Source organism: Lactuca virosa, chromosome 5 (assembly GCF_052849685.1).
Source record: "Lactuca virosa cultivar CGN04683 chromosome 5, Lactuca_virosa_CGN04683_v6, whole genome shotgun sequence".
Lineage (NCBI taxonomy): Eukaryota > Viridiplantae > Streptophyta > Magnoliopsida > Asterales > Asteraceae > Lactuca > Lactuca virosa.
In genome coordinates this window covers 318,176,062-318,248,150 of record NC_136430.1, presented here as the reverse complement: position 1 = coordinate 318,248,150, position 72,089 = coordinate 318,176,062, and the positions used below count along the sequence as shown (strand labels likewise).

Genomic DNA, 72,089 nt, shown 5'->3' with positions numbered 1-72,089 from the left:
AACTCATCTTAAATTAAATCAAACAACTGAAAAAGTCATAACACAATCCATCAAACTTAACAATCATATAAAATAAGTGCGGAAGAAATAACAATAATAAGGTCCCAACAAAAATAACTAGTAGCGATGTCCCGGTGCTCCATGTCAAGCCTTAGCCTCTTTAATCTTGGACACCTGAAAAGTTATAAGGGAAACCGTAAGCACAAAGCTTAGTGAATTCAAACACAGACATTGTACTAACATTCATATTTACTAACCCTAATCCATTTTCCAATTATAATTGTATAATAAGGGCAAAGAACAAATCAATTCCTATAATACAAGAAGGACTTGTAGGTTTGAACCGCACCGGGAAGATCCCGTATCATTTGGCCCTAATCACCGCACCTCACGATGAGTATTACGTTGGTGATATTACCTACCCACCGCACCGGTAAATCCGTATCCTTTGGTGGTGTCCCCATATCCATAATTAGTTACATACAGTGCACATGTACGAATTAAAACAATGGTTATATAGCATGCCTTTATAATAAATTCAAATAATCACACACGAGCTACCTAGCAAACGCAAACATCAATACAACGGTGTGAGAGAACTCACCTTGAGTGAGTATTAAGGATAGCTAACAATCAAATAATGCTACCAAGCTTGAGCAAACTTCAAAACCTCACCTAAGAAGGACTAAAGGTTAGAAAGGAGAAGTAATGAAGGTATGAGTTAAGAAAAGAGTAATCACAGCAAGGTCTCTAAAACAGACCTGCTGTTCAAAACGGATTTACTCCAAAATCTAAAACAGAAACATAGCTTTAACTAAATTTTATAGGAACTATGATTGTTCAGGATTCCAGAACTATAAAGAACTCCTTCTAACTCCAAAAGAGGTATTAAATATGAATTTTACAAAAAGGTATATCACTTCTGTCTCCAACAAGACAGTCAAGTGATGTTGGCCAATTCTACCCAATGTGTGAGTAGAATTCGTCCAAACCAAAATTTAGAGAAGTAAAGGACATAGAAATGAAAGTCTCAGAGTTGGAATTGAATGGAAAGCATCTCCCAAACTCTGGATATAAAATTCACATTGTGGACAATCACAGCACTAGCAAAAGCTGGTGACTGCCCACTGATCTGGAGTGTGGATCCATTCTAACCAATTTATAATTGGAAATAACACCCCATCTGCTCCAGATCTTAAATTCATAATATCAGGAACATATAGAAACTTGGAATCACTCTGGATCCTTTTCCAAGCCTTAGAAATGATGAAAACAAAATGACATATCAGAACAGACCAGGATCAGACCCTACAGCAAAGATGCTATTCTTGCTCATAGATACACTCCTTATCAGTGAGGTTGGCCTGCTTAAGAAAGTTAGCCAACTAAATTTGTGAACTTTGGGCACTGGTTTGGGGTCCGTTTGAGTTCTAGATCTCAGGATATGAGTTTTACAAAATGACTACAGATCTGATGGAAAACAGAATCGTAGCCACCCGTGATTCCTTTTTGGCTTATCCATCCTTCTCCCTTTGAAACACATTTTAAGGTGTGTTCATCATCCCAATTTAGTCCCCATGATCATGGTGGTACTAAAAAGGGTTAGGTATCATTAGGATTTCATTTTGCCACAAGAATGTAATAATAATCAACATGAAAATGAACATAAAGCACATAAAATCACCACTCTCCCTTTTAGGGTTTCCATGATCTTTTGCAACATGTAATCCCCTAGATCCATCATCCACCATATATGGGGTGAAGATAGGATCTTGAGATGATGTATAACATACAATTCTTTGCAAATAACAAAAGAGATACAAATCAAATAAGAAGGAGTAGAAGTGAAGATGTTATCATAAAACTAGAACAAGGTTATGAATCAAGTTGTAAGAAATGATAAGGAGGTTCATACCAATATGAATCAAGGCTGGAAATGAACGAGATTTAAGCTCCAAACAACATCCCCTTGGCTGCTCTTGATGCCAAAGAGAGAGAGAAGGACGGTTGTGAGGGAGAGAGAGAGTAGGGTTTAGAGTGTTTTTCTTGTGTGTGTTCCAAATGACTCAATTAACACATTAAGTACTGTTTACTATATGGACTTTGCAAATAGGCCCATAGCCCATGGACTTCAATAAAAGGAGTTTACAAGATGATCAAAAGAGTCCAATAACATAAGAAATCAGACCTTGGTTAAATAAATTAACCCAATGTTAAAATAATAATTAAATTAAAATAACTAAACGTACCGAGAAAAACCGGGGCGTTACATAACCGGCATACTCATTTGGGACTGACAATTTGTGGCAAAGGGTACCTTGATGTTAATCATGGATCAATGGAGCATGTGTGGTTAACTGGCACATTAATTAGGTGATTTGTAACATTAAGTGTACCAAGCTAATTTGCATGGTTATTCACACCTTGTTTGTGATCCTCGGCATCACAGTCACAAACTTGAAGGGCATAATCGAGATTTAAACATGCCATTGAAAAAGTTCAATGAATCTCAAAAGAATATAGGAATTTTAATTCATTTAAAACTTAATAATCAATTTCGTTTTTCATGGTGGAAATTAGTAAATCGTCATTTACCTACCTTCAAATATTTTGCAATTGGATTACGACATCCTTCTTCCGAATTGTAAAATATTGTGTTGGGTCCTAGCCTTAATATCTCATTTTGGGTGTTATATTAAGGACGCTTATCTAATCTAAACTTTGTCTTTCTTTTCAGATGTCTTCCAACATTGCTTCAAACTCAACTGCTTCTGGCTCTTTCTCCCTCATGAACCTATGTGGGAGGGTCACCTTCGATGGGTCGAACTTCAATGATTGGATTCGAAACATCCGAATGGCTATTCGTTATGAGGACAAAGAATATGTCCTAGATAAAGAGCTTAAGGAAATTGATGAATCTATCGCTACTCCCGAACAGATTGTTGAGTTTAATACCCATGAGAGGGACGCGACAAAGGTGTCGTGTGTTATGATTGCTACCATGACTGCTGAGCTTCAGAAGTCCTATGAGGACTTTTGGCCTTATGAAATTGCACCAGGATTTGATGGAAAGGTACCATCAAAGTGCTCGGCATGAGAGGTATGAAATCATAGCCTCCATGATTACTACCAAAATGAAGGATGGAGAGTCTATCACGGCCCACTTGCAAAAGATGCAAAGGTTTGTGGACCGCTTGCTAAAGCTGAATGTCAATTTTGATGAAGAATTGGCAATTGACATTATCCTACACTCTTTACCTCCTTGTTATGATTAGTTTCGTATGACTTATCATATGAACAAGGAGGAGGTGACTCTAAGCAAGCTTCAAGGTCTTTTCAGGACTGCTGAAAGTAGTCTTAAAGGAAAATATGTTGTTTCTACTCCTACTGCTACTGCCCCTGTCCTGGAAATTGGACATGAAAAGGGAAAGAATAGGAAGACTCCTTCCAAGAGTCACAAGGGAATGTCCCATGTTGGATCCTCTTCTAGTGGGACCAAAGTTGGTTCTGTCACACCCTCTTCCAATCCAAAGGAAGCCGAGTGCTTCCATTGTCATGATAAAGGGAACTGGAAGCGAAGCTTCCCCAAATACTTGCAGGACATAAAAGATGGGAATATCAAACCCTCATTCGCAGGTATTTATACTATTCTGTCTAATAACTCATCACATGCTAATTCTTGGGTCCTTGATACAGGATGTGGTTTACACATTTGTTCTGATTTGCAGGGTCTAAAAAGAAGTAGGGATGTAGAGCACGGGAAGATAAACTTAATCATGGGGTATGGGGAAAGTAGTCTGTCACCAAGATTGGAGTTTATTCTTTATTGCTTAGTAATGGTTTAAAATTAGATTTGAATAATTGTTGCTACTCGTCTGATATGGCGAGAAATATTATTTCTTTTCACAGTTTGTATGAACAAGGTTTTACCTTTTCTTTTAATAATGAAGTTGGTTTAATAAATTCTTATTTTAATGGTGTATTTTATTTTGAAGCATTACCTTGAAATGGTATATATGAAACTGTGATGGTTGTAGATAACTTAGGGAATAATGTGTTGCATATTGATTCATCCAAGGATTTGGATAAAGCATGCTTATGGCATTGTCTACTTGGGCATGTTAACAAGAAGCGCATAGCCCAACTCCAAAAGGATGGAGTCTTCGACTCATTTGACTTGTGAATCTTGTTTGCTTGGAAAGATGACCAAGTCACCCTTCACTGGCACTTGTGCAAGGGGTGAGGGTCTGTTGGATCTCGTACACACAGATGTGTGTGGACCTTTCAAAACTGCCACAAGGGATGCTAACCGCTTCTATGTGACTTTTACTGATGATTATAGTAGATATGGGTATGTCTACTTAATCAAGCATAAGTCAGAAACCTTTGAAAAGTTCAAAGAGTTTAAACAAGAAGTTGAGAATCAGTTGGGCAGGAAGATAAAGATGCTCCGATCCGATCGAGGAGGAGAGTATCTTAGTATCGAGTTCCACGACTATCTTTAGTAGCATTTAAACCTCTATTCCTCCTGGTGTTCCCTCTTTACTTTCTGCCTTTCTCTTTTTCCCTTCTTGCCCCAAAGAACCTTTTCGACTTTTTCTTCGCATTCTTCCATGGCTACTGCACGTTCTTTAGGAAGGGATCTTACCGCCAAGGAATGGGAATCTTTTCAGTTTCGATTTGGGTTTGTCCCTGAGCATGGGGTTCAGATTCCTCTTCCTGATGTGTCGCTTTATAGTCCTCCCGAAGGCAAGGTCGGCATTCTGATAGTCTTATTCGAAGCGTGTTTGCGTTTGCCCACTACAGACTTCTTCCATCTGATCATCCGTGAGTATGGATTTTCCGTGAGGGAGCTAACCCCCATTGCTATAAACAAGATAGTTGGTTTTGAACTCCTCTGTCGTGCCCTAGGCCGTCAGCCAACTGTTCCGGCATTCAAATATTTCTTCAACGCTTCTACCCAGTCTAGGGGACCCTTTCTCGTCGGCGGGGAGCCCCTACTCTCATTCACGACAAAAAGTCTAAGAAGAACTGGCAGGAGAAGTTTCTATGGGTGAACAGCGACCTTGTGGTGCTTAGCTACCCAACGGCTAAATCATATGTGGACCGCGCTCCAACGCTCTATGGTGCTAACAAGGAACTGGTTGATGTCTTGGAGAAGATCAGTATCAACGGCGAGGACTGGCTCGACTGCTTCTTGGCCGCCGGTGGGATGAGTGCCGCTGGAGGGCTCGTGGAAAAATGCCCTGGTTCTTCATCGAGAAAGAAGGTATAACGCTTTTTCTTCTATTTTCTCTTGTCCTTCTCCCCCCCCCCTTTCGATGAAAAACCCTTGAAATTGGTAATTTTGTTAACCGTTGTTGTGTTTGCTTTGTTGTCAGGTGTGGAGGAGGTTGTATCTTTAGAGAAAGCTCTTCAAGGTCTATTCGACGGTGATCTTCAGTGTCGCGACGTCGACCTTGTAGAGACTCTTCCACCCCCTGTTTATGGTCATGGAATCGAGGTTACCATCGGTTCTGAAAGTGCTACTGATGCTGGCGAGGATCTAGATCTACAGGACATTGTTGTTACTGGGGCTTCTCAGAAGGATCCTACACTTTCCCGATCCCCAATGAGTCTGCTCTTGCTGGTTCTCATGCAAGTGTGTACAGGCCATCTTGGAGCCTAACTCCCAAAGATCTCGTGTCCGACCATGACACTACTCTTGAGTGGTGCCGACACGCTTTTCCGCCTGCCACCACTGAGGCTTTGGCTGTCCTATCAGAAGAGCACATGGCTGACGGTATTCGCTATGTTGCTGCCCAAGTGTCATCTTACCTGGTTGCAGTTGCTGAACGCATCTCCGATATAGATACCATCCAGTCTGATTCGTACAAGGCAAGCATCGAATGTGCAGAGTTGAAAGCCCCAGTGGCAAAGATGGAAACCGACAAGCGTAGCTGGGAGGCCCAGCAAAAGGTGGCGTTGTGTGAGAAGGCAAGCTTGAAAGAACAAGTGGCAAAGCTAGATGAGGAGGTGAGGCGCTTGAGTGATCGCGTGGGAGTCCTGAGTTTGGATAATGTTGGCCTAAGCAAGAGAACGGCAGAGCTAGAGGCTGACCTGATTGGAGAGAGCACTGCAAGAGGGGTATTGGAGAAGGATATTTTGTGGATCCTTCGCGATGGGCTTAGCCGGGTGGTGGACAGAATGATCGATAGCTCCCAATTTCTCCAACGTTTGGTTCATGTACAGGCAGCTTGTGTTGCAGCTGGCATGGAGCATGGGAAGAGGGCTGTAAGGGAGCAGGTGGTTGCTAGGGGATTTGACCTAGCGGCGAAGGTAAACGTGGGCGTCAAGACCCAGGAGATGGAGGATGCCATATCGACGTTCACTGAGACGGATTTTGCCGGCTACCTCCACCTTGGCAGCTTGGACTTGGTCGGGCTCCATGTTCTTTGTCAAGATGCCCAGGATGATGAGTCAGGCCCTGGCCCCCGCTCCCTACCCGGTGATGGCACTGCCCCTTCCCATGGATAGTGTAATTTGTCCGGTTTGTTTTGATGTAACTTTTGTGAACAATATTTTCTTTTTTTGTTTATCTTTGCTGCCCTCAGTGGCAGTCCTAAATTCTGGGAGTCCGGCAATTTGACAATGTTCATTTTTGATTTATGGATATGAATGTTTCGCATTATCACATATATTCTTTTGTTTGGTTTCTCTTTAGATGGTTTATGTTGGCCATCACATAGTATTTATACAGGAATTGCTGAAATCCCTGGTCTGAGTTCTCGTTTTTGCGAACTCCTTGTGCTTTACTAATGCTGGTCATTGAGAAATGTGTTCTAATTTGCTGCTTAAAGACCCTAGGTGTAGCCAAGATCGTCATCTTGAGGCTCACCCGGTTGTGCTTTTTTCATTAGTGGAAGGTTATTACTCTTCTACACTTATGTCACATGTTCGTTTGTTATTTGCTATAATGTGATTGGTGAACATGTTTTGGGGGGAAAGGTTATGAACCTTTTTTATACTGACCCACTGGCTTCCTCCTTGTATCGATTTCGCTCATGTGATGTTGGATGATCAGTCCTTGTTGTCACATGGGAAATGTACACAGCCTCTTTATTTTACTTTTCAAGCTTGAAAATAAGGAGCATCTGAAGTGCCCTTTCTTTTTTGCTAATCTTATTGTTGTTGTGTTATAAGACTGGAAATGTTAAAATAATTTTTACTGGTTAAATTTATATTCCAAAACTAATACACAATGCCTTAGCTAGCATTCAATCTATCTTTAACACTCGTTTTAAGAATAAAAATGGTGCAGGCTCTGCGCATTCCACGTTCTTGGAATGGCACACTCGTCCTGAGCTTAGGACATAAGCACCATTCTTATGTGCTTCCATAATTTTGTATGGTCCTTCCCAAGTAACATTGAGTTTCCCCAATGGCTCAGCATGACTGGACTCGTTTTTCCTCAGCAACCATTCTCCAGTTCTAATTTTCTTGACCCGGACTTGGCGGCTGTAATAGTTCTCGGTACGCGATTTATACAGGGCTTGGCGCATCTGTGCCACTTCACGTTTTTCATCGAGCATGTCCAGGTCCTGGCGTCGCCCTTCTTCGTTGGCTGCTTCCTCAAAACTCTCTGTTCGCAGGGAGCCGGCCACTATTTCCAATGGGAGGACTACTTCCGTCCCATAGGTTAGACTAAATGGCGTTTCTCTCGTGCTTGACCTTGTTGTGGTACGATATCACCACAGCACTGTCAGGAGCTCATCCACCCAGGCGGACTTTGATGTGAGTAACCTTTTCTTCAAACCATTAACTATGGTTTTGTTTGATATCTCGCCTGAGGGTGCGCCACTCACGTGAACCGGCCATTGACATAGACCTCGATATTCCTACCAATTTGATCGGCGAATATTTTTTCCATTAGCCTCTGATATGTAGCACCCGCATTTTTTAGTCCAAACGGCATTTTCTGGTAACAGAAAGTGCCATTCTCAGTCTGGAAGGAGGTTTTCCCCTCGTCCTCTCGCTTCATCTGTACCTGATGGTAGACCTTGTACGCATCAAGGAAACATTTGAACTGAAAACCTTCAAACGACTAAACCTTCTGATCTATCTCCGGAAGGGGATAACAATCCTTTGGGCAAGCGTTATTAAGATCAGAGTAATCAACGCACATTCGCCATGACCCGTTGGCTTTCTTTACCATGACAGGATTTGCGATCCAAGTCGGGAAAATTACTTCCCTGAGTATGTCGGCATTCACCAGATCATCTACTTCTGTGTTTATAGCTCTGTTCCGGTCTTCTGCATGACCCCTCTTCTTTTGTTTAACAGGGTTGCTTCCATGTAAAGACCCAAATTTCCAAGAAAATTTTTCATTTTTAATTAACAAAACCATTTCCAATAAACATGAATTACTGTTGAGAGAAAAACTTTGAGACACACTTGAACAAACACTAGAACAAGTATATTGCGGAATAGTTAATCTCGAAGGATCTAAAAGCTCAACAATAATATTAATAAGTTAGAGTTAGATAGTTAGAGCGTTAGTTGCGGAAAAGTAAAGAAATGGAAATGACAACAATTGTTATATCAAGTATACACATAAGTTGATTCATAACGAGGAATGCATTCAAGCCAAGTTAATAAGTGAGATCAAACTAAGTGATTAAGTCACAAAAGACTTGCTCCGAAGAGAGAGTGTAATCAGTTATATTCTAGTAAGATTTGTGAGTGAGAAGAGATGCGTAATTAGATAGAGAGATAGAAAAGATAACTTCAGAGATGTGTATTCAGATTGATAGATGCGTAATGAATAAAAGAGAATGAGCTCTATTTATAGAGACTCAAGGAGTTACATTAGATTCACTCTCTAAGAGTAGCCATGCAAGGCATACTGGACAATAGAGAGAATTACAGAAAGACAAATAAACTAATTAAAGTAAGAGTGACTGCGGTTGGCTTGGATGACTTCGGATGCGGATGCTGAAGAGGGAGCTTGACTGCGGTAGCTTGTTGGCTGCGGTAGTTGAAGTTCAAGAGGGTCACTTTTCATGATTCAACAATTTCCCCCTAAGTGACCTCTTTAACTTTCCTTTAGCTATCAAGTTTAAGAAACTTGATCAGGATCCACCAAAACTTCCTGATGTTTTCCAACCAAGTGATCCTCCTTAAAATCTCGAACTTGACTTCGGCAGTTGTATGCTTTGATCTTTCGACTGCGGTTCGGCAGATTTCAAGTTGCTTCCTGGTGAGGCGATTCATGGCAGTCATAGGAATAAAGCATTTGACTTTATCGGTCTTCTTTTTGAAAATGACTCCGAGTTCAGGGAAGTTGATTGCACCTAAGGATCTTTCTTGATAGCCTTCGGTAGGCATTGGTGCGGGATCGAGTGGTGATAGATCAAACTTCTTGGCAATGGTGGGGTAAATGTCTGCGTCGATTTTAGCAAAATCACAAACAGTCTCCTTCAAAAACGTACTAGCCCTTTCAAGAGATATCTTCATCTTCGGGTGCTTCTCCGACATGTTCTGGAACACCTTAGCTATGAGAAAGACTTCTTCAGGATTCATGCAGGGGAAGTCAGCTTGGGTGCGGACATAGTCGTGTTCCCTTCTAGTGAGAGTGTATTGGATGAAGTCAGCCTTCATGAACTTCCGGGGCTTGTAGTTTTTGACTGCGGATGGTCTATCATTAGACCAGATTTTCTCAATGGGAGAGGAATGCTTAGCATAAAATCGGCTAAGTCTCTCGAATTCCATTGGCAGTCTTTTGTGGTCTGGAAGGCTGCGGTCAAATTGCTCAAACACTGTGAAGTATTTGGCATTTGGGGAGATTGGAACATCCCAGTAGCCATCCGAGGGGGGTTCAGCATATGTGAGGCATGGCTTGTAGTCATCATCCAGCAGTCTACGGTGAGGATTGATCCAGGAGTTTATCAAGGATTCATCCATGATAGTGTCAAAACCGCATTCTCTCCATATAAGCTGAGCAAGTTTAGCTGCTTTCCAATCTTTTTCCTTTGGGTAGTGGTAGGGGAGTCGTTTGAGCTTGGAGAGGACATGTGATCCACCAGATTTTTGAAGTGAGGAGGGGTCTCTGGTTTCTCAGGAGTGATCTCCTTTTGAGGTGGAGTATGATGAGGTGGAGTATGATGAGATGGTTGCGGTGAGGGTTGCGGTGTAGGAATTTTTTCTGTAATGATGGGGGGCTTTGATGTTGGGAGAGGCTTTTGGATTGATTGGAGTGATGGTCTTCTTCTTCTTCACTTCCCCCTCTTGAGGAATGCAACGCAGGAGCTTCCTCAAGCCATTGTCTAAGGCCATCAACTTTGGCATAGACTTCTTGAAATTGCGCTTTGAGGGCATCTTCCAGTTGTTGATTGTTGGGGATGGTGGAGTTAAAGAGCAGCCTGTGAATTTCCTTGGTTAGTTGAAGGATTTCAGGACCATGGAAGTTGGTTGACAAGGAGCGTTGCAGGTAGTTGATTGTAGCTTGAAGGACTGAGATAGTGGACTCACAGGCAGCCATGAAGTCCTTGTCATCTGCTTGTCGATTGTTATCAAGGGACCGAATTCCCATTTCAACTTTGAGGGAGATGCGCTCAGGAGCCAATCTCTCACGAGTTTCCAAGCGCTCTATATGTTCGATCAATGACTGTGGTCCGGGGGTGTCTTCTGGTTGCGGTTGAGTTGGCTTGACCGCAGCGAGAATTTGATCGAGCTTTGCTTGCAAGCTCAAGAATTCCTTTCTTGTGACAGCATTCTTCTTCTTTTTCTTCTTCTCTTTGGGCTTGGAAGTTGAATGGTGAGAGCCACTGGATTCTTCTTCTTCATCAAACATCATAAGATCATCATCAGAGAGAGAGGGTTTATTTACCTCCTGTAGATCAACATCATCAAAACCGAAGGTGGGAGCAGAACTGACTTCTACTGCGGTTCCTTCGTCTTGTGAGTCTTGAGCAGTGGGAGTTGGAGGGACTTTGGAAGCATTTTGATCAGCAGTTGCTTCTTGAGCCTTGCGGAGAGTTTCTGCCATCTCAGACATCCAGTCTTGAACTTTCAATATGGTGGCTACGGTATTGGCATTGTTAATTGCATCTGCCCAATACTTAGCCACAGCTTGGATTTCTTGTTCTTTTTGCTGTTGTTGCTTGATTTCTTGATCTTTTCATGCTTGGAATGCCCTACGGAAAGCGGCATACTTCTGGATGTCGGCTTCAGATACCGGAGCGTAGTTCAACCATGAGTCATTAGAGTTGTCACCGTCAAATCCTTGGTAAAGCACCGAAGTGTCCTTCGGGTCCACGGATCCTTGCACATTTGTGCTCACCGTGCCTAAACCACCTGTTACAGATGTAAGCAGAGTAGAATTTCTTGAGCTTCCTCGGTCTCCTTGACCCGTAGTCAAGTTTGGCCTCGGCTCAGTTCCGGCAAGGGCGGAAGAAGTGCCCTGCGGTTGGGAAGGTGTTTGAAGTGTATGGTTTACGTTCAAGAAGATGGAGTTCAACTCCTCAGGGGAAAAGAAATGCAGTCGGGAAGCCCTGGAGACCTTAGGGCGAGAACCAGTGTTATGCTCTTGGGATTGAACTGGGGGGAGTCTCCACAAGGTGATGAAACAGACTCACTTTCTGAGCCCGAGTGGTATTCGATTGTGGTGTTGAATGGGTCTGCGGCCACCCCAAGGACTACCGAAGCCTTTTGAGAGGCTGAGGTATCAGTCCGGTCACGCATATGGCCAGTGGGATTGGTTTTTCTTTTCTTAAGGATGGCAATTGGTTGCGCATCCTCATTAAAGTCACTGTCATGTGTGGGTGCGGTTGATTTGGTTTTGCGTTTCTTTGAGGGTGCGGATGGTTTGGGAACATCTTTCTTTGGGGTTCTTTGTTTCTTAGAGACATTGCGAGGGCCTTGACGGGTTGAGGCAAGTTTCTTTCTTCTTTGAGAAAGATTGGAGAGAGTAGTGGAGGAAGGGACTGCGGTACTTCCAGGGGTAATGATTGCGGATGGCGTTTGAAGAGGCGGGGTAGGAAGGTATGGGGCAATACCTTCCGTAGCCTCAATATGATCTGAGACATGAAGCAGTCTCAAGACCAAGAGTGTTGAGAATATGGGTTGGAAGTCTTCTAATAGGTCCAAAAACAGATTGATCAGATGAGGGATTGTACCTTTTAAGATCCTTGGTGACAAAGAAGTCGATGTCGTTACCCATGCTTATTTCTACGTCCGCATGTAGGTCTGAAATGCAGAGGGACCAGAACCTTGCAAATGTAAGCTCGGTAGGGTTCTCCCTTGGGCTTTCCTTGGGAATGTATTGTAGAAAATCATCCCATAGAATTTGACCGTAGTTTACGTCATGGCCAGTGAAGATGCTTCAAACTAACTCTAGGAGCTTGAGTCCCATATTATCCGTGCCTCCGGTTCTGCCGGAAAGACTGCGGATGACAAAATGGCAAACGAATTGCCAGACCGCAGGCAGTTGGTTTTTCTTGAATTCTCCAATGCCTTTGATTTTCTTCTGATATCCCATTTGGTAAAGTGCAGAAGTGATGTCCGTCATGGATGGAGTAAAAATTTTGATGGAAAGATGAACAAGAAGGTTAATGGCAGAGAGAAACTTTTCTTTGGACAGAATGACCAAAGAATCGTTAACTAGGTTAAGATGCACTTCTTGTGGGTTCTCGAGTGGTCGATAGGCTGAAAAGGCACATTTGAATAAGGTTGAAAGCGGGACAACGTCTGTGAAGGAATCAAAAGGGCCAAACAGGGGGTGATTGTTCAAGAACTTGATCATCAGCTTGATCGGAGCATTGTAAGATGAATGGTCTTCAAATATAGCTCTGAAATTGCTTGATGCAATCGTAGGAGTGGGATTTCTTGGAGCAGAGTCTGAACCAGTAGGGTTCACTGATCCAGAAGCTTTGGATTGTTTCTTGGATACATCGGATTTCACCATTGGAGCAGTTTGAGAGAAAGTGTAGAAAACAGAGTACGATAATGGAGAAAGAATTCAATGTTCAAAGAGCGTAAACTGTTCTTGAGGAAGAAGAAAGGTTTTTATAGTGATGGAGTTGAACGGTAAACAATTTTACCCTAGGTGAAAGAGGATAAGGTAAAAGTAAAGGTTTGGGGGTTCTATTGATTTTGGGAGGTGAAATCTCAGCCACAAGATATGAAACGGTTTATTATTTTTTTGAAATTTTACCAAAAAAGGGTTTGCATTTAATGAAAAGTCAGACGTACATCATCACGTCTGGTGATCGTGTGGTGAGGGTTTGTTTGATCCGTTGTGCAAAAATAAGTTGTAACGGATGGGACGTGTTGGGTAAGAGGAAAAGACAGATTAAGGATTTGTTTATGGAAAAACGTTCTTTTTGTCATCATACCTAAAATAGGTCTGACACAAGGTTTATTCAAAAAGAGAATGAGACAGTTTCTCAAGGAATGTTTTTATTTAATGTTTTATTTAATGAAGGATCATTAAATAGCACACTATGATTAAAAGATTAATGAAACAGTTGAGAAATTATCAATGTGATTGCGGATGGATCCTTTGCCATTGCGGATGGATCATTTGTCATTGTGGATGGACAGATGTATGACTGCAGTAGAGAAACTGAGGAGAGCACTTGTACAAGAAGTTAGTAACAACAAACAATAAGGACCAGTGAAAGATAAATATGATATATGGTTGCGGTACATAGACTGCGGTACACAGGATATACCAAAACCATCTATCATAAGTAACTTCAGTTAGGACCGCAACAGAGACCAAGGATGGTCTGCGGTGCCTATCAATTCAAGAAGAATTGTGGGTCCGGATTCATCATTCCTAACATTTGTAAGAAAGTGTTGAGCTTTGTAGAGTCAAGTGCCTTTGTGAATACATCAGCAATCTCTTCATGAGTATGGACAAATATGAGTTCAATGTTACCTTTCAGGATGTGGTCTTTGATGAAGTGATACCGTAGTTCAATATGTTTGGTCTTGGAGTGCTGAATAGGATTGTGAGAAATCGCTATAGCACTTTCTGAATCACAGTAAATTGGTATCCGCAGCATTCTGTATCCGTAGTCCATAAGTTGTGTCTTCATCCATAGAACTTGTGAACAACAGCTGGCTGCGGCCACATATTCTGCTTCTGCGGTAGACAGAGATACAAAACTTTGTTTCCTTGATGACCAGCTGACGAGTCTTCCACCCAGAAATTGACATCCACCTGAGGTGCTTTTTCGATCTAGTCTGCATCCGGCGTGATCCGCATCTGTGAATGCTTGAAGGCTGAAATCATTGCCTGCGGGGTACCATAATCCAAGAGACTTGCTTCCTTTCAGGTACCATAGTATTTGTTTGGCTGCGGTCATATGTGACACTTTTGGGTCAGCCTGATACCTTGCGCATACACCTGTTGCAAAGACAATGTCTGGCATGCTTGCGGTGAGGTACATCAAAGAGCCTATGATACCTCTATAAGTCTTGTGATCCACAGATTCGCCTGAGGGATCAGCAGAGATCTTATATCCGAAGGCCATGGGGACCTTAGCCGAAGAACAGTTGTCCATAGAATATTTCTTTAACAGTTCAGAGTTGTATTTCTCCTGATGAATGAATATCCCTTGCGGAACTTGTTTCACTTGAAGTCATAGAAAGAAGTTAATCTCTCTATTCATGCTCATTTTGAACTTGTTGGTATGAGTTTAGCAAATTCATCCACCATTCCTTGATCAGTCGATCCGAAGATGATATAATCCACATATATTTGTACAAGCATACGGTGATCACCATTTGCTTTTCTAAATAAAGTGGGATCAATCACTCCTCTTTTGTATCCGGACGAGACAAGAAATTCAGAGAGAGTCTCGTACCACAATCTTGGGGCTTGCTTCATACCGTAGACTGCTTTTTCAAGTTTGTAGCAGTGGTCTGGGAATTCAATACTTTCAAAGCCTGGAGGTTGCTGAAGATAAACCTCTTCTTTTAATTCCCCATTAAGAAATGCACTCTTAACGTCCATTTGGTGTACCTTGACGTTCTTGTGGGCTGCGTATGCTAAGAAGATTCGGATGGCTTCCATTCGTGCCACCGGAGCATACATTTCATCATAGTCAACACCTTCAAGTTGACTGTAGCCCTTTGCAACTACCCTTGCCTTGTTTCTGACTACCGCACCAGATTCATCCAGCTTGTTTTTGAATACCCATCTAGTACCAACAATGGTGTGACCATGTGGCTTTGGGATGAGCTGCCACACTTTGTTTCTTTTGAATTCTTCAAGCTCTTCTTGCATTGCGGATATCCAATCAGGTTCTTGTAATGCTTCTTTGATCGTTCGGGGCTCGACCGAGGACATAAAGGCTGCGTAGTGACAATGATCAGACAAGTCCTTGGAAGATCGAGTCTGGATACCTGCGGATGGGTTGCCAATGATTTGACCTGGTGGGTGGTCCTTCGTCCATACGTGTAGACGGGGTTGCAGATGATCAGCAGCTGCGGTAGAGGGAATGTCTTCGATATCAGAAGACTCTGCGGTTGGAGATGGTAGTTCCCCCTAGACTTGATAACATCCTGCGGAATCATCTTGGATTGTTGGGGCGAGAATGGAATTTTCCTGAGCAGTTGGAAGAGGTTCCCCTGGATTGCTGATGGGAGTTCCTCTGGAACCTGAGAAGGTTCCCCCTGGACTGCGGATGGAAGAGTGATAATCCTCGAGTCTATTCTTGTGTCGATGTTTTCTATGTTTTCATCATCCGAGTCGGAAGAAACGTTGGATGGTAATGATTCTCTACGGATGGGAACTTGAGATGTATCAAGTACTGGAACCTCGATGGTTGTTGCTTGATCCGGAGTAGAGCTTTCCCCCTCAACCGGCGAGGTGGAAGTATTGAGAGATGCCACTTCGGATAGCGAAGGACCAGATACATCAGCGTGCTACTGTTGAGCTTCTTGAGACACAAGAAGTTCGGATAACTTGGCTGTTTCTACAGGGTCGAAGATATCGTCATAATTGACTTCAACAAGATTTAATGAACCTGAAGAGGCAGGAATATCACTTTCCAGGATTGCGGTGGTTTCAGTGGATAGAGGGGTGTTGCGGATGTGATAGTCATCAAATTTCACATCGAAGCTTTCAATGATCAACCTTGTGCGTCTAATGAGAACTCGATAAGCAACCTTGTTAGTGGAGTATCCAAGGAAGATGTCTTCATCAGACTTCGGTGCAAACTTGTTAAGCTGATCTCTGTGGTTGATCACAAAACATCTACACCCAAAGATATGAAAGAAGCGAACATTTGGCTTGCGGTTGTTAAGGCCCTCATACGGTGTTTTATTGAGGCGTTTGCACACAATGCTTCGGTTTTGTACAAAGCATGCGGTTACTACTGCTTCAGCCCAGAAGTAGAGAGGAAGGTGTGCAAAGTTGAGCATGGATCTGGCTGCTTCTACTAGAGTGCGGTTACTTCTTTCTACTACTCCATTTTGTTGCGGTGTGTAGGGAGCTGAGAAGTTGTGAGTGATGCCTTTCGACACCAAGAAACGGTTGAGGAGATGATTAGTAAACTCGGTTCCATTATCACTGCGGATTCGTCGTACTGGCAGCTTTATCTGAAGTTCTATTTCCTTGATGAAATTGATGAGAATCTGTGGTGTTTCTGACTTGAGTCTGAGGAAGAAAACCCATGTGAAGCGTGTGAAGTCATCTACTATAACCAGTATGTACTTCTTGTGATGGAGACTGGTTACGGTTGATGGACCGTAGAGATCAATGTGAAGGAGCTCTAGTGGTTCAGAAATTGAAGAGTCAATCACCATGGGGTGACTTGCTTTGGCTTGCTTTCCACATTCACATGCAGGGCAGAGAGTATCATTGCTGAACTTGAGAATAGGGAGTCCTCTGACTAGTTCTCCAGTGACCAAATTGTTGATGTATCTGAAGTTGAGATGAGCTAGCTTGCGGTGCCATAGCCAGCTGACTTCGGATATTGCTTTGGATAGGAAACATAAAATTGTTGATGTATCTGAAGTTGAGATGAGCTAGCTTGCGGTGCCATTGCCAGCTGACTTCGGATACTGCTTTGGATAGGAAACATAACTGCGGTTTGCCTATGATCAGAGAGACATCCAGAGGATACATAGTACCTTCGGATCGAGATTTGATCAAACATGTGTTCCTATCACTTGTCATTACATAGCAAAATTGATCATCAAATTCAACTCGATGGCCTACCTTACATAGTTGGCCAACACTGATGAGATTGTGTTTAAGGCTTTCTACATAAGCAACCTTTTGAATAGAAAAGTTCCCCGTAGTGAGAACACAATAACCTCGGATGATCCCATTCGCATTGTTGCCGAATGTGACATTTCCACCATTGCGAATTGGCCTGAAATCCCGAAGGTATTCTAACCTTCCGGTCATGTGCAAGGAGCAGGCACTGTCGATTAACCATTCTTCTTCTTGTTCCTCCTTGCACAAAGCCTGAGAATTACACGGTTAGTTTAGGCATCCAAACTAGTTTGGAGCCTGGGACAACAGATGAGTTTCTAAAAGATGCAGGGACCGAGGTTGCAGGGACTGATTTCGTGTCAATTTTTAATCCTAGTCCTGGGTGTTTGTGCAGTTTTGGAGTGTTGTGTGTTTTTGAAAAATTACGAGGTTTCTGACTCCAACTAGATTCGACATAGAATGAATCTTTTTGGCAACTACACTGACATTCACAGGTTGAGATTTTGTCTTTTGTTCTGACACCACGTTTAGTCAGCGGTCTAAAGGATGAGTTGTTGGGCTTGTGACTGGTCCGAGGTTGAAAAGATCTGACATGAGTGTTGTTTGGTTTCTGAAAAGTTTGTTTTGAAAAAGGTTTAGCACGTGTAGATCTTTGTGTCCTTGTTGTTGGATTTGGTAGAATACCCTTCCACTTGTTAAAATTTTGATGTGACTTTAAAAATGTTGGAGTGGGTAAGATACCTTTCCATTTCGGATCATCTGAGGAATAGATTTGAAAACCATTGTTTCGAAAAGACTTTACACTCTTTTGGGTTGTGTCAGATGATTTAGGAATAACTGTTGAAACTGTACATTCCTTTTTGTATGTTTTCTTGATGGGAGAGTTTTTCAAAAAATAGTGTGAGAAAACAAATTTTTCTGGACTTTTGGACTTTGGAAATCTGACATGCTTCTTTTTTTTCGAAAAAATTTGTCTATTTGTGCCTCGGGAGCGAATTTCCTCTTTGAAAGCATTTTTTGCTAAAGTTTTTGGAGAACCGCGGTCCTTGTTGTTCAACTGCGGTTTCCTGGAATTCTTAGAAAGATTTTGAAAACGTGGGCTTGAGTCATCCGAACTTGAAGATTCAGGGGTCTGAGAGCATTGACCCACTTCAAAGTTCTCTATGGGTAATTCATCATGAATAGGCTGAAGAGTCACAGTTCCTTTTACTGAGGACTGCGGTAGTGACGATTTGACTACTGCAGAGTAAGTCTGAGTTGGGACTTCAGTGTGACTTTTGTGGGAGTTTTGATTACAGTGTGAGACACTGCGGTCTGAGGACAGAGATGGAAAGTCTCTAGAGACTTCGGGGCCCTCAATGACAATTTCTTCATCAACTACGGATGAGGTTTGAGAGTTTGGATAAATGGTGCCACAGATAGGAATTTGATCACATGTCTGACCCGAAACCTCAGGCACAATTTCCTCAATGACACAATTATTGCTTAGATTATGAAGTCTACCGAAGTGAGTTTTGATGTCTTCGGGAAAGGTCTTGTCATTGACTGGGAAGTGAAATTCTCGGTCTGGATGGACATACAGCCTGTCTTTGTTGAACCGGGGTGAGGAATCCATTGCGGTAGGATATCCATTTGACCAACCCCAATTGTATGTATTGTCCACGGTTCCATTATTTACCAAATTTTCAATAGCTTCACTTTCATTGAACAATTTTTCGATTAAGATATTTAAGCGTACAATTTCACTCTGAGCTAAATCTCTCTGGTTCAAAGCTATCTCTAATTGTGTTTCACTCAACATTCTTGGATCTTTTTCTAACTCTAAGTCCTTTTCTAGCATAGCCATTTTGAGTCTTTTGTTATCCAGTCGTCCTCTCACATGGAACATCTCTTGGGACGCAATGTTCTTCTCATCTAAGGCTTTGTTATAGTCTGTAAGGACGGCAGCACATGTGTCATTAAGATCATCTATGTAAGGTTGACAGTCATGCATGCTATAGTTTAGAGTTTGGATCATGAGTTTTACCTGTTCGACGATGCTTAGAGTTCCATCCTTTGCCATGTAGCAGTAATTCTTGTCCAGCTTTGTAGACCCATCATCATCCGCAATTGCCAGCATGTAGATTTTCCCTTTTCCTTTGACATTGTTGATGGCTTCATCTTCGTCTCCGGATGACCAAACTTGATGGTCTCTTTTGACATGGGCTACGTATGCCCTTGCCTTTTCCTTATCTTCCAACTCTTGAGCCATTCTAAGGTAGAATGCTTTGTCTTTTACTACATTGGCCTTACAATCTCTTGCAAAATGATTCTCTTTGTTGCATTTGTGGCAAATTACAACATCAGTCTTGTCTTCTGAGGGAGTACCGGAGTCAGTGGTTTGAGTAGACTGCGGTGCCTCCTTTGGTTGAGTATTTTGAGATTAAGGTGGTGGATGAGAACTTTTGGGATATCGAGGATGGTTATTCAGGGGACTGAAGTTACGGTTGAATGGAGGTTTGTTGAACTGTTGATTCTTACGGAAGGAAGGAGGTGATAGACGATTGAACTGTTGGCTAACCAGAGCAATAGCCTTCTGAAATTCTTCTTCATCATCATACTTTGAATCAGCTTCGTATGACTGCGGTGGAGTGTCATACGAGGGAAAGTAAGATTGATTATGTGGAGCTTGTGCTATGAGTGCAAGTGGTCCTCCGAAGTCAGCACAGTCTTTGAGTACGGTGGATTCTTGTGCTTGTAGTTCTCCATAGAGCTTGTAGAGTGACAAAGAATGAATCTTTCTATCGCCTTGGACTATCATCTTAGCCGTAGTCCAATGTCTTCCCAAACCATTAAGAAACTGAAGACTTGTTTCATGGTTACTGAGGATGGTGCCCGCATTGGATAACTTGGTGACTATCAGGTTGAACCTTTTGAAGGAGTCTTCCAAGCTTTCGCCAGTATGAGCTTTGAAGTTGTTGAACTCATTGAGTGCGGTAGTAAGCTTCTTGTCTTGTGCTTGTTCTGAGCCTTCGTACAAATTCTTGAGAACTTCCCAGATCTCTTTTGCTGATTTGCAATTTATGATAATATCGAAGTTGTCAGGAGCAACTCCACAAGAGATTTCATAAAAAGCAACAGCATCATTTTCCATTTTATCGAGATCATCCTTGGTGGGACGGTTCATGACTGGTTGACCTCCTCCTAGTCTGGTTGTAGCGCCGTCAGTTTGGACTGGTGTAAGGACTGGGACATGTGGTCCTTCTTCTACGGATCGCCATACATCTCTACCAAGTCTCCTTAAGTATCTTTCCATTCTTTGGGACCAGTGATGATATTCATTTGCTACCAGTATTGGGGCTCGATTAGAACCACCAACACTGTTAGAAACATTCAGAGATAACGATTGTGCCACATTTGTTTTTGAAGTTTTTTTTTTAAGAAATGAGCTTCAGTGTTATAGAAGGCCCTTTGAAAATCAGAGTTCCATTTTCAAAAAGCAACCACTATGGCTCTGATACCAATTGTTGAGAGAAAAACTTTGAGACACACTTGAACAAACGTTAGAACAAGTATATTGCGGAATAGTTAATCTCGAAGGATCTAAAAGCTCAACAATAATATTAATAAGTTAGAGTTAGATAGTTAGAGAGTTAGTTGCAGAAAAGTAAAGAAATGGAAATGACAACAATTGTTATATCAAGTATACACATAAGTTGATTCATAACGAGGAATGCATTTAAGCCAAGTTAATAAGTGAGATCAAACTTAGTGATTAAGTCACAAAAGACTTGCTCCGAAGAGAGAGTGTAATCAGTTATATTCTAGTAAGATTTGTGAGTAAGAAGAGATGCGTAATTAGATAGAGAGATAGAAAAGATAACTTCAGAGATGTGTATTCAGATTGATAGATGCGTAATGAATAAAAGAGAATGAGCTCTATTTATAGAGACTCAAGGAGTTACATTAGATTCACTCTCTAAGAGTAGCCATGCAAGGCATACTGGACAATAGAGAGAATTACAGAAAGACAAATAAACTAAGTAAAGTAAGAGTGACTGTGGTTGGCTTGGATGACTTCGGATGCGGATGCTGAAGAGGGAGCTTGACTGCGGTAGCTTGTTGGCTGCGGTAGTTGAAGTTCAAGAGGGTCACTTTTTATGATTCAACAATTACCAATCACAATTGTTTTCAAAATCCACAACATCAAACATTTTATTTATAATATCATAGTGTCCCCAAATAAAATCGTCGGAGAGTGCATGTCACGCCATCAAGTCGTGCCCTTGCCCTTAGGCTCTGAAGTACCTGAAACAACCAACAAACTGTAATCTAATGCTTAGTGAGTTCCCCAGAGCATACCCCACACAATCTACATAATCACATAATCCATATTAGCTATATAAGCTACATAAACCACATAAGTCATGCATACAAACATATAAGGATGTCGTGGGCTCTTCCCAGGGTCTTATACCTACAAGCCATGGGCTCCCCCCATGGTCTTTACCTAGGATGCCATGGGCTCCCCCACATGGTCTGATATCCGACTGCCACGGGCTCCCCCTGGGGTCTTCCATGCAACTAACACAGGGTCAACTAGCATACCATATATCACTGAAATAAATATCATACTACATAAAACATATATATAAACATATAGGGATGTTGTGGACTCCCTTCAGGGTCTTACTCCAGGAGGCCGTGGGCTCCCGCCAGGGTCTTATACCTATGTGCCATTGGCTCCCCCACATGGTCTTAACTACTTGCCATGGGCTCCCCCCATGGTCTTTACCTGGAATGCCATGGGCTCCCCCACATGGTATTGTATCCAACTACCATGGGCTCCCCTGGGGTCTTCACATATCTAGTCAATAAAGTACTAGCACATTCCCATATACATGCATACCAGACATATCAGTAGTGAATCCACAATAAACACTACAACTAACTGAATGGGACGGCCTTGGTGCCTTAGACCCATTGGTATGGTGAGGAGACTCACCTTAGTCTGTTAAACACAAAAGTTGCTCACCTAACAGTCCGAAACCACCCGTGCTGAACAATAATATCATTAACCCAAAATTAGGATTAACTATAATTTAATTAAAGAACTCAAGTACCCAAGCCCAAGTCCTTTCACAATAACCCAAGAGTCTTCCTTTGCTAATGGGCTCAAAGTCCATGTCCAAAACTATTAATGGGCCGCATGGCCCAAGAAGGCCCAACCATAGCAACCATGGCCCAAAATAGATAAATTGGACCACCAACTCAAAACATGACCAGGCCCAATAACCGATTAAGGCCCAAAGGGCTTACAAGCCCAAACCCATCTGAGTGCGTACGCCTTGCGTACCACCCCTGTACGCTCAGCGTACTTGCTCCTTTAGCCGTACGCGCTGCGTACATGCTTCTACGTGCGACGTACTAGTCTGGCATGCATAAATGACCATTAAGTTCTTAATGCTTGGGATATAAACGTCAAGCTTTAGATATGAGTCCATTAAGACGTTCTAAGGCATAAAGTTGGCAACTTTATGCCCTTGCATACTATATGGGACTTCAAAACTTCTTTCTTCACATTAGGACTTCATATAAAGCTTCAAACACATGCATGGAGTCTAGATAGCCTTCAAGCTAGCACCTTTATGCATCTAGCATGCTCACCAAGCTCGGATCTAACCATTTCAGTCTCCGGAGTTGCTCAACTCTCAAGAGAAGGTCCAAGAACCAACAAAAGGGACAATATGGAAAACCCTAACTAGATTTAATGAATAAGATGGCAAGATCAAGACTTTATACCTCCAGAAGCTCTTCAAGGTGAACTAGATGCAGATTCTTGAAGCCCAATGCCACTCCAAGCTTGCTTAGCAATTTCTTCTTCTTGAATAAGCTCTAAAATGGTCACAAATACACTCTTTAAGCTCAAGAACACTCTCACAAGGGAACACTGGGGTAAAAGGGAGAAATGAGGCTATGGAGGCTGATTAGGGTTTGGTCCAAGAGGCTTAAGGGAGTTTAAATAGGTGTCAAGTCCAAGAATTAGGGTTTTGCCCTTCTGTCGCGTACACCCCGCGTACGCGGCCACCCTCCGCGATCATATATCCATAGTACGCTAAGTGTACTCCTGGAGTATGCCCCGCGTACTAAGGGACCATTATGCCATATTTTCCATTTCAATGGTCCAAAGACTAATACCTGATTTGGGGTGTTACAACTCTCCCCCACTTAGACTAGACTTTGTCCTCGAAGTCCGCAGATGCAAACAGATCCGGGTAATGCTCTCGCATCTCATCTTCCGACTCCCATGTCCATTCAAAGCCTCTTCGGTGCTGCCATTGCACTTTCACTAGCTTCACTTCCTTGTTACGAAGAACCTTAGTCTTTCTATCCAGAACCGCAATGGTTTTCTCAATGTAGTTCAGGCTCTCAATGTAGTTCAGCCTCGTCTGTGACATACTTCCGAAGCTGAGACACATGGAAGGTGTTGTGAATCTAGCTAAGCTCATCCGGCAGATCCAAACGGTAAGCCACCTTGCCCACCCGGGCAGAAACCCTGAACGAACCAATATATCGAGGCCCTAACTTGCCCCTCTTCCGAAATCTAATAACACCCTTCCATGGTGACACTTTCAGCAAGATGAAATCTCCCACCTGAAACTCGAGGTCCGATCGACGCCGGTCAGCATAACTTTTCTGACGGCTCTATGCGACTCGCAGTCGGTTGTGCACCTGCTGAATCAACTCGGTAGTCTTGAGCAGCACATCGGTGCTTCCTATGACTCGGTGTCCAACATCAACCCATCAAATTGGTGTCCTACACCTCCGACCATACAACATCTCAAACGGGGGTCGGTCGATACTAGCATGATAACTATTGTTATATGAAAACTCTGCTAGTGGGAGGTATGTATCCCAACTCCCTCCAAAATCCAGCACGCATGCCCGAAGCATATCCTTGAGTGTCTGGATTGTCCTCTCACTCTGGCCATCTGTTTGGGGGTGGTAAGCAGTGTTGAAATGTAAATGAGTGCCCAACTCTTCGTGGAACTTCCTCCAAAACCTGGATGTAAAACGGGCATCCCAGTCGGAGACCACCGACACTGGCATCCCGTGCCTAACCACCACCTCTCGCATATAAATATCTGTTAATTTCTCATCAAAGATACTCTCGAGGATCGGAATAAAGTGGGCACTGTTCGTCAATCTATCCACAATGACCCAAATGGAGTCCACACCCCTCGTCGTCCTCAGTAACTTTGTGATGAAGTCCATGGTGATCTCTTCCCATTTCCACATAGGAATGGGTAACGGCTGAACCTTACCGTGAGGCCTCTGATGTTCGGCTTTGACCTTCCTGCAGGTCAAGCACCGCTCCACGAACCACGCAATATCCCGCTTCATGCAGGGCCACCACTAACTCAACCTCAGATCCTTATACATCTTTGTGGCCCCAGGGTGAATAGAGAACTTGGATTCTTGTGCCTCCTCCAAGGTCTTATGTCTCACTCCACCGGATACCGGTACCCACACCCGCCACACTGTGTCAGAAGACCTCGACTATCCCGAACAAACAAGGGAATCTGACCCCAAATTCGCTCTATCTTCCAGTTCTCTTTCTTCAAACCATCCACCTGAGCCTCCTTGATCATATCCAACAATGGAGAGATCATTGTCATCCTAAAAAAACGTCCCTAATCGGAGCATTTGTCGACTTGCGGCTCAAATCATCGGCCACCACATTGGCCTTCCGTGGGTGGTACAAGATTTCGCAATCATAATCCTTCAGTACATCCAACCACCTCCTCTGCCGCATGTTCAGGTTCTGCTAATCCATCAAGTACTTCAAACTTTTACGATCAGTAAAGATGGTGCACCGAACTTCGTACAAGTAATGCCTCTAAATTTTGAGGGCAAACACCACTGCCCCCAATTCCAGGTCATGAGTGGGGTAGTTCACCTCATGAGGCTTCAGCTTCCTCGAGGCGTACGCGATCACATTCCCCCTTTGCATCAACACAGCGCCTAACCCTATGATAGACACATCACAATACACCACCAAATCATCCAACCCATCTGGTAGTGCTAAAATCGGGGCCTCACACAACCTCTGTCTCAAGGTCTCGAAAGCCAACTGCTCGTACAGGCCCCACCGAAAAGTCACATTCATCTTGGTCAAATGAGTCAATTGTATGGTGATCTTGGAGAAATCTTGGACGAATCTCCGATAGTACCCGACTAGACCCAAGAAGCTACGGATCTCAAATGCATTCTGTGGCACTTCCCACCGCATCACTGCCTCGATCTTGGCTGGATCAACCAAAATACCCTCTTGGTTGATAACGTGCCCCAAAAACTGCACTTCTCGCAACCATAAATCACACTTTGAGAACTTGGCATACAGCCTTTCAATCCTCAGTGTCTCCAATACCTCCTTTAGATGTTGCTCATGCTGCTCCTTGGTCTTAGAATAGAACAATATATCATCGATAAAAACGATCACAGACCGATCCAACATCGGCCTACACGCCCTGTTCATGAGGTCCATGAACGTTGTTGGGGCATTGGTGAGCCCGAATGGCATCACCACAAACCCATAGTGACAGTACTGAGTCCTGAAAGTTGTCTTCGGTATATCCTCATCCCTAATCTTCATCTGATGGTAGCCTGACCGAAGATCAATCGTGGAAAACCAAGATGCACCCTGCAGCTGATCGAACAAATCATCGATCCTCAGAAGTGGATAACGGTTTTTCACCGTTAGCTTCTTCAGCTCTCGATAATCGATGCACATCCTGTGTCACCCGTCCTTCTTCTTCACAAACAGGATTGGTGCTCCCCACGGAGAGCTGCTCGGACGGATAAACCCTCGGTCTAGCAGATCCTGAAGCTGCGTAGACAGCTCCTGCATCTTGGGCGGGGCTAGCCGATACGGCGCCTTAGCTATCGGGGCGGCACCCGGCACCAAATCAATGTGAAATTCTACTTGCCTCTCCGGAGGCACCCCAGGCAACTCCTCAGGAAATACATCCTGAAAATCCCGTACAACCGGCACACTGCCCAAATCTGTCGTGATCTCAACCCTCGTATCCGAGATATACGCCAAAAATCCCGAACAACCCTGATGGAGAAGTCTCCTACCCCTTACAGCTGAACAGAGGGTTGGCCCCTAAGAGGCCCTCTCCCCATGAATAACTAGTTCTATCCCACTTGGGGTTCGAACTATCACCAGCTGGCGCTCACAGTCTATCATGGCCCCATTGGCCCCCAACCAGTCCATCCCGACGATCACCTTCAGCCCTTGCAATGGTATCGGAACCAAATCAACACATAACCTCTCCCCAAACACATTCAGGACACAGCCCCAATATACCCCCACAGCACTCACGGTGTGGTCATCTGCAATCTCAACCTCAAGCAGGCAATCCAAAGTTCCCGGAGCATCCCGAAACTTCTTGCTAATCGCAAGAGATACGAACGATCGAGTAGCTCCCGAATCGAAAATAACGTGAGCCGACATACCATTGACCAAAAAGGTCCTTATACAGGAGCACATATATACACATAAGCAATACAAATCAAATATCAAGAAGGAAAATAAAATACGTACCAGCTACAACGTATGGCGCTGCTCGAGCCTCCTCGGTAGTCAACTGAAACGCGCGGCTCTTCACCACAGGAGCATCCGCCTTGGCAGGGCGGCCATCAGTGATCCTCATTGTGGCGGGCGCAGGCGCCGCCACTACTCCTCCTCCTCCCCGCAACCTCGGACAATCGGCCTTTTTATGGCCAGTCTGGTTGCAGTGAAAACAAATCAAGCCCTTCTTGGGGCAGTCCGTGCTCATATGGCCCGACTAGCCACACGCGTAACATCCCAACCCCGCTGCTCGACAAGCCCCACTGTGCAGCTTACCGCAATCGGCACACCGGCCACGGACCTAGTGGCCCCTACTAGAAGAATCAGAGGTCTTAGGCTTTTTAGCTTAACCTACAGTTGTACGAACCTGCTCTGGCTTCCGCTTGGTGCGAAGCTCTAACTCCATCTCCCGCTCCCGTGCCTTCTCTACCATCTCATTCAGGGTTTTGCACCCTGTAAAGCTCACCACGGATATCATCCCTCATCATGGAATGATACCTCGTCCTCCTCATGTCCTCATCTGCAGCATACTGCGGGATCAACAATGCTCGTTCCTGAAACTTGGCGGTGATCTCCGCCACAGTCTCGGTGGTCTGTTGGAGCTCCTGGAACTCCCTCACTAACCGTTGCACCTCAATAGATGGTGCAAACTCCATATCAAAGCGTCTGAAAAACTCCGCCCATGTCATCTCAGACACACCGGCTGCTCCCACCTGGGTAGTCACCTCATCCCACCAATCCATGGATCGGTCCCTCAACATGCACGAGGCAAACCCCACCTTTGCCACATCGGGGCAAAAGCTCATGCGTTGGGCATTCTCCATGTCTGCCACCCAGCGTCGACTAGCTATGGGGTCCCTGACCCCAAAGAACTTAGGCGCTCTGCACGCCTTGAACTCCCGGAACGAGGGAGTTCGAGCCTCGAACTGGCCCGCAACAATCTCAGCTCGAAAAGACCTGAGCCGCTTCTCCATGATCTCCATCATCCCTTCCTTGACTGTCCCAAAAATCACTGGGGTAGCGTCAAGGATGGCCCCTCATAACCTCAGTTGCAATAAGCTCGTGCAGCCTCTCGTCAATGGGCTCGGTACCGTCGCCCGACCCAGATCCGGATCCTGATCCTGATCCTGATCCCTCTGCTCCATGTCGTGTCACCACCATCCTGATCTGAAATACCATATGACAGAATGATCAAATATCCAAAAAGGGGATTCCTCCACACCAGTTCTCCTTAGAGCTTCCAGATCTAACATTAGTTCGGGTACAGGTCCTGTGCTTTCAGTAGTATGGGCCCAATACTACCTTCCACACCTACATGTACCTTCCATAAGGCTCTACCTGACAACTCTAATTCATCCCGGAACAAAACATAACTCCCAAACTACCGCATACTCAAATCCTAGGTTATCCTAAAATTTGCTCAATCCCATCAAACCAGAACTCGAATCAATCATAACAGGCTGCCCTATGCATGCAAATTATACACAGAACAGGATCAAATAGACTTTCGAATAACAGACTCTACCCTAGGACCACAACCAGACGAGGAACAGGTAATAAGGCCAAATCAATCATTCTAAGGCTATAAGATCCTAACCGTATACAATTTTTATAGCATACACATAGCAAAATCCACCCGACTATCATAATCCAAATATCAGTATAACATGGCTAACATATTGGGGGAACCACTTACTTGAGCTCGGACGATTACGTGCATTGCACTCTCCCCTTTTCCATTTTAAAAAGTTTTTAACTTTTGATTTTTTAAAACAATTTTACCATTTCCTTAGTTTGAGTCCTGACACACCCCGAGAGTGTGCCCGAATCCCTCAAACAAAGGCTCTGATACCAAGTTGTAATGACCCAAATTTCCAAGAAATTTTTTCATTTTTAATTAACAAAACCATTTCCAATAAACATGAATTACCAATCACAATTGTTTTCAAAATCCACAACATCAAACATTTTATTTATAATATCAGAGTGTCCCCAAATAAAATCGTCGGAGAGTGCATGTCGCTCCATCAAGACTTGCCCTAACCCTTAGGCTCTGAAGTACCTGAAACAACATAAGCCATGCATACAAACATATAAGGATGTCGTGGGCTCCACACAGGGTCTTATACCTACATGCCATGGGCTCCCCCCATGGTCTTTACCTAGGATGCCATGGGCTCCCCCACATGGTCTGATATCCGACTGCCACAGGCTCCCCCCGGGGTCTTCCATGCAACTAACACATGGTCAACTAGCATACCATATATCAATGAAATAACTATCATACTACATAATATATATATATATATATATATATATATATATATATATATATATATATATATATATATATATATATAACATATAGAGATGTCGTGGACTCCCTCCAGGGTCTTACTCCAGGAGGCCGTGGGCTCCCCCCCAGGGTCTTATACCTATGTGCTATTGGCTCCTCCACATATTCTTAACTACTTGCCATGGGCTCCCCCATGGTCTTTACCTGGAATGTCATGGGCTCCCCCACATGGTCTTGTATCCAACTGCCACGGGCTCCCCCCGGGATCTTCACATATCTAGTCAATAAAGTACTAGCACATTCCCATATACATGCATACCAAACATATTAGCAGTGAATCCACAATAAACAATACAACTAACTGAATGGGCCGGCCTTGGTGCCTTAGACCCATTGGTATGGTGAGGAGACTCACCTTAGTCTGCTGAACACAATAGCTGCTCGTCTAACAGTCTGAAACCACCCGTGCTGAACAATAATATCATTAACCCAAAATTAGGATTAACTATAATCTAATTAAAGAAATCAAGTACCCAAGCCTAAGTCCTTTCATAATAAGCCAAGAGTCTTCCTTTGCCTCAAAGTCCATGTCCAAAACTATTAATGGGCCGCATGGCCCAAGAAGGCCCAACCATAGCAACCATGGCCCAAAATAGATAAATTGGACCACCAACTCAAAACATGACCAGGCCCAATAACCGATTAAGGCCCACAGGGCTTACAATCCCAAACCCATCTGAGTGCGTACGCCTTGCGTACCACCCCTGTACACTCAGCGTACTGGCTCCTTTAGCCGTACGCGTTGCGTACATGCTTCTACGCGCGGCGTACTAGTCTGGCATGCATAAATGACCATTAAGTTCTTAATGCTTGGGATATAAACGTGAAGCTTCAGATCTGAGTCCATTAAGACGTGCTAAGGTATAAAGTTGGCAACTTTATGCCCTTGCATACTATATGGGACTTCAAAACTTCATTCTTCACATTAGAACTTCATATAAAGCTTCAAACTCATGCATGGAGTCTAGATAGCCTTCAAGCTAGCACCTTTATGCATCTAGCATGCTCACCAAGCTCTAATATAACCATTTCAGTCTCTGGAGTTGCTCAACTCTCAAGAGGAGGTCCAAGAACCAACAAAAGGGACAATATGGAAAACCCTAACTAGATCTAATGAATAAGATGGCAAGATCAAGACTTTATACCTCCATAAGCTCTTCAAGGTGAACTAGATGCAGATTCTTGAAGCCCAATGCCACTCCAAGCTTGCTTAGCAATTTCTTCTTCTTGAATAAGCTCTAAAACGGTCACAAATACACTCCTTAAGCTCAAGAACACTCTCAAAAGGGAACTCTGGGGTAAAAGGGCGAAATGAGGCTATGGAGGTTGATTAGGGTTTGGTCCAAGACGCTTAAGGGTGTTTAAATAGGTGACAAGTCCAAGAATTAGGGTTTTGACCTTCTGGGGCAAACGCGGCTACCCTCCACGATCGTATATCCTTAGTATGCTAAGCGTACTCCTAGAATACGCCCCGCGTACTCCTGGAGTACACCCCGTGTACTCCTGGAGTACGCCCCGCGTACTAAGGGACCATTATGCCATATTTTCCATTTCAAGGGTCCAAAGAGTAATACCTGATTTGGGGTGTTACATTCTAGGCGTGATATTGAAACTGTGTTCTATAACCTGCCGATCCACGCTTGTCAGATTTGTTGGTTTCCAGGAGAACACGGTGGAATGTTGCTTCAGGAGCGCTACCAGTCGCGCCCTGGTCTCTCCGGTTAGGTGAGCGCCGATTCGCACGAGTTGTTCTGGGTATTCCATGTTTATTTGATGTTGTTCGGTGGAACATCCCTCCTTCAACTTCTTTGGTGCTCGCACCAACTCGGGCGCAGCTATGATCTGGTGGCAATGTTGTGTCGTGCTGTTTGTGGCGAGGATCGTCGCTGATCCCTGACGCATGCTAAATTTAACGATGCCATGGATCGTCGATGGTACGAAGTGTATTAAGCAGATTGTCGACCGTCCAAGCAGAATATGGTGTTCTGCTGGAAACCGGATCATAGAGAATTCGATTGTTCTTGTGATTCGGTCCTTTTCGTCGTGACTGACCAACGTTAAGGGCAGCCGGATAGTGCCTAATGGCCACAAACTGTGGCCGGTGAACCCTACTAATGGCCCTCCGATTGGGGGTCGTAGCCCCTCCTTCCACGCATCTGGTAGCTGCCGGAAGAAATGCTCGTATAGTATATCAGAGCAGCTACCATTTTCGATGTATATTCGATGGATTTTCATGTTACGGATGAATCAGATATGAGGAGTGGATCTCGCGGATCCCAGTTCAATGGTCTGGGATCGCTGCTTGAAAAACTAATATTGAGTAGATTTCTCGAGAGTACCTTTATCTCGTCCTCTGCATGGTGAGTTGTGTTTCTCTTACGAGACTTAGAGATAGTGAGTACCTTCGTGCCGTCATGCGGAAGCTCCTGCAGCAGATCAGGATGCGATATCTCCGTCTGAGGCAGCGAACCATCCAACGACAGTTGCCAGGAACTACTCTGGAGTACTGGCTCCGTAATCGGTGGGATTTGTGTCATCAACACCTGGATTGGGGTCTATGTTCTATAGTCGCAGTGGTGTTCGTTGGTTACCGTCACCGGTATTTGAAACAGGTCTTCTACCGCAGTCGAAGATGCTATTGGGTTTAGATCGCCCTTTCGCAGAGAACCAGTTTCGTTTATTGGCCGTATCAATCTGAGGATACGTCCGGATGGCGCCAAATGTTGTGACATGCTCTACAGGGGTTTGGAGGTTGGTTGATGGATCTGTCCTGGAAGTTTTCCTGAGAACACAGCACAGAAGAATAGTTAAAGGACGACTGGGTGTTCTCCCGGGACGTCACTCCGACGATCAAGTTAGTTTTCAGAGAGAGAGAGTTTTAGGGTAAATTCTGTGAGGAAGAAGATGGATCCCTTCCTTGAGCTGGAAGAGATCCTTTTATACCTGTTACTAACGGATCGTGGGGACCTTGTCTAGTTGGTGTGAAACGTGGCCTCCTCTTACTGGGAGGGATATGCCCACGCTAACTAACATGCTAGGTGACGTCAGCGTCACCATGGTCTTTGTCACGACCTGATTGGTTGTGAGTGAATGAGAATATCACGAGGAATATTCTTTCCTCGTGAGGGAAAACGAACCGCCATCCCGGTGTTGGATCACTTAGGCCAAGACCGGGCATCGGCCAAGGTCCTGGCTTGATAACGTCCTGTTTATGCTCTCCGTTAAGTTTAACATGGTCGTACATAGTAACGTTAACAAGGGTCAAATGGATGAAATGAGAATTTTATGTGTTGTGTCGTCAAGAGAAAGGACGCAGAGCGTCAGTTTGGTCAATGTTTGATTCAAAGTTGCCATTAGGAAAGGCTCTTCTAATATCCCTATAAAAAGAAAGTTACATAATTTGAATATTATCTAATAATTAAAAATAAATAAATACATAAACACAAATTGGGAATTAATCATAAACGTAATTCAAAATCAACTTTATTAATCCATTACACCATAATCATTTTAATAATTTCATTTTGAATTACCAAATATCTGGTGGTTTATGATTAATTTCATATATATGTAAATTAGGAAAAATAATAATAAGGAGAAGGCTTCACCACATATCTAGGTGCTTAGGTAAATAATTTAAATTTTTGATTTCTACTTGTTGATTTTGAATTACCCTATATTATTTATTAAATATCTTATATGCAAATTAATAAAAAAGTTATTAATAATAATGTATTGATTAGAAAATAAAATTATTAAAATAATTATAGTATAATAGATTAATAAACAAAAGCAATAGAATAATTAATGTTTGATGATAGATAAAAGTAGGGATGAGAATTTGACCCGAAAATCCGAACCGGACCAAACCGAATTAGGCCCGAATAAGCAATTTGATTCGGGTTTCGGGTATCTATATTATGTTTATTCAATTATTCGGTACTCGGGTTGTCCAAATAAGAGCTTATTCGGTTCTAAATACCCGACCCGAATAAACATTCATTCCCCCCTTTCTCTGATCGAAAGAAATCAAATCACGATTCACATTTCTGTCATCGTCGTTCATAACAGAAAAAACTCTGTGCTCATTCTCATTGTTTCAAAATCGACCAATCTTCCCATCTATTTCCAAACTCGAAATCACTTATGTCGATACTTCCTCTTGTTTCAAACTTTTAAAAATCAATCATTCCTATTGTCTCTAAAGATTCATGAATTCCTACTTTGTTTAGTCATGGAAAATTGGCTCCAACTCAAGAAACTTAAGTAAGAAATTAATTTTCATTATGTTTATCTACTATGTAAATGTTATTTTTTAATGTGTTATTGTGTTATGTTAGTTTCTGAATGTTTTGTGTTGATGTATAAAAGTGCATTGTTATTCTATTATTCGAGTTATTCAGGTCATAGAATCTTAATACGGTTTATTCGGTTTTTTTCAATTATATTAGGTCCTTAATCATCTTGTATACGTTATTCGGGTAATAACCGAACCGAACCGAACCGATTAATACCCGAACCGAACCGAACCCGTATTGGTTAATCAGTTCGGTTTTCGGTTCATGCAATTACCGTTATTCGGTTTTCGGGTTTGGGTCGGTTCGGTCCAGTTCCGACCCGAATAACACCCCTAGATAAAAGAAAATTCGTTATGCTAAAAGCTACAAAAGTTATATACTTGTTTGACTTTTAAATTGAAGTTTTAGTGGTATTTTAACAGCAGCACCCTTATTTTAAGCTCTCATTTCTTTTTCTTTTTTTAAAGAGTAAATTACACGAATGGTCCCTATGGTTTGAGTAACTTGCGCGTTTGGTCTCTAACTTCTTTTTTTAACTCGGAAGGTTCCTACTATTTGTTTTTGTTTTGCATTTAGTCCCTAATAGTGTTAAAATGTCTATTTTACCCTTAATGATATTTTTTAATTTCTTTTATAAGTATATTCTTATTATTTTATAAATTAAATCATTAAATAAAACCTACCCTACCTCTACGTAGACCTCCACCCCCACACCCTTCGTTTACCTTTCTCCCCCAAGTCCTGTTTTTATTCTTTGTGTCTTCCTCTCTTCCTTAAACGCCACCATCGGTCCCCTTTACCACCTCCACTCAGGGGCGGACCTAGGGGTGGTCCACGGTGGCACCGGCAACCCCTAACTTTTCCTGCCGCAGTGGAAAATTTTCGAAAAGTTTCGAAATTTTTATTTTTTATACTATCGTGCAACCCCTAACTTTACCGTGCAACCCCTACCGTAAAATCCTGTGTCTGCCCCTGCCTCCACTGTCCATAAACCACCATTTCCAGCGATAACCTTTTACCCATTGTATTGTCGCTAACCATCTACCACCGCCTCTTTACTCTGTCTTTCTATCTCCTCCACCCACTACCATCGGGCCCTGGCTGACCAACGAACACCGTTATTGCTTCAGGTCACAACAGATCCAACGTGATTATGAAACTCCCCCACAGTGATCGTCCACCCCCACAGGACAATGAAACCCACAAAACCCACCTTCATCAAACGTTTCTAGAGGCAAGATCGGGAAACCCTTCATCCTCTGATTTTGATCTGTTTGGAAGGGAAAAAGATCTTTTAGCATCGTCTGGAGGCCGCCACGGCCACCCAAATACCTTCTCATTCCTTCTCATTCTCATCCTCTCTCTCTTTTTCTCTCTCCCGAGGAAAAACTCTCATCTCATTCTTCTTCTTCTTCTTCTCTCTCTCCCTCTCTCACATTTCACTGGACCATCGAATTTAATCATCGGTGTTCGTGCAATCAGAGGGATAATATGTAGATTGTACCGGGGTAAGGAAATGAGGTGCTAATTAGGTCTATTTTATATACAGCTCCAACATTAAAAGTCTCACTTCATTATTTTGAATTGGTTCATTTTCAATAAAGATTTTTTTTTTCTTTTGGTTTCTACAAATTTATGAACATGTTCAATTTTTGATTTATGAAAATTTCGGTTTTTATTTGGTTTCTGAAAAAAAATGGTTTATGAAAACATATGCAAGCGATTTTATGATTTTGGATGACCTTGGTTTTGGTTGCAGCTTCCGGAGTTCATCGGCAATGTTACTATAATTGATTGGCAGTTGTCGAGATCTCTTGACGGAGAAAAGAGGAAAGAAATGGGTTGAGTTAGGATGTGATAGGACCCACAATAGTCTTTTTAGGTTAGACGAGACCAAACGCGCAATAAAAAAAACAGTAGGGGTCTTACAAGTTAAAAAAATAAGTTAGGGAGCAAGCGCGTAAGTTACCCCAAACCACAAGGACCATTCGTGTAATTTACTCTTTTTTAAATCATGGGACCATTCTTGAAATTTTGTGAAATAATAATTTGATCGCCTAAAATGAATCAATGACGACGAAGGCTCCAGTAAGTGGCGATGGTATTGGTGCAACTAGAAATCCCAGATGGTCTCTAGCCGGAGTAACTGCTCTCGTCACCGGTGGTACACGTGGAATCGGCTACGCGGTAGTCGAGGAACTGGCGGAGTTAGGAGCGGCGGTGCACACCTGCTCTCGTAACGAAGCTGAACTTAACCAACGGTTACAAGAATGGTCAGCCAAGTGTTTCAACGTCACAGGATGCGTCTGCGACTTATCTTCTCGTCCTCAACGAGAACATCTTGCCGAACAAGTCTCGTCGCTTTTCAGTGGCAAGCTCAACATCTTAGTAAGCTCTTCTACTTTTGTTCCCACGAAACTTAACTTTTTACTCTAGATCATGTTTACAAATTCAAACATAATTGCTTCACCAGTTGAAATTGATGCTAATAGCTCAATTTTTGTGAGCGGAAGTTAATAATTTGACGATTATGTGAGGCTTAAGGTACTAATTTCGGAGTCACATTCAACCTGTTAGGTTTTAGCCATGTGCAACACACTTTTGGGCAAACATTATCACAATGAATCGTTAGTTGCTTAATATTGCTGTTGGATTAGTAATTCATTCTTGAAATGTTGATACGAACTTTTGCACTCTTCATAAAACTTACTTCCATAGATTTCTTGCTTGTAGATAAACAATGTGGGGACAAACATTAGGAAACCTACTACAGAGTATACTCCAGAACTGTATTCAATGCTCATGGCTACTAATTTGGAGTCTTCTTACCATATGAGTCAACTTGCACATCCTCTTTTAAAAGCTTCAGGAGCTGGAAGCATTGTGTTTATTTCCTCTGTTGCAGGTCTGGTTCATGTTGGTGTTGGGTCTGTTTACAGTGCCATTAAAGGTATGATAATGGTTGCATAATTTACATTTATACCCCTCTGTTAACATCGACCCAAAAAAAAGGAACAAGGTGGGACAGGGACTCATTCTCTATCTCTCGTTTGTGCAAAAGACATGAATGCCCTTCTGGTTTTAACGTGTGTGTTTTACATTCGCAGCTGCACTGAATCAACTTACAAAGAATTTAGCATGTGAATGGGCGAAAGACAACATTCGGAGTAATTGTGTAGCACCATGGTTCACTAAGACCTCTCTTATCGAAGAGGTAATCTTCCTTCATCTTGCCTTTCTTTTGTCGACAACTTTTCTAGTGCCTTTTTTGATGATGGGGATGAGGAGGGCATTTACGTCTTTTTGCACAGACTGACAGATTGATCGTGATTCTCTGTCCCACTTTGTCCTATCTTTTAAGGTGGCATCGGTCTTGGTTTAAGTCCAATGCACACCAAACACAGTACAACATGATCTGTTATGTCTTTATTTGTGTAGGTACTTGATAATAAGGAGTTTTTGGATAGTGTGGCATCTAGAACTCCTTTGAAACGCCTTGGAGAAGCAAATGAAGTCTCATCGCTTGTGGCATTCCTTTGTTTACCTGCTGCTTCTTACATTACTGGTCAAACAATTGCTGTTGATGGAGGATTTACGGTCAACGGTTTCCCGTGAATGCAACGTGACATCTTTTCTACTGTTTGAAACAAATAAAGTGTTTGTAAAAATACACTAAACAAAACAAGAGCTGTCAATGGAAGTGTTAGGTTTTCATTTTGTTTTTTATATGCATTACTTTTCTACTTATTGATTAGTACAATATAAATAATAAATTTATGTTGTTTCATAATTATTCTTTCAAAATTGATAATAAGATCTTAATTTTCGAGCCACTCACAATTAATATTGATGATATTATAATGAGGTTTTGGATCCACTTTACAGTTAATAGTTAGTTACATTGATGTATGTCATCTTTTCTTGGTTAATTTTTACCCTCATGAACTCTTTCAACTCGCTGTTAGCAAAAACTAAAACCATTTCTCTTTTTTTTTGTAAATACCTTTTATATAAAATACGTTCGTGATGGTTACAAGATATAAAACATGGAAAAACTGGAACTAGAAAAACAACTCCCCTACAGTCTTATATTGTTCCCGAACTAATTTCAATATCTAGAACCAAGTCTGCCTATGAAATGGGTAAAAAGAGGATGTATAATTATTATTCTCTATTTATGATCCATTTTTTCTTATTTTATTTTTTTAGTTGCAGACCACTTTTGTAAGACTTTCAAATGATAGCAGTCTAGGTAGCATGGAGGAAAGTTTTTATCTGCAGCCATCTTTGGACTCATCTGATTCTTTCTCTGTTGCTTCTTTGCTCCTCTTAGTGAGTTCTTCGATAATTTATTCATGTTTTGTTTTATTTTTTTATTTCGTTTTTTGATGTTCATACATCATCTTTCAAGTTTAATCTTCAGTATGTTGGTTTTATCTATTTAATATATGAAGTGATGGTAGGATTCTAAAATGAACAGGAAAATTAAATTAGAATGCTATTTCTTGTTTTTTGTGTTATTTTGGCTGGTGTTTCATTGTAGATGTGTGTGTACGTTTTATTCCAACAATGTAGCATCATACTTTCATGTGATTGTCATTATATCAATATGGTAACTTAGTTTCATCAGGAACTATTACCAGCCACATGATAACCAGATACTTGTGCAATTCACATTTGTAATAACTTTGTTCCATTCTTTAGTTGAAACTTTAGCAAATTGATAGTTTTTGACAGCTATTTTAGTGTGATTGTATAAAAAAAATGTTAATAAACCAGGTTAATAATATTGAATGATTTTAGTTTTAAAATATTTATAAAAGTTTTAAAACAAAAGCTTCGAACCATGTCCGTTTCTTTCATTGCTATAGAAGATTGAACTCATATTTTTAAGGTTTTTTATATTATATTGAGAATGGAATTGATATAGGAATCAAAGTTAGTACCTATTACTTTAAATTTCATATTTGTATCTTCATTTTTTAACAATTCGGTGAAGGCAAAACATTCACATAGTTACTCAAACTCGGTTAACTAGGCAACCTTAAGAAAAATGTGAAATGATAATCATTGTTGCTTCCATCTTCTTTAGAGTGACATGTTTACGGAAACATCTAACTAACTTTAAAAATAACACTCATATTATGTTTTTTAAAGTTTCAATTTTATTTTACCTTGCCAACCATATATATATATATATATATATATATATATATATATATATATATATATATATACATACAGAGTCATCAAATATATAATACTAGGTGTGAGACTCATGTATTACATGGGTTAATTAAAAAATATTAAATATCAAAGTATAAACATTAAGTATTTTTTAAAAAATTTTAAAATAAGAAAGAAAAAAACATATTTATTGCAATTTAAGATCACATTTATTACATTTAATACTTTACTTATATAGATATATGTATTATGTGGCTTTTTAATTTTAAAAATTAAAAAAAACCTAGAAATTGACATGTGGATATTATTTATTTTAAAAATACCACAAAATGACAAATGTCAAAACTTACGAGAGATTGACATGTGGCAAAAAGATTTTCATTTATTAGAGTAGACTAGGTGTTAGACCCATGTATTACATGAGTTTATATATATATATATATATATATATATATATATATATATAAACTAAATACAAAATTCTAAACATTTGAAAAGTATGAATTTACAAGAAAAGTGAGAAAATATTGAATTATAAAAATTAAAGTGTTTTTTTTTCTCTTTTAAATTTAAACAAATAATTTAGATAAATAAATAAAGAAAATTAATGAATCTTTAATTTGGTCATTTTGAAATTAAAAGGAAAGATTATTAATGAAATTGATATGTATTTATTATTGAATATAAATACTATCTACAATTTAATAAAATGAAAAAACCATAAAATGACACGTGGAATAAAAATTAATTTAAAATAACCACAAAATTACATGTGGCAAAATAAATGAGAGTGTGGCATGTGACAAAAAGATCTTGAGGGTTGCATTTTGTCTTTTTATTTGTTTCAAATAATTTCATGTCATATTAAAAGTATGTTTGTAACAAAAAAATACATTTAGAATTATAGACTACACATTACCAACAAAGTAAAAAATAAAATAAATAAATAAATAAAATCATATTTCAAAATTTTAATAACATTTCCATAATTCGAATAACAAATCCAAAACTTCATATTGTAACACCCATTTATTGTTATTTAATTATATATCGTAATTTTGGAATTTAGTTTACTTAATAAAAACTAGTGAGGATTTCCCCCGCTTGCAGGGTTGGAAGCCATCAAATGTTTGCGAAGCCATCAATTTTCCAATACCAAAAAGACCCTTTAATCTTTATGAAATAGGAGGGGGTTTCATAGAACACACAGTAAAAATAGTAGATTCATAATATTCATAGTCTTTTAAAGTAAATAAAAGAAGGAAAAATTACAACTAGTAGCATATGTGCAAATAGCCTTAAGTTACTCTAAAAAAATTCCAAATATAGTATTTATAATACAAGAGAATTAATTAATAGACATGTGGCCTAACTCGTGGTCTTCAATGACAGTGCCAATGCACCAGAATTCCTTTTTGAGGTTGTTTAAAATCTCGTTGTAGCTAAAATCTTTTTTAAGTCCCTAAATAGTCTCCTAACTTGTAACCTACATTGGTATTATTATTTAGCCCAAAACCTTATAAAAAATAAACAGTTAAATGTAAGGAATAATAAAAATACTCTAATCAATTTTTTTACTATAGCACCCTATTTCTATTTCTTCACATTACAACTACGCTTTACATAAATCTCCTCAATTTTGGCTGTCATTGAAAGACAATAAAATTTTTACTGCCATAATTGGGTAATGTTTTCAAATTATGATGACAAATTGGGAAAAAAATGGAAGTACAATGTCATAGTTGGTAAACTTATTGAAGTACAATGACATAACTGGTAAATTTTTCAATGTATACCGACATAATAAGGGGAAAATATATTATCATAATACACAAAAAAATGAATGTATATTGCTACATGTTACACTAAAACAGAAGCACAGACAACATGTGCTAACCGAAAATATGAGCAATTCTTTGAGCTTACCGTGTATAACACACAACCACCGTTCAAGTGACTACCCCACATTCCATCCTTAACACTTAGTATATGGTCAACAAAAAATCTGTCAAAAACTGCCAAAGCATTATACAAATAGTAATAAAAATTGTAACATGTTAACATAGACTTATATATTATACTATTACATGTTAAATAAGAATGACCAGAAACACCAACTTACTTTGCAAAAACTACATAAATATATTGTCTGCATTCATTTCTCTGGATATTATTAATCACCAACAGTTCACACAGATTGTTCGTAAATCAAATCTGATTTCAAAATTAAGCTTCTTTTAGGCTAATCTGTTCAGATGAAATTCACCAACTGAATCAACATTTAATTGCATAAGAAACAAAATTGAGAAAAAAAAAATAACAATTAAGTAAACAAAAGTTGTAAAAACCTATTTTTTCTGGCGACCTAAATTCCAGATCCTCCAACACATATTCTCAAGCCGGGTGTTCCTCTCTTGAGGACTCCTCGTCGCTTGGGCCTTCATATACATACGACGATGATTAATTCTCAATTCCAATGAAAAATATAGACAAACAAAGCAACATAAACACACACACACAATACACAATACACACCACGATTCAATTCAATTCCTCCAAACGAAGTTAAAAACATACCGCAAGTAAGGAAAATAGACAGACACAAATACAGATTAATCAAAAAATCAATGGATCGGACTTACTTTAACCTAGAAGCGATGTAGCTCAGTCTCATCAAAGCCGAAAACGTTATCGACGAAGTAGCGTGTCAGACTAAAATGACCTCTTTCACGGAGGAGCAAGGATGATTTTTTATCATCAAGTCCAGGACCTACATCAAGTATGGCTTCCAAGTAACTGTTAATCCAATCGTTTCCCGCCATTAAACCTCCACTCTGAGAATTTTATTGGTGGTGGTAGAATTGTGTCTGTGGAGTGAGAGATTTATGGCTGGATTTGTGTGCCATCGGAGACATACTACAAAGATGCCCAAAGATCAAAATTCATCATATTCAAAGTAGAGTAAAAATTCGAACTTTTAAAGCCGAAAATCAAACCTTCTGGGTATCCTTTGGAATCCCATAACCACTGGACTGCATCAGGTCGCCCAACACCTACTCCACCAGTGGCGAATGGAAGCGGGAAAGCCGCCGGCCAAAGCACCTCCATGAAAACATTAGAATCTCATAAAAAGAGGAGAAATTGGAAGAAGGAGCAGGGAAGCGGTAGAAGGAAATAAAATCGGTCCTTTTGGCACCTTTGGTAAATCAATTTCTACAGAGAATCGTAGAATAGAAGATAGGGAAAAAGATACATCGATCCGGTGGAGCAATCGCGATTAGGGCTTGAATAGTCTTCGTTTGGACGACACATGTGGTGCAGAAGACGACTAACGTTATCGATTCGCGATCGCTGGAGCATACCTTCAATGGATTTAATCAAAAAGAAAAATAGGTGGGAGAAAGATAAAAGGATATCTACGGCGGTGGAGCAGTCGGCTTTGATGGAAGGATTCGAGAGGATCAGGGCTTTTGGTGGGAGAGTACACCGACTATCGACACCAATCCAATCTCTATTGGTTTAGATTGGCGGTGGAATCAGACCCATGAATAAATAAATAAATAATTGGTCCAATAGGAACAAAGTACTAAGTACTTCCTCAGAGAATATATTTTTAATCTATCTATATAATTTGTAAATATGAGAATTAAAATATAATGAAATTTATTTGATATTTAAATGAACTATTATGGTTTAATTCTTATTTAATTTAATTTAAGGGGTTTAATAGATATTTATGATCAAAGGGATTAATTTGTAATGTTCTAAAAAGTTTAGCATTAACAAAATAATTGAAGGATACATTGTATATAAAATAATAAATATGAGTAGGGACCATAAATATAACTCTGGATTTAAATCGCAACAAAAGAAAAGATGGACGTCTTTGTTATCTGAGAAAAAAAAATCATAAATGGTCTATGTGGTTTTTTCAAATCTGAAGTTTGATCCATGTGCTTTCAAAACATCATAGATGGCTCATGTGCTTTCAAAACTTTTGATGTTTGGTTCTTATTGTTCACTTCGTTAAGTTTTGTCCGTTAACTGAAGGGCATTTTCTTCTTTACACTACCACGGGGACTATTTATGATGTTTTTTGTTATTAAATATATATATATATATATATATATATATATATATATATATATATATATATAATATAATGGGCCTCACACACACATAATCCCACCAGGAATGTCGGCCATTTCATCATTTCCTATGAAATCCCCGACCTGCAGTTGTTTGCTTGTCCCAAAAAAATCAAGAACATAACCATATATTGTTGCATCTTCAAAATCGTGTTTATCCTAATACCAATATCCAACACAAACCTTCATCCTCACCCCCTCATCTCCCACTTCTTCGGTCACATGCCACCATCTTCATGATTGTCATGTAGCTTGTTTATACACCAGTAGAAAAAACTCTAAAAACCATTTGCACCCTACCCTTTAAGCCCTGAAAAACCCTATTTCTGGTGCTAGAAGCTGCTAGGGTTCCGATTAGATTCTGACGACCATAAACGAACATGTACAAAAGGGTTTTTGAGTATGAAGATCCCCATCTCTGACGCTGCATCTATGTGTATTATGAGGTTGAAATCGATTCTAGAACCCTAAAATAAAAACTCAAATCGATTCTAGAACCCAGTCCAGCCAAAGCACCCACCTGTATTGTCGTTCCCGCCACTGACCAGTTCTAACATCCCTGTCGACCACCCCCCGTCACTGCTCTCGCTTTTGTTTCTCAGTTTCAGTCCTCTATAAAAATCCCACGAAGGGAAACAGATTTCCCATGTTGATTCATATCCATCTTCGTTGGTGAAGAGGTCGAGTCTCGTTCCCCTTAAGTGTTCGATTGCAAGCAAGACTGATACAAGCATGCATTAAAGAAAGTCGATTTCTTGCTCATTTTCTTCTCTTTAGTTCTCGTATCTGGTTCTGGGTTGATTGTAATCAATAAACTTTAGGTTACGAAAACTTTCACATATCTTCGTTTCCATGATCATTATTTGGAACTTTCTTGGTTCGTGGGAGGAAGAGAAATCAGGGGTGGTGGTTATTAAGGATTATGGTGTTCATCTGACCACTGCAATTTCAATTTGCCATTGACGGGAAGAAATGGTTTATCGGAAATTACAATAGCATGGTTTGATGAACATTTGGGGAAGGAATCGAGTTGCTAAGTTGAGAGAGAGAGAGAGAGACCATTTATATATTAAATAATTATATTTATTTTTTTTAAAATAACCAAAAACATCATAAATTGTCCATGTGGCAGTGAAATGACGAAAATGTTATTCAATTAACGGACAAAACTTAACGGAGTGAGCAATAAGGACCAAACATCAAAAGTTTTGAAAGCACAGGGACCATCTATAATGTTTTGAAAGAACAGGGATCAAACTTCAGATCTGGGAAAACCACGGGGACCATTTATGATGTTTTTTTCGTTCTCAAATTAGACATGCACCATATGATATGATATCTTATAATAGTACGATACGTTCTTATATATATATATATATATATATATATATATATATATAGAGAGAGAGAGAGAGAGAGAGATAGAGGGGGAGAGAGAGAGGTTCATATATTTCTTACATATATTGTGTGCTAGAATGCACCAATAAGAATTTAGTAAAAATTAAGTTATTATTAAATCAAATAAAGATAGATTTTAAATGATTTCCATAATTGTATGTATATTAAATGATATCCATAATTATAATTTTTTTTAATGGAAACCAATTTAATTCGTCACTGATGTCAGCAATAATAATCTTTCAGAATAAATTTGTATCTAAGTTTTCATGTATGGGTTCGTGTTTTATTTCTGAACTCACTCACTTAAATTACAACAAAGTTGCTTGGAACATAGAGAACGAGAGTGTATTCTACTAGAATGCGCCCTCATTCTGCTAGAATATACTCTCATTCTGATAGAATACACTCTCGTTCACCATGTTTCGAGCAACTTTGTTGTATTTTCAGTAAGTGGGTCCTGAAACAAAACACGAACTCATAAATGAAAACCTAGATGCAAATTTATTCTAAAAGAATACTATTGATGACATTAATGACGAATTTAATTAGTTTTCATAAAAAAAATTATAACTATGGATATCATTTAATATACATATAATTATGGAAATTATTTAATATATATCTTTATTTAATTAAATAATAATTTAATTTTTACTAAATTCTTATTAGTGTATTCTAGCACACATAGATGTGGGAAACACATGAACCTAGCTCTCTCTCTCTCTCTCTCTCTATATATATATATATATATATATATATATATATATATATATATTAGAGTTTGTCCTTTTTCCATAATGGCTCTTTTGGAGAATTAATATGGGACTCCATATATATCTTACCTAATATCAAAGCTGGTATCCCATACCCCCGTGGTCCAATACATTTGTGTCTATCTTTATCTAGCATCCGACTTTGAGGGAGTGTTAGTGTATCTCACATCAATGTGATGCGGTCTTATAAATGGTTATATGCTTTGGAGTCTCCCCTCTCTCCACAAGAGCTCTTTTTGAGAGTTAATAGGAGACTACACATATATCTTACAATATATACTCATGTATGGATAATTTATGGTTTTCAGAGGGCGTCGCAATGAGCTGTGATGAGTGTGTGAACTTTAGTTCTTTCATGTGAATTTTCGGTGAGAATTGTACTAAGCTTAGTTTTGATAGATGAACCTTACTCGATTCATCTTCGTTGAGGTATATCCTGATATGTGCATCCGACGACTAGTTATGGGTAGTTTAAGATGTTTTGGTTCTTTTAGAACCACCTATGAATGAATCATGAGTCTGAAGTTTTGACTTCAATCCAGTTTTGGACTCCTTCATAATATTCTAAAACTCATAAACAAATGAAAGTCGTATCCTTATCATGTCGGTAAACTTCTAGAGCTTTGTTAAAGTGTTGTTGCATTATTTGTACCACTTCGTCAATCATGCTTCAAGTTTATAAATAAGACTTTAAACTCCATGACAACTTTGTTGGTGTCCCTTGGGCTTAGAATCTGTTTAAGATAGGATATAAGATTAGGGTTGGGATTGGGATTGGAACTGGGTTTAGGTTTAGGATTAGAATTATGGTTGAGATTGGAATTGGAATTAGAATTGAGTTTCTTGAATGGTGTCAAATGGGTTAAAATCGGTTTCGGAATGGAATTGGGGATGAAATTGGGTAGGGCGTGAATTATAATATGGACCGACGACAGTATAATGGAACGTAGGCGATGAAAATATAGGACAATCCATTTGAGGTCGGTGGAAAATGAATAATGAAGGATTTGAATTGTCTGTAGTTGGAGTTTTTTGTTTATTTCTTTTTGGAGTTTTTTGGTTGGATGAAAAGTTAAAGGAAGTCGTTTTTAAGATTGGATGTTGAATGTTTGATAGATAAAGAAGAATATTAAAGGTTTTGGTGTGATATAAAAGATTATAGGTGTTGCTATTTATATTGGTTAAAAATGGTTAAATTTTTGGTTAAAAAACAGATAGTATTTTTGAAAGGGGGTAAATAATCAATTTCTTTTGATAAAATAGTTTTTGTCTCATATATTACGGCTGTTACCGACTCGCACTCCTGAGCTCGACATGTCGAGTTGAAGGCATGGTATTTGCCGAGCTAACTCGTTTGTTGTCGATGCAATGTTGAGCCCATTCCGCATAACATTAGTCAAAGGTAATAATTAGTTGTTATTTTTAAAAGATAATACTTTCAAATAATAATTAATATCAATTTCTACAACTTTTTTTATAATAAACTTCTTTATAACTTTTAAACTTTTTTGCACAAATTTTATTTACTTTTTAACAAAAGTTTTTACGACATATTTAAAAGTTAACACTAGTTTGTTTTTTATATATTAATTTTAAACTTTTTTACAACCTATAAATGTTGAAAAAATTATAAAATAAAATAAAAGAAAACAAAACAAAAACGTTTTAAAAGTTTGAGTTTTAAAAGTTTGAATAGTAAGTAAAAATGTTTAAAAATGTAAGGGTAAATTACATGAATCGTCCCTTGTGCGGGTGCCAAAAAAGCACATTTAATCCTTATTTTCAAAAATTAACTCGCACTGTCCCTCGTATATTTAAATCTTGTAGGTTTCATCCCTCCTCACCTGAAATGACTATAATGCCCTTCTTCATTTCTTTTTTTATTTATTTTTAGTTTGTTTGTTATTTTAAATATAAAACACTAAAAAAATAAGTTTGACCACCACACCAGATTACCCCCACCTTCAACCTAACCCTATTTTTCTTAATTTTAATAATTGAGAAGTTCATAAATTGTTTACAATCATTGTTTTCAAAACATTTTTCAACATCGGAGTCTCCCAGAATCATAAGTCATAAAACAAGAGGATGTGTACGGCCACACCTTCGCCTTCCCACGGTCATGTCAAGTACCTGAAACATAACCCAAAAATATAAGTCTACGCTTAGTGAGTTCCCCCAAAGTACCAACACATAACATAGGCATAATAACAAACAACATGCATACAGAGCCTTCAGCCTGAATGGAACGCCGCACCGGCCTACAGACTATCTGGTACGCTCACAGAACCTTCAGCATGACTGGTACATCTTATCGGGCCTTCAGCCTATCTGGAACGTTCTCCAGGACTTCGGCATGACTGGTAAGCTCATCGTGCCTGCAGTCTATCCGGGACGCCCAGGGTCTCTTGGCCTTCAGTCTACACTAGTCCGCCTCAACCCAACCACACATAACCATGTTGATATATACATAATAGATAAGCATACATATAACCAGTCCACAGCCAATCAGACAGATCTTACAGATCACTAAGCATAGTATCATCCTATATACCAAGATACCGATTTAACAGATCACCATGGCACAAAACATACTATCACATAACAGGATATATAATCCAATGGTCCGGCCTTGGTTCCTTCGACCTGCAACTATAGTGAGGAAAACTCACCTCACAGACTGAACAGTAGCTGATGAGGTCCCGACTCCGAATCTCAGCTCAAACTGTCACCTATCCAACCAAATGACCAATCATAATCAAAATCCAAAAATACCCAAAATACCCTTAAGTCAAACATGGTCAAACATGGTCAAAGTCAAAGTCAAACTGGTCAAACCCACTAAGTCAACTGAGTCAACCCAGCCGAGTCTCATCAGAATGAGTACGTTGGGCATACTCCAAAGGTACGTTGGGCGTACTCGCCTCCTCGCACGTTGACCACCATCGGGGTGGTTGACCTCGTACGCCAAGCGTACTCTGAGTACAAGGGGCGTACTCCTAGAAACTTCAAAACTCATTAAGTGCTTAATGGCTTAAGCACTTACGTCCATATTTCAGATCCAAGACTAAAACACACTCTAGAGTCATAAAGTTTCCAAATTTATGACTTTACATGCCAATTAAGTGCTTATCTCAACTTCTTAATCCATTAAGACATTCTACAAGATGTATGGAGCAAAACCAACCATTTGAAACCCATTTTTATGACACAAGACCCTCCCAAGGGTTTAAAATGACAGTTAATGGGTCAAGAACATGCTTTGTTCATGAAACACCACATTTGGGACAAAAAGAACCTAAAACTAACCCAAAATAAGATCTATTAAAAAACTACACCAAGTTCATAACTTGATACCTCAAAATGGTGCCAAAAGGTGGTGTGATCCTAGATCTAGAGAACTTCACTCCTTCAAGGTGGTCTCCTCTTCCTTCCTTATTGTTTAAGAGCACAAAACACACACACACACACTCAAGCTTAGAAATGCTTCACAAGAGGGATTAGGGTTGCAAAAACGTATCAAGAGGGTGGAGGTTAATAAGGTGAGGGGAAATGAGGCTATAATGGAGTTTAAATATGAGGCAAATCCTAAAAATTAGGGTTTGCATGTTGGGCACGTACGCCCTGTGTACTAAGGCGTGCCTTAATACACTAAGCGGCGTACTCCCAAACCTCCTAAATTAGGAAATTGCCACTAGGGCTTCCCATGCACACTTCCTTCTACTTAGGGACCCAAAATGCAACATAATAAAATTTTAGGGTTAAATCTAGAAGTACCTTATCATCGGGATGTTACAATTATCCCCCACTTGAACTAGACTTCGTCCTCAAAGTCTGTCGCGACGAATAACTAAGGATAATGCTCCCGCATCTCAGCCTCCGACTTCCAAGTCCACTCGAAGCCTCTCCTATGTTGCCACTGTACCTTTACCAAAGGTATCACCTTGTTGCGCATAACCTTCATCTTCCTTTCTAAAATAGCCACCGGTCTCTCAACGTAGTTCAGGCGCTCATTGACCTGAATATCATCCAACGAAACCACTACCTCATCGTCCAATATGCACTCTCGCAACTGCAAAACATGGAAAGTGTTGTGAATCTGACTGAGCTCCTCGGGTAGATCCAACATGTAAGCTACCTTGCCAACCCTGGATATACCGAGGGCCCAACTTCCCCCTCTTCCTGAAGCGTATCACATCTTTCCAAGGTGAGACCTTCAGTAATACCATATCTCCGACCTAAAATTCCAACTCCAATCGGCGTCGGTCGGCATAGCTCTTTTGTCGACTTTGTGTTGTCTGCAGTCTCTGTCTGATCTGCTGAATAAGCTCTGTGGTCTGAAGGACTACTTCGGTCCTTCCCATGACCATGTGACCAACCTCACCCCAACAAACTGGGGTACGACATCACCGACCATACAAGAGCTCAAAAGGTGGAGCACCAATGCTGGAGTGATAACTATTGTTGTACGAGAACTCCACAAGAGGTAGGTAGCAATCCCAGCTCCCACCAAAATCAATAACACATGCCCGGAACATATCCTCAAGGGTCTGTATCGTCCACTCACTTTGACCGTCGGTTTACGGATGATATGCAGTGCTGAAATGTAACCTCGTGCCCAGTTCCTCATGGAACTTCTGCCAGAATCGAGAAGTGAACCAAACATATCAGTCAGAAACAATGGAAACCAGAACCCCATGATGAGCAACAATCTCTCGGACATAAACATCGGGCAAATTTTCGGCCAAAGAGCTCTCCCGGATGGTGTAACGACCCAAAAATCAAGGGTAAAATTTTCATTTTTAATATAGCCAAAACATAGATATCATTTATTCCAAACGTTCCAAAACATTGCAAATTAAACATTTATCATAGTCCATCCAAAAACCATTCATTGCGGAAAACATGGGTGTATGCATTGCGATCAAGTCGGGCCCTTCCTTTCCAAACCGATGATACCTGAAACAATAAACAAAACTGTAAGCACGAAGCTTAGTGAGTTCCCCAGAGCATACCCCACACAATTCACATAACCACATAAACCATATTAGCTATAAAAGCTATATAACCACATAAACCATATTAGCTATAAAAGCTACATAACCACATAAACCATATTAGCTATAAAAGCTACATAACCACATAAACCTAGCATATAAACATATAGGGATGTCGTGGGCTCTCCCATGGTCTTACTCCAGGATGTCATGGGCTCCCCACATGGTCTTACACCTAAGTGCCATGGGCTCTCCTCATGGTCTTTAATAGGAAAGCCATGGGCTCCCCACATGGTCTTACATCCAAGTGTCATGAGCTCTCTCCATGGTCTTTAATAGGAAAGCCATGGGCTCTCCACATGGTCTGACATCCAAGTGTCATGGGCTCCCCCATGGTCTTTCATACAAGTATACCACATATACAACTAGCATACCTCCTAGCATACAACCAACTAACATGCCACATAACACTACATCAACTACTGTACCACATATCATAAAATGGGTCGGCCTTGGTGCCTTAGACCCATTGGTATGGTGAGGAGACTCACCTCAAATGCAGAAGCTTCCCGAATGAAATCCTTAGCTGCTATCCCACCGGCTTCCCGAGCTATCAATACCAATCGATATACCCAATTAGCAATTGGGTCCCATACTACAATCCTAAATCCATACATGGGGTAAAATGACCATTCTACCTCTGGCCTAGTATGATCCAAAACTAAGGCCCAAACCCAAAACAAAAGCTCAACACTATTATGTCCTTAAGTCCATCAATGACACAATTTTCCAAATTGGGCCCAAACCTCTACCTGGGTCTTGCCATGAGGCCCAATCATTCTTTTCAGTCCAACACACTTAGCATTCCTATGGTCCAATAATAATTCTCCGATGGCCCAAGGACCAAGCCCATTGGGCCCACTAAAGATAACACTCATACAAGGCCCAATATATGGCCCAATTTCAATTGGGCCCAATACCTTCACATGGGCCTCAACCTAAGGCCCAATAATGCTTCTCTAGTCCATAATCCTGTTTTCAGTTGGCCCACGAAGGCCCACAACAACCTAGTCCAAGAAGTGGCCCAAACCGAGGCCCACATATGCGAAGTTCGTTCCTATATTGGGCCACAAGGCCCAATAGGCCCAACTATTCTAATATTGACCCAAAGATACATCTAGGCCCAACTATCAGCAAATCCAGGCCCAAAACCATTAGAGCCCAAAGGTCTGAAGTCCACTAAGGCCCAAGTCCTCATGAGAGCGTACGCTTAGCGTAATAGGAAAAAGGGCTATACGCGCAGCGTACTACATAGTACGCCCAGCGTACAAACAGCTTATGCACAAAATCCATTAAGTGCTTAATACTTGAAGACTTTACGTCCTAAACTCAGATCTAGGTTGTTTGATGAGTCCTAAGGCATAAATTTGGCAACTTTATGCCTTTACATGCTCCATATGCTCCGAACAACCCATTAAGACCTTTCCAAAGGTCTTAACTCATGCATGAGGTCAAAACAACCAACAAGCTTGTATTTTTATGGTAAGAACAAGCTAAAGGACCTCATATCTACTCTTCCTAAGCTCTGGAGTTGCTCAAACTCCCAAGAGGTGACTTTTGAACTCAAAAGGGGACAATATAGCAAACCCTAACTCAATCTAATGAATAAAATGACAAGGTTATGACTTTATACCTCCAGAAGCTCTCCAAGGTGAACTAGATGTAGATTCTTGAAGCACAATGCCACTCCAAGCTTGATCACCCTCTTCTTCTTCTTTAATAGTCTCTAAAATGGCCATCAATACACCTTCTAAGCTCAAGAAACATTCTCAAAAGGAAATCTGAGGTAAAGGGATGAAATGAGGCTCTAGAGGCAGATTAGGGTTTAGTCCCAATGAATTAAGGATGTTTAAATAGGTGTCAAGTCCAAATTTTAGGGTTTTCTGTCTGACCCTCGTATACCCAGCGTACCTTCTCGTACGCCCAGCGTACACCGATTCAGCCCTCGCTTATATGTTACGCGTTCCTAGCTACACCTTGCGTAATTCCCTTTTCTTCGGTACGCCCTGCGTACCACCTTGGTACGCCCCGCGTACTAGGACTTTTCTCAAAACCCTAATTCTTCCGAATGCTATAACTTACTCGATACAACTCCGATTCCAACCATTTATATATCCATAGAAAGGTATCGAGACGCTCCACATTATTCTAAATTCCTGCCTGCCATAAGATATCCCGAACTAAAATCCACTTTCCATAAGGTTTGAGCTGATAAATTATCAAACTACCCTTTGGTCTAAAAACTCCAACTGAATACCCGAGCAACCAAGATGCATTATCTAACTCCTATTGGGTCTGAAACCCAACCCCTCCATATCTGTAGCTTGATAGCACTTAATCCTTTGACCACCAATTCAAAATGGGGACAATTCGAAGCAGGATGGTACAGATGGCCAAAAAGTGGGCACTCTTGGTCAATCGATCCACGATGACCCATATAGCATCAAAACCCTTTTCCGTCTTCGGCAACTTGGTGATAAAATCCATGGTGATCTGCTCCTATTTCCACATGGTAACCTCCAGATGCTGCAGCTTGCCATATGGCCTCTGATGCTCAGCCTTGACCATCCTACAGGTCAAGCATCTCTCAAAATACCAGGCTATCTCCCTCTTCATACACGGCCACCAGTAGCTCAATCTCAAATCCGAATACATCTTTGTGGCTCCCCGAGTGTATAGAAAAGTGAGACTTATGAGCCTCATCTAACACAATTTGTCTGATCCAACCAGAAACTGGAACCCAAACCCGACCACACCGGGTCAATAACCCTCGACTATCCGTGACAAATTTGTCAATCTCCCCTCTGATCCTTTCATGTTTCGAGTTCTCTTTCCGAACTCCCTCTACCTGGGCCTCTCTGGTCAATCCCAAAAGCGGAGAATCCACAAATATCCTCATACACATCTCCCCGACTGAAGACCCAGCTGACTTGCAGCGCAAAGCATCCGCCACCACATTCGCTTTACCCGGATGGTAAAGGATCTCGCAGTCATCATCCTTGACCACGTCCAGCCACCTGCGCTGCATCATGTTCAGGTTCAGTTGGTCCATCACATATCTCAAACTCTTGTAATCTGTGTAGACAGTAAAACAGACCCCATAAAGATAATGTCTACAAATCTTGAGGGCGAACACCAGTGCCCCCAACTCCAGATCATGTGTGGGATATCGCGTCTCATGCGGCTTCAGCTGCTGCGAAGCATAAGCAATCAATCGTCCTCGCTGCATGAGGACCTCCCCTAAATTGGTGATGGATGCATCACAGAATACCACAAAATCCTCGACCCCCTCCGGGAGGATCAATATTGGGGCCTCACATAACCTCTGCCGAAGAGTCTCAAATGTTGACTGCTGCTCAGGGCCCCATCGAAAATCCACCTCCTTCCTCGTCAGACGAGTGAGGGGTACCGCAATCTTGGAGAAGTCCTGAGTGAATCTCCGATAGTACCCTGCCAAACCCAAGAAACTCCTAATCTCTGAGGGAGATTTCCGAACCTCCCACTGCATCACCGCCTCGATCTTGGTTGGATCGACCAAAACCTCATCCTGGTTAACGAGGTGCCCAAGGAACTGAACCTCTCGTAACCAGAACTCGCACTTCGATAACATGGCATAAAGGTGTGCCTCATGCTTCTCTCTGGTCTTGGAATACACCAAGATATCATCAATAAACACAATAACCGATTGGTCGAGCATCGGCCTGCATACCCGATTCATCATATCCATTAATATAGCAGGCGCATTGGTGAGCCCAAATAGCATCGCCACGAACTCGTAATGCCCATAACGAGTCCAGAACGCGGTCTTCTCTAAGTCCTCCTCTCTCACTCTCACCTGATGATACCCAGACCTCAGATCAATCTTGGAGAACCAAGATGCACCATGCAACTGATCAAAGAGGTCATCAATATGCGGAAGGGGATAACGGTTCTTCACCGTTAACTTGTTCAACTCCTGATAATCAATACACATCGAGTGTGAACCATCCTTCTTCTTGACGAATAGTATCAGCGCTCCCCACGGAGAACTGCTCGGTCTGATGAACTGCTTGAGGAGCCGGCCCAAGCGAAGATCGGCACTCGCAGGCTTGAGGAGCAGCTTTAGCTTGTTGTACCGGAGTGGTTCATCGGTTCGCTTATCCAGCTCATCCATAATTTTATTTTCAACAGCAAGCTCAGCTTCAAGTTGAGTCAGCCGATCATCAATCGAAGTATGAAGCTCTTGGTTAGCAGCCTGAATGGATTTGTGAGCTTCCTCGAGATGTGTCTTTTCGGCTGCCAGTGAACATGTAAGATGATCAACCGAAGCGTTCACTGTTTCATCATTCTTCTTGGCATCTGCTTGGAGAGAATCGAGAAATATCTGTGCCTCAGAAATTAGTTTTTCGACATTTGCGGTCGCCTGCTTGCAATCTTTGGTAGAAGCTTCAACTGCAAGTGAAGCTTTCTGGCAGGTTAAGGTTGAGGCTTCAATTGCTTTAGCAGCGCTGGAGATGGAGGTCTCATGTTCTTTCACAACCGATGAGAACAGGGCTTTGAGTACTGCCTCTGAATATGCACTGGCAGAAGATGAAGAGAGCAAGCGATCAAGTTTGTCTGTCACAGCCTTGAGATCCTTTTTGGTAATGGGGGCGTCATCATCTTCATCACTATGTACGCGATAAGGACTGAAATAAGTGTAATCAAACTCCATGTTTTCACCGCCAAGAACAGGTTCAGAGTCATGTGATCTAGGTGGGGATAAAGGTGCTGAGGTAACAGGAGGATCAGAACCGAATGGACTTGCCCCCGTATCAGATACGTTGACACGAACAGTAGGTTTGGTTGGGTGAGTGGTGGTGGTAGTGACGGTAATGAATAGTGGGGTTGGAATTGGGATAGAGGTTGCAGTTGTAGAGGAAACAGGTGGAGGACAGGGAGCGATAGTAATAGGAACCGAAAGTGGAATAGAACGAGGAGGCGAGTTTCGGTTACTATCATTGGTAGGTGAGGGTGGAGGCGAATTACCTCTAGGTGGACTGTCGGTTTCAGTAGCTTCTTTGTCATTGGACTCAGGGTCAGGCTGGCCATCAGAAGGAACATACTCAGAGTCACTAGTGGATGGGGAAGGAGACTTCGGTCTACGAGCTTGCTTTTTGGTCTTGCGTTTCTTTGGAGCATTAGGCTCGGCTTGCTCTGACTTGCGTTTCTTAGGAGTAGAAGCTTTGGAGGATTAACCAGCCTTTTCCCCTTTGTTATCAGACTTCTTCCCTCGCTTTGCAGGCTTGTCTGCAGCGTCCAATGAGCTTTGCATCTCGGGAGTAAGCGGTCGTGGACCCGAAGGAGAAAGCTTTCTGTAATCTGCCATGACATGACTCGCACTGGATACACAGCGGTACATGGATTCTGGAATTGACCCGATAAAGATAAACTTGGAGGGATCTGAGACAAGGATCCTCGTTGTATGAAATGTAGCAATCGAAGACTTGAGGGAATCCGCCATTGTGGGAACAGTAAACTTTTCCATCGCCCAACGAGTGATGATAGTCCAAAATCGTGCACAAGAAATTTCAGTGTACCTTGAAGAAGAGCTTATACTCTGAACGAGTTGAGCCCATAGGATCGATCCATAGTCCAAATTAATCCCATGATACAGACCATATAGAATGGTCATGAAAGCCCTGCTTGTTCCGTCTGAACCAGCAACTCTCTCCGATAAGCCCTTGGAGAGGATCGTGAAGAGTCCATTCCATTGAGGAGGAAGAGAAGACTTCTTGAACTTGGTGATCGCTGTGAGAAGCTCTGTGTACCCCATATCATAGAGCATCGAGTATAGTTGGGTGGTAGTGATGGAATCTGAACCACTGATTCAGCAGCAGGAAGGCGTAGTAATGAAGAAAACCTAGCCTTTGAAATTGAGGACTTTTGATTAACGATTTCGAAGAATATACGCTCCTTGGCTTTATCATAAACGGCAGAGGAGTAGACAGCAGAGAGCATCGACATTGGAACACTTTCCACCTGTGTGAGAGCGACCACCAGTGGTGAATATTTGAGACATTCGACCACATGTAGCATATACGAATCATAGACAAAGGGGTTGAGTTCGATGACCAGATTCTGATTAGGTTTGATGGTTAGAAGAGTGGACTGAGCGGATTGATCAAAAACCGATGAAGATTCAGCCATTGTTGCAGGTGGGAAGAAGAAGATGAACAGTGAAAAATCGCCGATGTGTTTGTGACAGAGAAAGAAGATATGGTAAAGGAGTCCAAGAGGTGCGAGAAAATCTTTTATACCATCTCTAGGAGAGAGAAAAATTCACTGTGATGATGATTCTATCTCTGAAGCGTCGCCAAAAAAGCGGGATTTGACAGCCTGGTAACGTCAGCAGGCGTGATATCAGGTGTCGTTTCAAATTCACGCATCTTTTCAACCTTATCTTCTGTTCAAATTTTGAACCGTTTCAACTTCATGCTGACTCACCCTTATTTGATTTTTATTATTAAAATAAATCAACACCACCATAAATTAGATACATCCTTTCGCGTTATGGTAATCAACTGTCTCTTCTTCATAATAAAGGAAACCACCACATCTGTTAGAATCGAAAGCATAAATCTGAAAATTGCCATTAGTATCACAAACAAGAGTTTGGAAAATCATAAAGACCTTCGTACAAGAGTGTGCCAATTATAAAGAAATAAAGCAAAATATTTGTGGGATTTAAGTGATGTCTATTGATACATGAAACTGATGATCCCGGGCACGAATCTCTTCCTTCAAAGTCAAGAGAGACCGAGAAGTGTCTGTGTGGTTTCCCGTGAAATACGATCAAATGTTTGTAAAGAAACATTGAAAGGCATCTTTTCAATTATAGGCTTTATAGGGTAGCTTACCTTCAACCGAACCTTGATACTTGAAATAAGACCGAAAGTAGGATGAGGTACTTGTGAAACCGATGTGGTTTGTTGAACAAGTAGGTTTGAAAATATATATTAAGTGACTAGAAATTAGTAAGAAATCTCAAAAAAAAATAAACTGGATCTTCTGGGAAGAAACGTCCTGGTGTTAGACAGTTTCATAAAGATCACGCAAAAAGAAAAAGAGATTTCGTGAGGTAACAAGTAATAGCTTTAACATTAGAGTGTTCACCGTCAATGCATTCAAGGTGTTGGATTTTGGGTTTCACTTAGCTCGTGGTAGACGTAACTAAGATCATCAACACAGAAATTGTGTAACCATAAACCTCAGTGGTAATGTCTGAGAGTCTCAAGGGTTAGGAAGGTGGAGCGAAACAGGATGGAGAAAAGTGAGGTGGTTAAGGAACCGAAAGTACCTCTGCTATATTAGAAGGACAAAGCAGAAAACTTTTAACTCACTATGAGAAGAGTTAGGTAGCTCGTGACTTGAGGGATTTTAACAGCCTGATTGGGAAGAAACGATTGGTTGTTATCGAATCATTAAGGCTTCACTCAGCGTCATGGAGGCTTCGGTCCACATGCAGCAGCATGCTTCTAGGGACACTTAACTAGTACAAAGAGAAGAAGATTATACTTGCCCCATCATCATCATGTTTCACATCTGTGAACTTGAATTGATGTTTAGAATAGAGATATTAGACAAAAACAAAAAGAAACTTAGAAATATTTTTGAAGCATTTGGATTTTCTGAACAATAATAAAACAGAAAAGAAAATATTTTTGGATTTATGGATTTTCTGAAAAATAATAAAAACAGAAAAGAAAATATTTTTGGATTTTTGGATTTTCTGAAAAATAATAAAAATAGAAAAGAAAATATAAATACTCGAAAGAATAAGAAAGCTTTACAAAATTATACAACCGAAACCATTCCTTAGAATAGATGAAGCGAAATAGACCGAGCGTTCGGTTTATTTCGGTTCCCAAAAATTCAAGAGCCGAAATAGACCGAACGTTCGGTTCCCAAAAATTCAAGAGCCGAAATAGACCGAGCGTTCGGTTTATTTCGGTTCCCAAAAATTCAAGAGCCGAAATAGACCGAGCGTTTGGTTGATTTTGGTTCCCAAAAATTCAAGAGTTGAAATAGACCGAGTGTTCGGTTTATTTTGGTTCCCAAAAATTGAAGAGCCGAAATAGACCGAGCGTTCGGTTTATTTCGGTTCCCTAAAATTTAAGAACCGAAATAGACCGAGCGTTCGGTTCATTTCGGTTCCCGAAAATTCAGGAGCCGAAATAGACCGAGCATGCGCTCTATTTCGCTTATTCAATTTTAGTGAGTAGAAGGAGGTTTCGGTGCTGACTCAGCTTCCATCATTCCCAAGCCTTTGAGTATCTTGTTAAAGCTAGCTTCTGGTAAGGCCTTAGTGAAGATGTCTGCCAGTTGATCTGAGGACCGAACGAAGTGAATTTCAACATTTCCATCTTCAACGTGGTCCTTGATAAAGTGATATCTCAGTGCGATATGCTTTGTCTTGGAGTGTTGCACTGGATTGTGACATATTCGAATTGCAATTTCAGAGTCACAGTAGAGAGGGATTTTCTTCATGCTCAAGCCATAATCTCTAAGTTGGCTTTATATCCATATGACCTGTGATGTGCAGGACGCTGCAGCAATGTACTCAGCTTCGGCTGTGGAGAGGGATACACAAGTTTGTTTCTTTGACTGCCAGCTGACAAGTTTGCCATCAAGGAACTGGCACCCGCCGGTTGTGCTATTTCGATCCAATCCACATCCACCAAGATCAGCGTCAGAGAAAGCTTGAACAAAGAAGCCAGATTTTGCAGGATACCAAAGACCGAGAGACGAGGTTCGCTTTAAATACCGGAAGATATTTTTCACTGCAATCATGTGAGGTTCTCTTGGATTAGCTTGAAACCTAGCACAATAACAGACAGAAAACATTATGTCTGGCCTACTAGCCGTTAGATACATTGGTGACCCTATCATTTGACGATAAAGAGTCATATCAACAGCCGGTTTCTCAAGAGATGGAGTCAACTTCGTGCCAAATGCCATTGGAACCTTTACTTTCGAATCTCCCGTCATGCCGAACTTCGTTAACAACGTCTTTGTGTACGCTTCCTGATTGATGAAGATGCCTTCTGGTCCCTGTCTTATATTCAATCCAAGGAAAAAGTTAATAAGACCCATTGCGCTCATTTCAAATTTAGTCTCCATCAACTTCCTGAATTCAGCTGTTAAGCTAGGATTCGTGGAGCCGAAGATGATGTCATCGACGTAAATTTGAACGATCATTAAGTGTTCGCCCTCTTTCTTGCGAAAGAAGGTTGGTTCAACCGAACCTTGCTTGAATTTTGACATTTTGAGAAACCGAGTTAGAGTTTCATACCAGGCTCTCGGTGCTTGCTTTAATCCATAAACCGCTTTATCCAAAATGTAGCAATGATCAGGATGCTTCTCGTTCACGAATCCAGGTGGTTGTTCAACGTATACCGGTTCTTCTAGTTCTCCATTCAAGAAAGCACATTTTACATCCATTTGGAAAACTTCGAAGTTTTTATGTGCAGCATATGCCAAGAAGATTCTTACAGATTCCAACCTTGCTACTGGAGCAAAGGTCTCTTCATAGTCTATTCCTTCTTCCTGGCAATACCCTTTCACCACCAGCCTCGCTTTGTTGCAAATGACATTACCCTCTTTATCTAACTTATTTCTAAATACCCACTTTAAGACGACTACAGATGCATCCTTTGGTGTGGGAATCAGTCTCCAAACACGATTTCGTTCAAACTCATGGAGTTCGTCTTGCATAGCTTGCACCCAATCAGAGTGATCAAGAGCAGCATTTACCGTCTTCGGTTCTACTTTAGAGACAAACGAATTAAACATGTAGAATTCTACTTGAGAGAATAAAGCAGTTTGCTTCGCTTTCATTTGTGAGCGTGTGAGAACACCCTCAGATGATTCACCAATAATTTGTGTTTTAGGATGATCCTTTGTCCATTTTATGAGAGGAGGGTAATTGGGATCATAGGCAGGATCCATCTCAGCATTGACTTCTTCTTCCAGTTCTGACATATCGCCTTCATCATTTGCATTTTCATTATCCCCCTCAAATGGCGAACCGAATCCTATGTCAGGTTCAGTGCTCTCCCCCTCAGATGGATCTTCATGGGTTGGGGTATTTGAAGGATTCTCCCCCTGGAAAGGCATGTCGTTTGGTTTTGGTGTAGACGAACCCTCCCCCTGGAGTATTGAGCTTTCTCTTGGAAGGTCATCAGTAGCTGGATGTTCACCGAATGCAATAGCTTCGCTTTGATTCTGCTTCTCGGTTGGTTGATGAGGCTCGTTTTCCATGACTTTAGTAGCTTCATCGATGATTATTTTCAAGTTATCGATTTTGTTATCTGCTACTTTCGCTTCTGAGGTGATCGCCTTTTCTGGTTCATCAAAAAGTAGCATGTACTCATCAAACAGATTAGCAATAGGAACCGAGACTTGACCAGATTCTGGAAAGATTTCCTCCGTTGCACTTTCGGTTGTTCGCATTTTCTTTATATAATTGTCGTCAAAAGTGACATAATAGGTTTCTTCAATCTTTTTCAAGCGTTTATTCAGAACCCTATATGCTTTTGAAGTAAGCGAATAACCCAGAAAGATTCCTTCGTCTGCCTTGACATCAAATTTGTTTCGGTTCGCTTTGGAATTGAAAATAAAGCATCGTGAACCGAACACGTGGAAAAACTTCACATTGGGCTTACGATTATTCAAAATCTCGTATGGAGTGATGGAGAACCGCTTGTTTAGGAAGGATCGGTTCTGAGTGTAACATGCAGCAGCAATTGCATCCGCCCAGAAATATAGAGGAAGAGAGGCGAAGCTCAGCATGGTTCGCGCCGCTTCACATAAAGAATGGTTTCGCCTTTCAACGATCCCATTCTGCTGTGGAGTATAGGGAGCAGAGAAGTTGTGAGTTACTCCCTTTTCAGCCAGAAAATCTTCAAAGTCTTTATTCTTGAACTCAAGACCATTATCGCTTCTAATGTTTCGAACCACCTTTCGCAGCTGCACTTTCACTTGTTTGATGAAAACCTTCATCTTGGGAGTCGCTTCTGATTTCTGTTTAAGAAAGAAAACCCAGGTGAACCGAGAAAAATCATCTACAATTACAAGTATAAACTTACTACCAGCAAAGCTTTCGATAGCAGAATGGCCACATAGATCGATGTGCAGTAGTTCCAGAGGATCGATGATATTTGTATTGATTCGAGAGGGGTGACTTTTACGACTTTGCTTGCCCATCTCGCATGCTGCGCACAGATGTTCTTTGTCAAATTTAAGAACAGGAAGTCCACGCACGTGATCACCGAGCACCAGTTTATTAATATCTTTGAAGTTCAGGTGCGATAGTCTTCGGTGCCACAGCCAGCTTTCATCTGAGTTCGCCTTCGACAGCAAACATATTGTAGGCTTTCCTTTTATTGGGTTGAGATTTAGAGGATATATTTCCCCTTTTCGCTCAGATTTCAACAGCACTTTCTTCGTTTGCTTTTCAATTATCTCTGAGCCCTCATCGTCAAACGAGACTTTTAAACCGGTTCCTACGACTAGTTGAGAAACACTGATGAGGTTGTGCTGCAGTCCTTCCATGTAGGCCACTTTTCGTATTGAGAACTCTCCATTGGTGATCATCCCATACCCTTTGATCGTGCCGAAAGAGTTGTTTCCGTATTTCACACATCCACCATCCTTAAGGGACCGAAACTCCCTAAGCTCTTCCCTTCTTCCAGTCATGTGACGAGAGCAACCACTGTCAATATACCATTCTTCTTCAAACTGCTCGTCACTGATAACCTGCAAAATTAAGCAGATTTAGGAACCCAAAGTCTCTTGGGCCCTGGTGAGTCATTTACAGAATAGGGAATTGCAACCAAAAGATCAACCATATATGTTCTTTTTATTAATGTGGTTTCGTCTTTTCGTTTGATGGTGTAAACTCTGATTTTATTTTTATCTTGTTTTAACTGGTGTGTGTTATTGTTAGAAGGTTTCTCAGTAGAGGTTTTCTTGGAAGTTCTAGGGTTAGCTGACTTTTTGGTGTTTTGGTCTTCAGTATCTGAGTATAGCTTTCCCTTTCCTTTGACATCTTTCACAGAGTTGGGTTTTGGTTGAGAGTGAGGAGGAGGGGATTTGGGACCGAAACTTGACTTTCGGTTCTGAGCTCTTGTGTTGGGACCGAAACTGGACCTTCGGTTTTTGGCGTAGTAGGAGTTGGGACCAAAACTTGTCTTTTGGTACTCGTGACCACAAGTATTAGGGCCGAAACTGGTCGTTTGGTTCACCTGACGGTACGATTGACAGTGATTTCTAGAATGAGACTTGGCATGTGCTTCCTTTTTTAGAGTAGAAGCTTTTTCAGAGCGAACATAAGAGGGGTTTTGGGAGTGCCCAATCTGCTTTCTCTCATTGAGATTTTTCATGTATCTTTTGTTCCTCTGTCGTTTCTGTTCAGCAAGTTGCTCTTGATTCAAGTGAATGTTGGCCTTAGGTTTCGCTTTCTTCTCATGAGCACTGGTTGTTGTTGATGAATCGCTGGTAGCTTTCAGTGATTCCTCTGGTATTTCTTTTGTACCACTTGTGTTGGGTTTATCAAAGCTTGAGGGCTTGTTGAGGGGTTCAGGTATGTATCGTCCCTTAACTCTCCATGAGGTTTGCTCTGACAAACCAACTGTTTCGTCTGCATTATCGATGGGAGCTGACCAGAAGAAGTTATCACACCCTTCAGCATTATCTTTGTCAACCATTGATTTCAACTCCGCCGTTTGCTTCTTAGTTACACCAGTCACTACATACACTTGGTTTGGAGTCGTTTGCACTTTCTGATAAACAACGGCTTTTTCTTTGAGTTTCTTGGATTTGTCTTTTGACATCCGAGCGTATTTAACCGAATTTTCAGATATTAGCGGTTTTGCTGCTTCGGGTTTGCTCTTAAGAAATTCTGAACAGTCGACCTCATCTTCTACAGAGATTTCACTCATCTCACTCTCCTCATCAAATCCAGAAGTGGTTTCCAAATTTATTTTATTTTCTGAACTCAATTTGGCGTTGGATGAGTCAAACTTTTGTATAGTTTCGGTCTTTATTTTCAATTTATCGTTTTCGTCCAGTAAATTCTTAAGCATGCATTTATGTTCTCTAGACTCAATGAAAGATTCAATTTTGTCCAGTCCATATTTGTAAGTGACAGGAATTTCATCTGAGGACATTATAGATTCACATTCAGCAATGACTTCGTCCTCCTTAAATTCAAGGAAAGGCAAAATCATTTTATGAATCTGTTTTCCTATCTCACAATCTAAATGTAACCGAGTGATGTTAGTATATAGGCGTTTAGCAATCAAACAGAAAACATTTCTTTGTTTCAAAATTTTCAAATTGTCTCTTTGCAAATAAATAAGTTCATCCCTAGCCCTACTTAACTCTAACTCCTTCTGCTGAATCCACATCCTTCTCTCCTCACTCTTGGAAGACTCCCTGCTGAGTTGGTCAGTTAGGTTAGAATTAGCTAGGCGAGTTTGCATAAGACTTCCACTTAAATTAGAAAACTTGAATTTTAATTCATTTAAGTCTTTTTCATAGTTTGTTATTGGTACTTTATGAGATTCTAGGATAGTTTGTACCTTCTTGATCAACTGATCGCAATCGCTGATCTTTTCACTCATGGGCTTGGCAGCGAAACATTTGTCTTCCATGACCTTCGCTTCCTCATGCTTACTTTCGGTTGTAACCATTAAGCATCTCCCAGCCGACTCAGCAACTCCTTCTCTCGCCACATATGCTCTTCCATGTGAGGGTCTTCGTACCTCTTCATCCTCAGAATCTGTGGACCAGACTTCTACTCCACCGAACTCATCATCAATAACGTTTTCCTGCACAATCAAAGCATTCATGGAAACGTTAGTAGCTTTCTTCTTCTTTATCTCCTCCAGCTTTCTCATGTAGTAAGTCTCGTCATCTTCACCGTCCTTCTTCTCAGCTATCTTCCTGAGCATGCAATCCTTGGCAAAGTGGTTCTTGCCATGACAGTAGTTGCAATCGTACCCTGAGTCTCCCACAAGCTTACTCTCCTTCTTTTCATCGTCCTTTTGAGTGGTGATCTTCGGTTCTTCTTTCACCTTTTCAGAACTATAGCTTCCCTGCCCGTTTCGGTTCTTGTTGATCGGGAACTTTCTGCGAGCAAACTTCTTTGGGTTTGTGACCATCATAGCATATTCTTCGTTGGATAGATCACAATCTGACAAATCAGATTCCTCCTCTTCGTTTGCTACATTCTTGCTTTTAGAAACGAGGGCCAGTGAACCCACACCCGAAACTGCCTTCGCTTCCTTTGTCACCACGCTTTCATGAGATTTGAGAATACCCATCAGTTTCGCCAGTGAATATGATTTAAATTTGCTCATGAGCCTTCACAGTCGAAACCACCGCCATCCATTCGGGCCTTAATCCATTCATGAAGGTAACCTTTTGTTCAATCACCTTCCTTTCAATGCCATGTTTCATCATCTTACTGAGCAGATGGCTGAAGCGCTCGAATGTCTGAACAAGCTTCTTTTCAGGTTTTTGTTCGAAAGCACCAAACTCAGAGAGAAAAAGGGTTTGGATCGAGTGCTCTAGATCTTCATCGGTTGAATATAATTCTTTCAACCTATCCCATATTTCTTTAGCTGTTGTGCATGAACTCACCAGACGAAAAGTATCGGATTACAATGCGAAGCGGATCATCCTCATGGCTTTAACGTTGCATAACACCTTGTCTTTTTCGTCTTGAGGCATCCTATCTACGTCCGCCAGAAGTTGGTTATACTCTTTTTGAGTCTTGACTGTTCGGTTTGTTCCAGACTGAACAAACGGACCCAATGTTATTGCTTCCCAGATCAAGTAGCCATTGTCTTCAGATCCAACTACATAGTCTTCGAAGTGATGCGCCCACACTTCATAATCTTGAGTATAGAGAAAGGGAATCCTTGTAGTTGATCCTATGCTGTTGGAGATGTTGATTGGATTGATTTGCGAGTCATCGTGAGACATGATGAACTATTTCTGTTAGAATCAGACTTGTAAAGTTGAGCTTAGGGTTTTATCAAACACAAGAGATGCCGTCGACAAGAAGATGACAACTTCTATATATTGATAAAAGCGGAAACCCTAAAGGATTCTTCAAACAGAAGAGATGCGTATGTATTACACAGTCTCCTGCTCTGATACCAATTGATGATAATATTACGCTAAAGATCGATAGATTCCAAGCAGAAAAACAATAATAATCAAGTAAAGAACACATGAATGGATCAAGTGATGTCGAATGATTAATAACTCGCACCTCAGAAGAGCTCGATAAAGAACTTCGACTGTAGAGGTGTGCTAGGGTTACAATACAAAGTAATTAATGAGATCGATACCTTTAAAGCTATACATGCATGCAATATATATATATATATATATATATATATATATATATATATATATATATATATATATATATGCTAACCCTAATGATTATCCACGGTTGGACAGGCCCAAACCGGGTAAACTAAATGGACTAATGAACCAAGCCCAAGACGCAACACTTAGACCCAACAAGAACTCGACGAGTCAGTGGGCTACACTCGACGAGTTGGGTCAACATGGACTGTTGACCTTGACCGTTGACTTTGACTTTGACCAAGGGTTAACCAGTTTGACTTCTGAGGGTACTTTGGTAATATGGGTGTTTATGGAGGTGGATCATTGGTGGTTGTAGGTGTTGGTGTTTGGAGCCGTGATTTGGGAATTTGATATTTCAGTTTCGATCGACATTGCGAGGTGAGTTCTTCTTACTATATCAACAGGGTATACGACACCAAGGCCGGCCCTTTATGATTTGTATCCTGGTTATAGGATGGTTGCTATGTTAGTGATATGTTAGATCGGTATCTTGGTTATAGGATGGTTGCTATGTTAGTGATTTGTTAGATCGGTATCCTGGTTATAGGATTATGCTATGTTAGTGATCTGTTAGATCGGTATCCTGGTTATAGGATGATACTATGTTAGTGATCTGTTAGATATGTATGACTATCTGTACATGCTAGCTAGCATATGATATTTATGTGCACGTGATTCTTTGATTTAGGAGTTGGGATGAGGCGGACATGCTTTGTGCTGAAGGCCAACATACCCAGGGCGGATCAGAGAAACTGTAGACCCGATAGGGCATACTAGTCAGGCCGAAGGCCCGGCGAGCGGTCCGGATAGGCTGAAGGCCCTGAGAGGCGGTCCAGACGTGCTGATGGCTCGGAGAGCGGTCCAAATAGATTGATGGCCCTGCGAGGCGGCCCAGTTAGGCTGATGGCTCATTATGCATGCTGTTTGTTTATATGATATGATTATGATTGTTTGGCGTTGGTATTTTGGGGGAACTCACTAAGCTTCGGGCTTACAGTTGTTGATTATGTTTCAGGTACTTCTGGTGATCGCGGGAAGGTGAAGGCGTGATCGTGCACCTTCTTATGTTTTTATGATTTGATTTTGGGATACTCTGACACTAAACCATTTTGAAAATAAATTTGTAATAATTATTGGTTTTTGAATGATTTAAAAAGTTTTAATTTGGCATGAATTTTCAAGGATGTTACAACTTGACCTTCTGGTCAGCTGGGCAAGAGCAAGTGAAGAAACGAGGGAATCCCTCGATGTCGGACAGCCACCTTATGGCTATGATCTGATCCTAAACTCCATCAAATGTCGGGGGCTTTGTATTGTCAAAGTCCCGATACTGAAAGGTCCTCCCAGCACCAATCCTGGCAGCAGCAACGGCTGCGGTGGCTGCAGCAGCAGCTGCCTCTGATTTTCAATAAATGTATTTTGGAATAAACGGTTTTCTTAATAATGGATTTATAATTGGGAAGTTTTACTTTAATAAATTGAATTTCTTTTTTGTGAAAATGAGACTTTACATTGGAAACCTACCTAAGTTGCTTCGCAGCTGACCAACTGAAGTCATTGTCCTATTGGATTTTGTGGCCTAAATTCTGGCATAACACAACTTATCACTCGTCCACCAACACTACATCCTTTGAAATTGTGTACGGACGCCCTCCTCCTACTATTTTCCAATATGCTACTGATGGCGTCAAGTGTTAAGTTGTACAACAGGAATTGCAAGACAGAGATGAGGCCATTAAGCAAACCACATGTTAGATTGTCTGCAATACTCATCACGAAGACCTTCGTGGTCTAGGTGGCCACGGTCGTTGTCCATGCACACCATCCTAGACGATCGTGGTCAAACATGGTCGTGGTCCATGGTGGTCCGATCAATGAGCAACAACGACGAATGAGGGCAATTCCTCTCTCTCTCTCTCTCTCTCTCTCTCTCTCTCTTCGTGGTCGTTATAGGTATACCACAGTTGGTCCGTGGCTCGTAATGGCTAGGTGGAGGTGAAGGTGGTTCGTTGTTCGTCCTATGTACTATGGATGGCTTACGACTTACAAGCTCAATCTCAAATGAAATCCACAGCAGATAAGCATCAGTTATCAAATGAAATCCACAGCAGATAAGCATCAGTTATACACGGAGCATAAACCAGAAGTTGTCCTCTCGGTTTTGTGGGCCTTTCTTGATCACAGCACGTGTTGGGTCAGGTAGCACCCTCCGCTCCTCAGTTATGACCTACTTAATACTTGTGTGATAAAAGTTTCTGAACTGATAAAAACTTTGAAACTTTAACTACGAATCTATGATGAAAAGAAACAATCTATGACAAGTACAACAGATGTAGAAGATTGGTTATTGAAACCTCTTTGACAATTCCATTCCACGCCATTGTTTATAAATCTTAATGCCTGTCTGCATATGTAAGACATAATCCTTAACTTCCCTGTTTAAGTAACTAGCTGTTGAGTATGGTTTGTCTTTTCTTTTGAAACTTGTTGATGTCTTGGTGACCCTTAATTAGAGTTAATATATGACATTGACTTCATTATCTATGAAAACAGGGTTGTGCTTCAAGTACTTTGATTAGTTACCTAGAAGGCTATTTATTAAGAAGCAAATTAAAAGTTAAAATAGGAGTGAAAATCAAAAAACTAATTTTGATTGATAAAACAAAAACGTACGTAAAAAAAACATTGCTACAATCAATTATATTTTCAAATTAGTAAATGCTATAAAAATTAAGAAACAAAAGTACAATGCTATAATAAACAAATAATCGGAAGTATGTTTCTGTTTCACACATTTAACGTTTTTCTTTAATTAAATTTTCTAGAAACTAATCAAACTAGTACTAACATTTATCGAAACCCAACACAATAACTGTTGTATCTGCTCATTAACATATCCCTCATTATTTGAAAAAACTTTCTAAAGAACAAAACCGGCCCCACTGCTACTGGTAATGCCACGTCTGAGGCGTCCCTTCCTGAGGCGTTCTGCAATGATGAACGCAAGCTCAAGAGACTGGGAGGCATTGAGGCGTGGGTCACAGTGGGTGTGGTAACGTGAGCTCAAATCATTGTAAGTGATGGTTCGTGAACCACCAACACATTCAGTCACATTCTGCCCAGTCATTTCTAGATGCACACCACCCGGATAGCTTCCTTCTTGTTCATGCACATCAAAGAATGCTGTAACCTCCGCCTGCAAAACACTCCACAAGGTGTAATAAACGTTAAATCTATAAAGTGTTATTCATGCATGTATTTAGCGCTTTCTAAAACCATTTGGAGAAGTAAACGAAATGAAGATTGGAAAAATGGAAACATGCGAATGAAGAAACATACTCTGATCGCATCAAAAGAACGAGTCTTGAGTCCCACAGGAGCTTTAATGGTGTTGCCATGCATCGGGTCACTAACCCAAGTCACAATTTGACCCGCACCACGAACTGCCTTGATAATATGAGGAAGCTTCACTCTCGTGTTATCAGCCCCCATTCTTGAAATAATCGTAATCCTCCCAGCCTTGTTATCAGGATTCAAGATCTCAATCAACTTCACCAGTTCACTCGGATCCATCTTATCACTCACCTGCATCACAAAAACATCATCTTTTCAACAACAACAACAACAAAAAGATACGAAATTTTGACCGAATATATATCTATATATACCTTGATCCCAAGAGGGTTAGCGACACCACGTAAAAACTCAACATGAGCACCATCAAGTTGTCGAGTGCGTTCCCCTACCCAAACCATGTGAGCCGAGCAATCATAATAAAGTCCCGATGTAGAATCCTCCCTCGTGAGTGCTTGTTCATATGGCAAAAGCAAACACTCATGTGAGGTCCAAAACGGTGTCGTAGTCATGATTGGGTGATCGATGGTGAGTCCAGCAGCAGCCATGAATCCCATCGCTTCATCAACTCGGTGAGCCAATTCCCGATACCTATCTCCTTGTTCACTATGCACTGTGAAATCAAGATTCCATTGGTTAACTCTCTGCATAGCGGCATAACCTCCGGTGGCAAAAGCTCTTAAGATGTTAAGCGTCGAGACCGATTGAGTGTAAGCCTGAATCATTCTGTTGGGATCCGGGATTCTTGACTTTTCGTCAAATGAATCGCCGTTTACGTTGTCACCTCTGTAACTTGGTAACTTCACTCCATCTTTCTCCTCGAAGGAATCTGATCTGGGTTTCGCAAATTGGCCAGCCATTCTCCCGACCTGATTATGAAACCAACAATTAAGACATTGCATCGAATTAAGAGTAATTAAAGTTTTGATTTTGAGATTCGTACCTTGATGACGGGCATTTGACCACCGAACATAAGGACGACACCCATCTGTAAGAGGAGTCGGAAAGTATCTCTGATGTTATCGGTTTTGAATTCTTTGAAACTCTCGGCGCAATCACCGCCTTGAAGCAAGAAAGCATCGCCACGAGCGGCTTCGCCTAACCGCTCCTCCAGTTTCCGAGCCTCGCCGGCGAACACAATTGGAGGGTAAGATTTTAGCGTTTTCAGAACGGATTCCAGTTGTTCTTTGTCGGGGTAATCTGGGATTTGGAGGGCTGGTTTTGATTTCCAGCTGTCGGGACTCCATCTCGCCGGGAGCTTTTCGGTGGCACGGACGGCAGAGATCGGTTTCTGTTTGGGAGTTTTTAAAATTGGGGTTGATTTGAGAAGTCGGTGGTGGTGGCGGGGTTGTGGTTTGAGGAGGGAGGTGGAGGAGAAAGAGGCCGCTCCGGCGTTACCTATGGTCATCATGGCGGCGATTGTCGACTGAAGTAACGGAATATGATAGGGTCGTTCTGGTGGCAGATGGATACATGCTTCAAGGCCCCATATACGCCATGTTTATGGCATTTGCTTGTTGGACACGTATCAAAAGACTAGCCACCGATTTTTTTTTTGTCTACGTATAGAAACTTTGTATTTTACTATTTTAATAACACCGTGATCCTTATAAATTTTCATTAAATTAGTTAAATATTAGTATTAGGTAACAATTCAAACATGGACAGTGTGATGTGAGCTTGCAAGTGAATAAAAGCAATGATAGCAATAAAAGGTTTTTGGCCTCTTCATTACCATGTATACATTTAACACTAATCAGATCAAATAGGATTTCATTAAATCAATATTTTTTAATCTTTTATATTTAATTTTCCGGTGAGGGTTGTGATGGATTAAAGGGCGGTGTCGGCCATGAAGAATTGATGTTAGAAAAGGGGAAATGAAGTGGGGGTGTGAGGATGTTGGAACGTAGAGAATTTAGGATTCAAACTCATGAGTGTCTAACAATGAGGTATAAGCAGAACAAGATACGTGAACAAGATATGCCCCCGCAAGATGGATGATCCAGTGATTAGGCCAATCTTGAAAATGAGATAATGAAACCTTGATGTGGAGAGTGGTTTGGAAAGGGCATCAGCTAGTTGGTCGTCTCCTGCAATGTGTTGAACACGAAGAGATCTTTGTTGAACCTTTTCTCTCACGAAATGAAAATCTAACGCCAGATGTTTCATCCTTGAGTGAAAAACTGAATTTGCTGAATAAGAGGTAGCATTTAGATTGTCACAGTAAATTGTTGGTGTAGTAGTGGATGAGAAGCCTAGTTCGCTTAGTAGGGAAGTGATCCATTGAACTTCGGTGGTTGTAGATGCTACAGCTTTAAATTCTGCTTCTGTTGAGCTTCTTGCAAGTGTGCTTTGGCGTTTTGAGCTCCAGGAGATTGGTTGGAACCAAGGTACACAATGTAACCTGTGGTGCTTCTATAGTTGTCTTTGTCACCTGCCCAGTCAGCATCAGTAAAGGCATGAAGTGTTAGAGGTGAGTTACTGCGTAAGAGAATCCCATGATATAGGGTGCCATGTAAGTATCTGAGTAGGCATTTTAGAGCTATCCAGTGAAGAGATGTTGGAGCATGCATAAACTGAGATAAACGGTTAACTATAAAGGATATGTCAGGTCTTGTTAAAGAAAGGTATTGTTATGCACCAACTAATGTCCGATAATCTGTTGGTGATGAATGTATCGTACCACATGTTAAGCAAAGTGGTTCAGATGTGGTTATTGGTGTTGGTATAGGTTTACAATCACTCATTTTAGCTCGTGTGAGGATGTCTAGAATGTATTTGCGTTGTGAAAGCATAACACCAATAGAGTGAGGAAGGACCTCGACACTTAGAAAATAATATAAAGGACCAAGGTCTTTGAGACAATTTGGTAGCAAGATGATGGATGAAGTTGGATAGGTGAGTGGGTGAGGGACCGGTCACAATTATGCCGTCAACATAAACAAGAACAAGAATAAAGGAGATATTATCTTTGAGAATGAAAAGAGAAGAGTCAGAGATGGTGGGTTTAAACCCAAGAGATCAAAGATATGTTTTAAGTTCATACCAAACTCTAGATGCTTGATGAAAGGCCATAAAGAGCTTTATTTAGTTTACAGGCATGATTAGGAAATGATGGGTTGACAAAACCAGGAGGTTGGGACATGAATACATCTTCATGAAGATGGACTTGTAGGAAAGCATTGTTGACATCTAATTGTCTTAGAGGCCAGTTGTAGGAGATGGAAAGAGAGAGAACAAGACGTAATGTGGATGGTTTAAGGACCGGACTAAAGG

The 72,089-nt window shown here is 41.1% G+C and overlaps 2 protein-coding genes and 1 long non-coding RNA gene across 7 annotated transcripts; 1 reads left to right on the top strand and 2 right to left on the bottom strand.

The window, feature by feature from the left end:
• The first annotated feature begins 35,531 nt into the window (after positions 1-35,531).
• Positions 35,532-37,208, top strand: LOC145115250 (tropinone reductase homolog At5g06060-like). Its single transcript, XM_079051502.1, has 4 exons — positions 35,532-35,870; positions 36,216-36,432; positions 36,590-36,696; positions 36,921-37,208. The coding sequence occupies exons 1-4, from the start codon at positions 35,553-35,555 to the stop codon at positions 37,095-37,097; spliced, it is 819 nt and encodes a 272-aa protein (XP_078907628.1). The 5' UTR covers positions 35,532-35,552; the 3' UTR covers positions 37,098-37,208.
• A 2,755-nt stretch (positions 37,209-39,963) lies between these two features.
• Positions 39,964-42,212, bottom strand: LOC145117634 (uncharacterized). 5 transcript variants are annotated; one of them, XR_013712729.1, is made up of 6 exons: positions 41,666-42,212; positions 41,312-41,585; positions 41,018-41,107; positions 40,792-40,916; positions 40,596-40,684; positions 39,964-40,155 (listed from the first exon to the last, which is right to left on the bottom strand). It is a non-coding gene; the product is annotated as an uncharacterized LOC145117634 (long non-coding RNA). The 5 variants fall into 5 exon arrangements; XR_013712727.1 differs by having other exon boundaries at positions 39,968-40,155; positions 40,596-40,674; XR_013712728.1 differs by lacking the exon at positions 39,964-40,155 and having other exon boundaries at positions 40,412-40,674; positions 40,792-40,938.
• Positions 42,213-68,186: 25,974 nt separating this feature from the next.
• On the bottom strand, positions 68,187-70,330 carry LOC145115245 (phospho-2-dehydro-3-deoxyheptonate aldolase 2, chloroplastic-like). Its single transcript, XM_079051496.1, has 4 exons — positions 69,754-70,330; positions 69,125-69,679; positions 68,796-69,041; positions 68,187-68,652 (listed from the first exon to the last, which is right to left on the bottom strand). Exons 1-4 carry the CDS (start codon positions 70,219-70,221, stop codon positions 68,377-68,379), a joined length of 1,545 nt encoding a protein of 514 aa, XP_078907622.1. The 5' UTR covers positions 70,222-70,330; the 3' UTR covers positions 68,187-68,376.
• Positions 70,331-72,089: the final 1,759 nt, after the last annotated feature.

What these genes read in the sequence shown, in the direction of transcription:
- LOC145115245 (XM_079051496.1), bottom strand. Translation starts at nt 70,221, where the DNA reads ATGATGACCATAGGTAACGCCGGAGCGGCCTCTTTCTCCTCCACCTCC. An exon ending in GTCAAATGCCCGTCATCAAG is followed by an intron (nt 69,680 to 69,753) that starts GTACGAATCTCA and finishes TTTCATAATCAG; the next exon opens with GTCGGGAGAATGGCTGGCCA. An exon ending in GTTCTTTTGATGCGATCAGA is followed by an intron (nt 68,653 to 68,795) that starts GTATGTTTCTTC and finishes AGTGTTTTGCAG; the next exon opens with GCGGAGGTTACAGCATTCTT.
- LOC145115250 (XM_079051502.1), top strand. Translation starts at nt 35,553, where the DNA reads ATGACGACGAAGGCTCCAGTAAGTGGCGATGGTATTGGTGCAACTAGA. An exon ending in GTGGCAAGCTCAACATCTTA is followed by an intron (nt 35,871 to 36,215) that starts GTAAGCTCTTCT and finishes TCTTGCTTGTAG; the next exon opens with ATAAACAATGTGGGGACAAA. An exon ending in TGTTTACAGTGCCATTAAAG is followed by an intron (nt 36,433 to 36,589) that starts GTATGATAATGG and finishes TTACATTCGCAG; the next exon opens with CTGCACTGAATCAACTTACA.